General features: G+C 42.0%; 1 protein-coding gene and 1 pseudogene across 1 annotated transcript; one reads left to right on the top strand and one right to left on the bottom strand.

Annotated features, from left to right (window-relative positions):
• Positions 1-32,707: 32,707 nt before the first annotated feature.
• On the bottom strand, positions 32,708-32,804 carry LOC115895325 (annotated as a pseudogene).
• Positions 32,805-46,976: 14,172 nt separating this feature from the next.
• Positions 46,977-58,325, top strand: GINS3 (GINS complex subunit 3). Its single transcript, XM_010378175.2, has 3 exons — positions 46,977-47,617; positions 55,251-55,484; positions 56,665-58,325. The coding sequence occupies exons 1-3, from the start codon at positions 47,432-47,434 to the stop codon at positions 56,893-56,895; spliced, it is 651 nt and encodes a 216-aa protein (XP_010376477.1). The 5' UTR covers positions 46,977-47,431; the 3' UTR covers positions 56,896-58,325.
• Positions 58,326-72,089: the final 13,764 nt, after the last annotated feature.

The raw sequence follows: 72,089 nt of genomic DNA, 5'->3' as shown, positions 1-72,089 counted from the left end.
CTGAAAAGAATTCTGGAGACTGTTTACACAGCAACGTGAAACAATCAGAACTTAGCACTGCTGAATTATACATCTAAAATGATTAAGGTATTAATTTTATGTTACAAATAGATTTTTCCACTTTTTTTTTTTTTTTTTTTTTTGGTGGAAGGAATGGAGTGAATGGACTGGAGGGAGTGAACATTCTCCACACGTTTGAACATCCTCGTTAGCTCCAAATTAACAAACCCAGAGAAGTGCTCCGACTGGCCTGGCCTTGGACTGGTCCATGCCTGGACTAATGAAAGGTGAATAGGATGGGGCTATCATTATTTTCCCAGGATGCAGGAGAGAAGAAAGAGCAGATACCCATTCCTGATCCAATTTAACTCTAGCCAGGAGTCTGGAGTCTGCAATTGCCAGCTCCCATTCAAACCACATTGCTGGTGTGGACAGAGAAGCATATTTCATGCAAAAATCAGTTCTAAATGGACTAGAGTGTTAAATGTAAGACCAGGAACTACTAGAAGAAACTACTAGAAGAACTTCTTCATGATATTGAACTGGGTGAGGCTTTTTTTTTTTTTTAATAAAACCTCAAAAGCACAGGCAACAAAAACAGACAAATGAGATTACCTTAAACTAAAAAGCTTCTGCACAGCAAAGAAAACAATAAAGTGAAGATACAACCTACAGATTGGGAGAAAGTATTTGCAAACTATATATCTAACAAGAGGTTCATATCCAGAATACATAAGGAACTCAAAGCAAAAATCACCAAATAATGTGATTTTTTAAATGGACAAAAGACCTGAATAGACATTTCTCCAAAGAAGACATACAAATGGCCAACAGGTATATGAAAAAATGCTCAGCATCACTAATCATCAGAGAAGTACAAATCAAAACCATGATGAGATATTAGTTCATCCCAGTTAAGTGACTGTTATAAAAAAGACAAGAAATAGCAAATGCTGGCGAGGATGCAGAGAAAAGAGAATGCTTGTACACCGTCGGTCAGAATGTAAATTAGTACAGCCATTATGGAAAACAGTATGGAATTTCCTCAAAAAATTAAAAATAGAGCTACCATATGATCCAGCAATCCTGTTACTGGGAATTTGTCCAAAGGAAAGGAAATCAGTGCAACGAAGAGACATCTGCACCCCCATTTTTTTTTTTTTGTTGTTTTTTGTTTTTTGTTTTTTTTTTTTTTGAGACGGAGTCTCGCTGTGTCGCCCAGGCTGGAGTGCAGTGGCGCAATCTCGGCTCACTGCAAGCTCCGCCTCCCAGGTTCACGCCATTCTCCCGCCTCAGCCTCCGAGTAGGTGGGACTACAGGCGCCCGCCACTACGCCCGGCTAGTTTTTTGTATTTTTAGTAGAGACGGGGTTTCACCATGTTAGCCAGGATGGTCTCGATCTCCTGAGCTCGTGATCCACCCGCCTCGGCCTCCCAAAGTGCTGGGATTACAGGCTTGAGCCACCGCGCCCGGCCACCCCCATGTTTATTGCAGCACTATTCACAATGACCATGATATGGAATCAACCTGGGTGTCCATCAAGAGATGAATGGATAAAATAAATGTATTAGATATACACAATGGAATACTATTCAGCCACAAAACAGAAGGAAATCCTGTCATTTGCAGCAATATAAATTAACCCGGAGGACATTATGTTAACTGAAATAAGCCAGGCACAAAAAGACAGACACTGCATTGATCTCACTCATATGTGGAATCCTAAATATTTGATTTAATAGAAGTAGAGACTAGAATAGTGCTTACCAGAGGCTGGAGAGAGAGAGCGAAGGAAGGGTACCAGAAGAGGTTGGTCAATGGGTACAAAATTACAGTTAGACAAGAAGAATAAGTTCTGGTGTTCTGTTACACAGTAGGGTGACTACAGCAAAAAACAATGTAGTGTATATTTCAAGATAGCTAGAAGAGAATAATTTGAATGTTGTCATCACAAAGAAATAAATGTTGAAAGTGATGGATATGGCAATTAGCCTGATTTGATCATTATGCAAATGTATACATGCACAGAAACATCAAATGATACCCCATAAATATATACAATTATGCATCAATTATAAATACGCCATTAATTTTCAAGAAAGAGGAGGGAGAAAGAGGTTCAGGGCAGACAGAACAATGACTTAATCATGCAATATCAACCACCATAAACATGATCTAGTCGTTTTCTGTCCTTGTTGCCTCCTGTATCACTGTCACTAAGTTGAACTGAGCTGATTACATACACACAGGGGTTAGGATACCATCTGGTACGGTCCTGAAGATTACTGAAGAGTTGCAGTCTTCTGCAAAGGGAAACATGATTTATAAAAACTAAGCCTGTGTTGAATAAGAGCCTGCATTGCATAACCTGGGAAGAGGCTACGGTTGACTCAGCTTTATTCGTTGCCTTATCAATTAAGGCATTAGACATTAGGCTGCCATGAAGAGAGCCACACCACCACAAGCTTTGGAATTGATAAAACTGAGTTCACAGCTCAGCTCCACCCCCTTCAGACCATCTCATTCCTGGGCACCTCTAAGTGCCTGAGAAAATTTTAACCCAGGTGGCAACGTAGAGCCCCTGTATTAGGCAGGATTTGGAGGACCAAAGATGATTTATTGGGGTTTAATGTGAAGGCTTATCATGAAGCCTTATGAAGCTTATCATGAAGGCTTATCAGGTGATTTATTGGGGGTTTATCATGAAGGCATCTGCAGTAGAAAGATCAGATACACCCAGCCGGGTCCTGCCTACCAGACTGCTCAGAAACAGCCACAGCTGGGCCTGATGGAGACCCGTGTAGTAGTAAGATTGCAGCCGGGCTCTGAGAGCAGAGTATTTCGCCTCCCTCTTCCCTCCCCCTGCCCTTGTTTGGGTCAGTCCCCACTCCTTTCCCATCCAACCTCCTTCTCCACTCTGCACCTTTCTCTACCTCATTGCTTCTGTTTATTCATGGCAATCTGTGCCTGATGGGCTCCTGTCATGAATCTTTCTATCTTCTGCTTTTGCCACTAACCCTGTCTTCCCTTGTATTTTCGAGTTAAAATTCCCTGCAGAGAATCTGATATGCCCAGCTAATCACCATCAACCCTGATTGGGTGGAATGTCTGCAGTGGGGCCCTTCGCAGCCTGCTGATCCTCCAGGGGTGGGGTGTTCTGGAATTGGCTCTCATCCCTAGTTGGGGCATCAGTGGTCCAGGAGTGGAGTTTCATGGTGTGGAAAGTGACTGATCCCTCTGCACAGGACTAGGGCAGAGCTGTTTTCGAGGAGAGGAGCACCGAGATTATGACAGGTACCATCTTGACCTAGCTCAATGCCCACCTGTACAGTAGGCATTCAACATGTGTTTCCTCTTATCTTTTTTATTTTATTTTATTTTATTTTATTTTATTTTATTTTATTTTATTTTATTTTATTTTTGAGACGCAGTTTCGCACCTGTTGCCCAGGCTGGAGTATGATGTCATGGTCTCAGCTCACTGCAACCTCCGCCCCCAGGTACAAGCAATTCTCCTGCCTTAACCTTCTGAGTAGCTAGGATTACGAGCGCCCACCACCATGCCTGGCTGATTTTTGCTTTTGAGGTTTCACCATATTGGCAAGGCTGGTCTCAAACTCCTGACCTCAGGTGATCTGCCTGCCTTGGCCTCCCAAAGTGCTGGGATTACAGGCATGAACCATCATGCCTGGCCTCCTCTTATCTTTAGACCATTAATGTACTCTGCTCCAGCCACTGTGTTGGGCACCAAGGAGACACAGACACGCCCAGTCAAACATTTACTATTTATTTGTGTTGGGAACATTTCAACTCTTCTATCCATTTTGAAATATTCAATACGTTATAAACTATAGTCAACATACTGTGCTATTGAACACTAGAACTTTTCCCATCTAACTGTAAATTTGTACCTATTAATCATCCTCTCTTCATCCCCACAACCCTTCCCAGCCACTGGTAACCATCATTCTACTCTCTACTTCCATGAGAGATGAACTTTTTTAGCACCCACATATGAGTGAGAACATGCAATATCCATCTTTCTGTGCCTGGCTTATTTCACTTAGCATAACAACCTCCAGTTTCATCCATGCTGCTGCAAATGGCTGAACAGTATTCCAGTGTGTGTGTGTGTGTGTGTGCGCGTGTGTGTGTGTATCACATTTTCTCTATCCATTCATCCATTGATGAACTCTGAGGTTGATTCCATATCTTGGTTATTGTGAATAGTGCTGCAATAAACATGAGGATGCAGGTATCCCTTTGATATACTGATTTCCTTTCCTTTGGGTAAATGCCCAGTAGTAGGATTGCTGGATTTTATGGCAGTTCGATTTTTTGTTTCTTAAGAAGTTCTCATAGTGTCTTCTGTAACGGCTGTACTAATTTACATTTCCCCGAACAGTGTATAAGAGTTCCCTTTTCTCTGCATTCTCGCCAGCATTTGCTATTTTTCGTCTTCTAGATGACAGCCATTCTAACTGGGGTGAGCTGTTACCTCATCGTGGTTTTGATTTGCATGTTTCTGAGTATTAGTGATGTTGAGCATTTTTGCATGGACCTGTTGGCCATTCATATGTCTTCTTTTGAGAAATGTCTATTCGGAAATGTCTTTGTCCAATTTTTAATGGGATTATTTTGTTTTGTTTTTGTTTTTATTGTTGAGTTGTTTGAGTTCCTTCTATATTCTGGATATTAGTTCCTTGTTGGATGAATACTTTGCAAACATTTTCTCCCATTCTACAGGTTGTCTCTTTACTCTGTGGATTGTTTTTTTTTTTTTTTTTTTTTTTTTTTTTGCTGTACAGAAGCTTTTTAGTTTAATGTAGTCCTATTTGTCTAATTTTGTTTTGTTGCCTGTGCTTTTGAAGTCTTTGCCATAAAACCTTTGTCTAGGCTCTAGGCCAATGTTCTAATGCATTTTCTCTATGTTTTCTTCTTGTAGTTTTATAGTTTTGAGTCTTATGTTTAAGTTTTTAATCCCCTCTCGGTTGATTTTTGTATCTAGTGAGAGACAGGGATCTAGTTTCATTCTTGTGAATATAGATATCCAGTTTTCCCAGCACTTCACATTTATTAAAGAGACTGTGCTTTCCCCAGTGTATGTTCTTGACACCTTTGTTGAAAATCAGTTGTCTGTAAACAGGTGGGTTTATTTCTGGGTATTTTATTCTGTTCTTCTGGTCTATGTGTCTGCTTTTATTCCAATATTAGGCTGTTTTGTTTACTATAGCTTCGTGCCATATTTTGAAGTCAGGTTGTGTGATGCCTCCAGCTTTGTTCTTTTTACTCAGGATTGCTTTGAATATTCAAGGTCGTTTGTGGTTCCGGAAAAATTTACAATTTTCTTTCTATATCCGCAAAGAATGTTATTGGTATTATGTAGGGATTGCATTGAATCTGTAGATTGCTTTGTGTAGTATAGTCATTTTAATAATATAAATTCTTCTTATTCACGGGTGCCTGATGTCTTTCCATTTGTTTGTGTTCTCTTCAATTTCTTTCATCAGTGTTTTGTAGTTGTCATTGTAGGGGCCTTTCACCTCCTTGGTTAAATGTATTCCCAGGTATTTTATTCACTTTTTTGTAGCTATTGTAGATGGGGGATTTCTTCTCAATTTCTTTTTCAGCTAGTTCATTACAGGTGTATAGAAATGCTGCTGATTTTTTTTTTTTTTTTGAGACATAATCTCACCCTGTCGCCCAGTCTGGAGTGCAATGGCACAATCTCTGCTCACTGCAACCTCCACCTCCTGGGTTCAAGCAATTCTTCTACCTCAGCCTCCTGAGTAGCTGGGATTATAGGCACCCACCATCATGCCTGGCTAATTTTTGTATTTTTGTAGAGACAGGGTTTCACCATGTTGGTCAGGCTGGTCTTGAACTCCTGACCTCAGGTGATCCACCCGCCTCAGCCTCCCAAAGTGCTGGGATTACAGGCATGAGCCACCATGCCCAGCCAGAAATGCTACTGATTGTTATAAGTTGATTTTGTATCCTGCAACTTTACTAAATTTGTTTATCAATTCTGAGTTTTTGATGGGTTTTTATATATATAAGAGTACTTTCTGCAAAGAAGGATATTTTGACTTCCTTTTTTCCAAATGGATGCACTTTATTCCTTTCTCTTGCCTGATTGCTCTGGCAAGGACTTCCGGTGCTATGTTGAATAACATGGTGGAAGTGGGCATCCTTGTCTTGTTCCAGTTCATAGAGAAAGGCTGTCAGCTTTTATCCTTTCAGTAGGATGTTAGCTACAGGTTTATCATATGTGGCCTTTATTATGTTGAAGTATGTTTCTTTTATGCCTAATTTTTTATGAGTTTTCATCATGAGGGGATGTTGAATTTTATCAAATGTGTTCTCTTCATCTAGTGAGATGATGGTTTTTGTCCTTTCTGTTGACATGATATATCATATTTATTGATTGGCACACGTTAAACCATTCTTGCATCCCTGGAATAAATATGACTTGATCAGTATGTATTATCTTTTTGATGTGCTGTTGGGCTCAGTTTGCTAGTATTTTGTTGAGGGTTTTTGCATCTATATTCATCAGAGATAGTGGCTTGTAGTTTTCTCATTTTGTGTTCCTATCTGGTTTTGGTATCAGGCTAATGCTGGTCTCATAGAATGAGTAAGGAATATTTTTCTTCCATTCAATTTTTAAAAATTGTTTGAAAAGTATTAGTATTAGTTCTTCATAAGTTTGGTAGCATTCAGTAGCAGAGCAATCTGGTCCTGGGCTTTGCTTTGTTGGGAGACTTTTCATTATTGATTTGATCTCATTTCTCATTATTGATCTGTTCAGGTTTTCTACTTCTTCCTTATTCAATCTTGATAAGTTGTATGTGTCCGGGAATTTATACACTTCCTCAAAAAACAATTTGCTCTTCCAGTTTGTTAGCATATAGTTGTTCATAATAGTCTCTAATGATCTTTCTTATTTCTGTGGTATCTGTTGCAATGTCTCCTTTTTCATTCCTGATTTTGTTTCTTTGGGTCTTCTCTCTTTTTTTTCCTGGTTAGTCTAGCTAGCAGTTTATCAATTTTGTTTATCTTTTCAAAAAACTGGGTTTACATTTCACTGGTTGATTGTATTGCTTGATATTGTATTGCTTGATATTGTCTTGATATTCTTTAGTTCTGCTCTGTTCTTCATTATTTCTTTCCTTCTTTTAATTTTGGATTTGGTTTGTTTTTGTTTTTCCACTTCCTTGAGGTGCATCCTTAGACTGCTTATTTGAAAGATTTCTACTTTTGTTGATGTAGGCCTCTATTACTGTAAACTTCCCCCTTAGCACTGTTTTTCTGTATCCCATAGGTATGTTGTGTTTCCATTTTCATTTATTTCAATTTTTTTCTTCTTAATTTCTTCATTGACCCAGTGGTCATTCAGGAGCACGTTGTTTAATTTCCATATATTTGTGCAGTTTCCAGAGTTCCTCTTGGTATTGATTTCTAGTTTTATTCCGAGTGTGGTCTGAGTAGATACATGACATAATTTTGACTTTTAAAAGTTTGTTGAGGCCATGCGCTGTGGCTCACACCCATAATCCCAGCACTTTGGGAAGCTGAGGCGGGTGGATCACTTGAGGTCAGGAGTTCGAAACCAGCCTGGCCAACATGGTGAAACCCCATCTCTACTAAACAATGCAAAAATTAGCCAGAAATCACTTGAACCCTGGAGGTGGAGGTTGCAGTGAGCCAAGATCATGCCACTGTACTCCAGCCTGGGCGACAGAGCAAGATTCCATCTCAGAAAAACAAAACAAAACAAAAAACACAGTATCTCTTTGTTGATTGTTTTTCTAGATGATATGTCCAACACTAGAGTGGGGTTGAAGTTCCCAGTTACTATTGTATTGGAGTCTGTCTCTCCCTTTATTTTATTTTATTTCATTTTATTTAGTTTACTTTTTAGTAGAGATGGGATTTCACCACATAGGCCAGGGTGATCTCGAACTCCTCAGCCTCCTCAAGTGATTCGCCCACCTCACCTCAGCCTCCCAAAGTGCTGGGATCACAGGCAAGAGCCACCGTGCCCAGCCTATCTCTCCCTTTAGATCGAATAACATTTGCTTTATATATCTGGCTGCTCCAGAGTTAGGTGCATATATATTTAGAATTGTTATATCCTCTTGTTAAATTGATATCTTTGTCATTATATAATAATATTCTATGTCTCTTTTTACAGTTATTTTTTTAATTTTTAAATTTTATTTTTAAAATTTCAATAGTTTTTAGTGGAACAGCTGGTGTTTGGTTGCATGAAAAAATTCTTTAGTGGTGATTTCTGAGATTTTGTTGTACTCATCACCTGAGCAGTGTACACTGTACCCAATGTGTAGTATTTTATCTCTCACCCTCCTCCCACTCTCCCCACTGGGTCCCCAAAGTCCATTGTATCATTCTTAGGCCTTTGCATCCTCATAGCTTAGCTACCACTAATTGTTCCTTTTTATGGCTGAGTAGTATTCCATGGTATATATAAACCACATTTTCTTTATTCACTTGTTGGTTGATGGGCATTTAGGCTGGTTCCATATTTTTGCAGTTGTGCCACCATTAACATGTGTGTATGTGTCTTTTTCATGAAATGACTTCTTTTCCTCTGGGTAGATACCTGGTAGTGGGATTGTTGGATCAAATGGTAGTTCTACTTTTAGTCCTTTAAAGAATCTCCATACTGCTTTCCATAGTGGTTGTACTAGTTTGCATTTCTACCAGCAGTGTAAAAGTGTTCCCTTTTCACCACATCCACAAACATCTGTTTTTTTATATATATTTTAATTATGGTCATTCTTGTAGGAGTCAGGTGGTATCTCATTGTGGTTTTGATTTGCATTTCACTGATAATTAGTGATGTTGAGTATTTTTTCATATGTTTGTTGACTATTTGTATATCTTCTTTCAAGAATTGTCTATTCATGTCCTTTGCTCACTTTTGATGGGATTATTGTTCTTTTCTTGCTGATTTGTTTGAGTTCCTTGTAGATCCTGGATATTGTCCAGGATCTTGATTTGCCCTTGTGAGACTATTTCCTGGATACTGTCAGATGCATAGTTTGTGGATATTTTCTCCCACTCTGTAAGTTGTCTGTTTACTCTGCTGATTATTTCTTTTGCTGTGCAGGAGCTTTTTAGTTTAATTAGGTCCCATCTATTTATCTTTGTTTTTGTTGCATTTGGTTTTCATTTCTTGGTCATGAACTCTTGGCCTAAGCCAATGTCTAGAAGAATTTCTCCAATGCTATCTTCTAGAATTTGTATGGTTTCAGGTCTAAGATTTAGTCCTTGATCCATCTTGAGTGAGTTTTTGTATGAGGTAAGAGGTGAGGATCCAGCTTCATTCTTCTACATGTGGCTTGCCAATTAGTCCAGTACCATTTGTTGAATAGGGTGTCCTTTCCCCACTTTATGTTTTTGTTTGCTTTGTCAAAGATCAGTTGGCTGTAAGTATTTGACTTTATTTCTGGATTCTCTATTATATTCCATTGGTCTATGGGCCTATTTTTATACATGCTCTTTTGGTGACTATAGCTTTGTAGTATAGTTTGAAGCTGGGTAATGTGATGCCTCCAGATTTGTTCTTTTTGCTTAGTCTTGCTTTACCTATGCAGGCTCTTTTTTTGGTTCCATATGAATTTTAGGATTTTTTTTCCAGTTCTGTAAAGAATGATGATGGTATTTTGATGGGAATTCCATTGAATTTATAGATTGCTTTTGGCAGTAAGGTCATTTTCACAATATGGATTCTACTCATCCATGAGCATGGGATGTGTTTCCATTCATTTGTGTTGTCTATGATTTCTTTCATCAGTGTTTTGTTGTTTTCCTTGTATAGATTTTTCACCCCCTTGGTTAGGTATATTCCTAAGTATTTTAATTTTTTGCAGCTATTGTAAAAGGGGTTGAGTTCTTGATTTGAGTCTCAGCTTGGTCATTGTTGGTAGATGCCAGTGCTACTGATTTGTGTACGTTGATTTTGTACCCTGAAACTTTACTGAATTCATTTATCAGATGTAGAAGCTTTTTGGATGAGTCTTTAGGATTTTCTGGGTATATGAACATATTATCAGTAAACAGTGACAGTTTGACTTCCTCTTTACCAATTTGGATGCCCTTTATTTCTTTCTCCTGTCTAATTGGTTTGGCTCTTTTTACAGTTATTGACTTAAAGTCTGTTTTATCTGAGGTAAGCATAGATACTCTTACTTGCTTTTGGTTTCTGTCTTTGAGGAATATCTTTTCCATCCTTTCACTTTCAATCTATATGTGTCTTTATGGGTGAGGTGAGTTTCCTGTAAGCAGCATAGACTTAGGTCATTCTTTTATTATTCCATTCAGCCAGTCTATATCTTTTAAGTGGGATATTTAACCCATTTATATTCAAGGTTATTACTGATAGATGAGAACTTATGCCTGTCATTTTGTTAATTGTTTTCTGGTTGTTTTGTATATCCTTTGTTTCTTTCTTCCTCTGTTATTGTTTATCATTGTGATTTTGTAATTTTCTGTAGTGGTAACATTTGACTGTTTTCTCTTTCTCATTTGTATATCTGCTTTACCTGTGAGTTTTACACTTTCATGTGTTTTTATGGTGGTAGATATTGTCCTTCGCTTCCAGATGTAGGACTCCCTTAAACATTTCTTGTAGGACTGGTCTAGTGATAATAAATTCCCTCAACGTTTCCTTATCTGGGAAAAACAGCTTTGCTTGCCATAGTAATCTTGGTTGACAGGTGTGTTGTTGTTGTTTTCTTTTAGCACTTTGATAGCTTTCTCTAGGTTTGGGAAGTTCCCTGTTATTATTCCTTTGAATAAACTTTCTATGCCATCTCTTTCTCAACCTCCTCTTTAAGGCCAATAACTCTTAGATTTGCCCTTTTGAGGCTATTTTCTAGATTCTGTAGGTGTTCTTCATTGTTTTTTATTCTCTTTTCTTTGTCTCCTCTGACTGTGTATTTTCAAATAGCCTATCTTCAAGCTCAGTAATTCTTCCTTCTGTTTGATCAATTCTGCTATTAAAAGAGTCTGATGAATTCTTCAGTATGCCAATTGCATTTTTCAGCTCAAGAATTTCTGCTTAATTCTTTTTTTTTTTTTTTTTTTTTTTTTTTTTGAGACAGAGTCTCGCTCTGTCGCCCAGGCTGGAGTGTAGTGGCCGGATCTCAGCTCACTGCAAGCTCCGCCTCCCGGGTTCCTGCCATTCTCCTGCCTCAGCCTCCCGAGTAGCTGGGACTACAGGCACCCGCCACCTCGCCCAGCTAGTTTTTTGTATTTTTTAGTAGAGACGGGGTTTCACCATGTTAGCCAGGATGGTCTCGATCTCCTGACCTCATGATCCGCCTGTCCTGGCCTCCCAAAGTGCTGGGATTACAGGCTTGAGCCACCACGCCTGGCCAATTCTTTTTAATTATTTCAATCTCTTTGGTAAATTTATCTGATAGAATTCTGAGTTTCTTCTCTGTGTTATATTTAATTTCTTTGAGTTTCCTCAAAATAGCTATTTTGATTTCTCTATCAGAAAGGTCACATTTCTCTCTTTCTAGAGAATTGGTCTCTGGTGGCTTATTTAGTTCATTTGGTGAGGTCATGTTTTCCTGGATCATCTTGATACTTGTAGATGTGTGTCTGTGTCTGGGCATTGAAGAGTTATGTACTTATTATAGTCTTCACAATCTAGGCTTGTTTGTACCCATCCTTCTTGAGAAGGCTTTCCATATGTTCAGAAGGACTTAGGTGTTGTGATCTAAGCTGGATCTGCTTTAGGGGGTACCCAAAGCCCAGTAACACTGTGGTTCTTGTAGACTTGTAGAGGTACTGCCTTGATGGTCTTGAATAAGATCTAGGAGAATTCTATGGATTACCAAACAGAGATTCTTATTCTCTCTCCTTACTTTTTCCCAAACAGAGTCTCTCTCTCTCTTCTTAGCTACCTGGAGCTGGGGGTGGAGTGACACAAGCACCTTCATGGCCACTACCACTGTGACTGTGCTGGGTCAGCCCTAAAGCCAGCACAGCACTGGGTCTTGCCCAAGGCCTGATGTAAACACTCCCTGGCTACTGCCTATGTTTGCTCAAGGCTCTGGGGCTCTAAAATCAGCAGGTGGCAAAGCCAGTCCTATGATCCTCCCTTCAGGGCAATGAGTTCCCCCAGGCCCCAGATGGATCCAGAGGTGCTGTCCAGGAGCCAGGGACTAGAGTCAAAAACCTTAGAAGTCTACCTGGTGTTCCACTGCACTGCAACTGAGCTGACACTCAAACCACAAGACATAGTCCTTCCCACTCTTCCCTCCCCTTTCCAAAAGCAGAGAAGCCTCATCCCATGGCCACCACTACCATAGGCCCATGGAGAGTACTGCCAGACTGCTGCTGATGTTGCCTTAAGGCCCAAGCACTCTTCAGTCAGCTTGTGGTGAATGCTCTCTGGCCTGGGACTCACCCTTCAGGGCAGTGGGCCTCTCTCTGGCCCAGTAAAGATCCAGAAATGTCTCCAAGAACCAAGTCCTGGAATTAGGGACTCCAAGAAACTGCTTGGTGCTCCACCCCACTGTGGCTGAGCTGGTACCTAAAGTGCAAGACAAAGCCCCCTTTACTTTTTCCTCTGCTTTTCTCAAGCAGAACTATTGTCCCATAGCCACCATGGGAATGTGCTGAGTCTCACTTAAAGCCAGCAAGTTTCAAAGTCTTACCCAAGGCTCTTGATATAGTATGTGGGTATCACTGCTGGTTATTCAAGGCCCAAGGGCTCTTCAGTTAGCAGGTGATTAATGCTGCCATGACTAGGTCCTTCCATTCAAGACAGTGGCTTCCCTTCTAGCCCAGGGTATATCTAGAAATATCATCTGGAAGCTAGGCCCTGGAATGGGGGCCTCATGACTCTGGTGCCCTATCCTCTTGTGGCTGAGCTGGTATCCAAGATAGATGCAAGACAAAATCCTCCCCGCTCTTCCCTCTCCTCTCCTCAGGCAGAAGGGAGGATCTCTTTTGGGGAGCTGTATAGCCTGGTGCTAGGGGAAAGATGGTGCCAGCACCCCCTTAGCCACCCCAGCTGGTGTGTCAATAGGTTGTGTGCCCCCATCCTCCACCCAGTCTACTGGCTCTGGGTCAAGTTTAGCACTAGGACTCACCTAAAAGTTGCAGTCCTTGTGGCCTAGACTGCCTTTCAACTTTATTTAGAGCTCTTGACTACTTTAGCCTACAGTGGTGAGATCTGTAGGAACTCAAGTTCTGACCACTGGGATCAGCTATTCCCCTCTGGCTAGGGCTGGTTTAAATGCTCCCTCCATGGGTGGGCATCAGCTGAGTTTGGTGTGGCTTTCCTTTCTGCCATAGCAGGACAGCACTGAGTTTAATGCCTCACAATTGCTGTGTTGTCCCTCCCCCAGCCCATAGTAACACTGTCCACACCACATCGCTGCTACTACCAGGGGTTAGGCAGGTCGTGTCAGAGATTTAAGACTGCTTTTTTCTACCTCTTCAGTGCCTCATTCAGTGATACAAAATTAAAATCAGGTACCATGAGTGCTCATCTGATTTTGGTTCTTATGAAGGCTTTTTTGTTTTCATTTTTGTTTTTGTTTGTTTATTTGTTTTGTATATAGGTAGTTGTTAAATTGATGTCCTTGTGGGAAGGACAATCAGTGGAGCCTTCTATTTCACCATCTTGCTCCATCTCTGCCTCTCTTAGCACTTTGAATATATCATCCCATTCTCTCCTGGCCTATAAGGTTTCTGCTGAGAAATCGACTGTTAGTGTGATAGGAATTTCCTTTATGTGTGATGTGATGCTTTTCTCTTGCTGTTTTTTGAAATCTCTTTTTGTCTTTGACTTTTGACAGTTTGACAATACTATGTCTTGGAGAAACCCTTTTTGGGTTGAATCTATTTGGTGATCTTCAAGCTTCCTGTATCTAGATGTCCATATGTCTTGCAAGACTTGGAAAGTTTTCAGCTTTTATTTAGTTAAATAGGCTTTCTATGACTTTGCCTATCTTTTCTTCTTGTGGAATTCCTAAAAATTAAATATTTGGTCACATTATGATGTGCCATATATTATGTAGGCTTTTTTCATTGTTTTTTATTCTCTTATTTATTTCTTTCTTTTTATCTGGTTGGGTTATTTCAAAAGACCTTTCTTTGAGATCAGAAATTCTTATGTTTGATCTTGTCTATTGTTAAAGTTTTTCAATTGTATTTTTATATTATTCAATAAATTCTTCAGTCCAGTATTTCTGTTGTCTCTTTTTTTAATTACATATATCTCTTTTTTGAATTTCTAATTCAGATCATAAATTTTTTTCTGATTTCTTTGCATTGTTTTTCTGTGTTCTCTCATATCTCACTGAGTTTCTTTAATATCATTATCTTGAATTCTTTTTCAGGCACTTCATAAACTTCCTTTTTTGAGGGATCCATTACTGTAGACTTACTGCTTTCCTTTGCAGTGGTCATGTTGTCTTGCCTGTTCATGTTTCTTATATCCTTATGTTGACTTCTATGCATCTGGTGTAATAGCTGTTTCATCCGATTTTATGAGCTTGCTGTCATAGGAAGACTTTTTCCTATAGATTTAACTATAGTGTTGATTGGGTAGAGTGCTTTGGCTGTGATTCTGGGTGGACACAGTGGTGTAGTTTCCATGTGATTTTGTAAACTATAATCAGCATCAGTGGTGTCTGTGAGTTCTTCAGTGGCTTAGACCATGGTTGTTAGTAGAGGCTGTGGTGAGGCTTTGCTGGGAATAGAAACAGCCAGCAGGCCATTTCTCAGGTGCCAGTGGTGGTAGTGGTGGGTAAGGGTGGGCCTGTCCTCAGGCCCCTAGATGACATGTACAGACACCAGTGGAGTGGGAAGGGTGGGTCGATCCACAAGCTCCCAGACAACATGTGTGGATGCCAGTGACAGGTGGAACATACCTACCTTCAGGTTCCCTGATGGTGTGTGCATATGCCGGTAGTGGTGGGTGGAGCAGATCTATCCCCAGGCCTCAGACAATGCACACTAGTACCAGCAGCAACAGGTGGGGTGGGCTTCTCCTCAGGACCCTGGATGCTGCACATGGGCACCAGCAGTGGCAGGTGGCATGGGTCAATTCCCAGGCTCCAGACGACATGTATGGGTGCTGGTGGCAGGAGGGGCATGCTGTCTTTAGGTCTCCTCAGTGATGCACTGGGGCACCGGTAGCATCCAATGGACAATGTGCACAGGCACCCAGTGGTGAGCAGGTGGGGTGGATTCCACATACACGTTTTGTTTTTGTTTTTGTTTTTGTTTTTGAAATGGAGTCTTCTTGTGCTGCCCAGGCTGGAGTGCAGCGGCACAATCTCGGCTCACTGCAACCTCTGCCTCCCAGGTTCAAGCGATTCTTCTGCCTCAGCTTCCCGAGTAGCTGGTATACAGGCACACACCACCACACCTGGCTAATTTTTTGTTTTTGATAGAGACAGGGTTTCACCATGTTGAACAGGCTGGTCTAGCAACTTCTGACCTCAAGTGATCTGCCTGCCTCAGACTCCCTAAGTGCTGGGATTACAGGCATGAGCCACCACGCTCGGCCCACATACATTTTTGGAAAACAAAAATGTAATTTTGATATACATCTTTGTCTTCAACTCGTGTTTTTGTTGTTGTTGTTGTTGTTGTTGTTTTTGAGATGGAGTCTTCCTCTGTTGCCCAGGCTGGAGTGTAGTGGTGCAATCTCGGCTCACTGCAACCTCCGCCTCCCAGGTTCAAGTGATTCTTCTGCCTCAGCCTCCTGAGTATCTGGGACTACAGGTGCGCACCACCACAGCTGGCTAGTTTTTTTGTGTTTTTAGTAGAGATGGGGTTTCACCATATTGGCCACGCTGGTCTCAAACTCCTGACCTCATGATCCGCCCACCTCAGCCTCCCAAAGTGCTGGGATTACAGGCATGAGCCACCACACCCGGCCAACTTTTTTTTTACTTAAGAGTATACCAATCACTTTAGCTTTTCAGGCCAGTGTATACAAATTTACCTTATTCTTTAAATTAATGCACAACTGGGGAAAAGGATTTGGGGAGGCAGTGTCTAGGATTAAGAATAGGACCTCTTTTGATTTTTTCCAGACATATAAGTGAAAATTGAAAGTATTTTAAATTACCTTTGGTCACTGGGGTATAGTTCTTTGAATGCCACATCAAGCTCAGATGGGCATTGGGCACTGTAAGATTTATTCAGATTACATTAGAAAGATCCCCAAGGCAGAAGGGTGGAGGATAGATTCATGGAAATGAGACAGATGGTGAATTCAATTAAGAGACTCTTTATGGAGACAGCTCAATATTTCAAGTCAAATATGATCAATACTCAGAAAGGAGATTATAGAGTTCCCAGATGTTTAGGAATTAGAAGCAACAAGACATGGTGACTGGTTGGATGTGGAGGACAAAGTAGAAAACACCTAAAGGGACTTTTAGATTTTGTTGTGGGTAATAGGGAGATGGCACCATTCATGGACACAAGAACAAAGCAAGGTAATAAATTCACTTCTGGGACTTGGTAGAGTTTAAGTGGCCCTGGCCATCCACATAGGGGTGATTGGAATGTTGGTGTGAATTCAGGAGGCATCAACCTGGGAGTCACCACCACATAGGTCATATTGGAAGCCATGACAGCTGATGAGATCATCTAGGGATGTGTGTAGACTAGAAAGAGAAAGGGGAGTAAGGATACTATATCCTCATCAAAAGAGGAGAAAAAATGTGACCAGCAAGAGAGACCAAAAACTAGCAAAAGGTAAGAGAAGTACCAAGGTCGGCCGGGCGCGGTGGCTCACGCCCGTAATCCCAGCACTTTGGGAGGCCGAGGTGGGCGAATCACGAGGTCAGAAGATCGAGACCATCCTGACTAACACGGTGAAACCCCGTCTCTACTAAAAATATAAAAAAAACTAGCCGGGCGTGGTGGCGGGCGCCTGTAGTCCCAGCTACTCCGGAGGCTGAGGCAGGAGAATGGCGTGAACCCGGGAAGCAGAGCTTGCAGTGAGTGGAGATCGTGCCACTGCACTACGGCCTGGGCGACAGAGCGAGACTCTGCCTCAAAAAAAAAAAAAAAAAAAAAAAAAAGAGAGAAGTACCAAGGTCAAATGTCATAGTGGAATGCAAGAGCAGAGAAAATATCAGGAAGAATAGAAAGCCAAATAGCATCAAATTCTGCAGAGAAACCAAGTCAAGTAATATCTGAAAAGGGTGTAGGAGGTTGTGGGTAAGTTCACTGACATAGAGGGAGCAGAAGCCAGAGTACAGGCTCAGAGGATGGAGAAGTAAGTGTGGAGCAAGAGGTGGACACAGCAAGGGCACACTACATGTTTGAGAAATTGAATTCAGGATGAAAAAGGAGAGGAGTTAAGCAATGGTTAAGGTCACACAGGGTCATACCATAGTTTTATATAGATAAATCTGAACTCATACCATAGTTTTATATAGAGATGAAAAAAACCCAGAGCTCATAGAGTCCTCTTCAGCTTTATAAAATCAAACTTGTCAAGTTAATGGAGCTTATTTAAGTGAGTCAGACCCCATTAGAGCATATGTCACTTGACTGTTATAGGTACGCAACCATGACTCAGAAATGCTGACACAAAGCCATGTGGTACAATATATTACTAAGCAGTGCTTATGCGTTGTCACATAGTGATTAGAAAGAATGCATTGTGGTATATGGCTGGCAGAACAGCTCAGAACTATGTAAGTTACGTATCTCTTTGTGGAAATTTTGGGAACTTCTATTTGATTACAAGATGCCTTGAGATTATAAATCCAATCAGTAGATACAGAAAACTTACAGCATAGTTTTCTTCATATCAAGGCCTCTGTAAGAAAAATGTACTAATTTAATTCCATAGAACTTTTTTTACTGGTTCAAGTGATTCATTCTTCTAAGCAGATGCCAGTGTGATGTAGTGATTAAGAGCACAAGCAATGAAATTCAAAAGACTTGTATTTTGAATCCAAGGTCAACCACTTATGAGCTGTGAGATCTTGGGTAATGTCTTAGTCTATTTTGTGCTGCTATAACAGAGTTTTAACAGACTGGGTAATTTATCAAGAACAGAAATTTATTTTCTCACAGTTCTGGAGGTTGGGAAGTCCAAGATCAAGGTGCTGGCATCCAGTGAGGGCCTTCTTGCTGTGTATCCCATGGCAGAAGGTGGAAGGGCAAAAGAGCACCCAGGCACAGAGGAAGAGGGCTGAGCTTGCTTTTATAACAAACCGACTCTCCCGGGTTAATCCATAGATGAGGGCAGAGCCTTCATGACCTAATCTCCTCTTAAAGTTTCTACCTCTTAACACTGTTGCATTGAGGATTGAGCTTCCAAGACATGAACTTTGTAGGACACTTTCAAATCATAGCAGGTAAATTCCTAATTTGTAAAATGAGGAAAATAATAGTACCCACCACAGAGAGTTGTTATGTAGGTGAAAATGAGGTCATGCATATGCAGTGCTTCACACACTAGTATATATATACTAGTATACTAGTATATGACACCTAGTAGAGGTGAAATTCAATTTCATTCTGAGCATGAGATGAAATTCAATTCACTGGGGCCAACAGGCAGACCCTGCTAGGAAGGGAACCCTAGGCACAAAGGGCTAAAGGCAATAATAACTGTGGCTGAGCTTGGAGAGGAGAGGATGTGGGTGAAAACTGACAGAAAATGAGATAGGCAGAGCGGTAACAAGGTATGTGGATCTTCTGTTGGGGAAAAAAAAATCATATAGCAAAGCTCCAAATAGTATTGTTATTTTATATATGCATATATATATACACATATATATATATATTCTATATCTGCAAGTACATATACACTACGTGTTACCATCAGAGTCTTTTCTATGGTTTGCTAAACCTATGACAGGGATATTTCCTGAGCCACTGTATCTTTTTTTTTTTTGAAGACAGGGTCTCACCCTGTCACCCAGGCTGAAGTGCAGTCCCGCAGTCTCAGCTCACTGCAACCTCCTCCTCCTGAGTTCAAGCGATTCTCATGCCTCAGCCTCCTAAGTAGCTGGATTACAGGCACCCACCACCACGCCTGGCTAATTTTTGTATTTTTAGTAGAGATGGGGTTTTGCCATGTTGGCCAGGCTAGTCTAAAACTCCTGACCGCAGATGATCTGCCCCCCTAGGCCTCCCAAAGTGCTGGGATTACAGGTGTGAGCCACCACACCAACCTGTTTCTCCACTCCAGTTCCATGCCAGCTGCAACTGTACTTTGCGTCAACCAGTATTCAAGGGAGGACTCTGATTGGTTCAGTTCATCTTTTCAAGCCAAGCCCATGAGTTGTGCTCTGCTTGGAACAGGGGTTTGCCCATCCAATCAGCTGTATCCAGGGCTAGAGGGAAAGTGGAATCCCATGCTTCAGAACCTGCCCTTTCTGTAATAAGGGCTGAGTGTAATAGGAGCTGAGACCACGAAATCTGCCACAGATGAGACCACACTGAGTAAGCAGCATCCCGAGTTATATCTCTGTTGGAGGGATGGAGGAGAAAAGGCAGGCAGGTATAAGACATGAGTGGCCAACTGTCCCAGTTTGCCTGGGACTAGGTTTAAATTTGTAATAGTAGTGAAATGTACATGTCATAACATTTACTATTCTAATGACTTTCAAGCATGCTGGTCTGTGGTGTCATTGTGCAAACATCATCACCATCAATCTCTAGACCTTTTCATCTTTCCAAACTAAAACTGCATACATTATACACTAATTCCCCATTTTCCTTCTCCCTAGCCCCTGGCAACTATCTCCTGTCTGCCTCTATGAATCTGACTACTCTAAGTACCTCTTATAGATGGAATTATACAGCATTTGTCCTTTTGTGACTGGCTTATTTCATGTAGCATCATGTCCTTGGGGTTCCTCTATGTTGTAGCATGTGTCAGAATTTCTTTCCTTTTGCAAGCTGAATAATACTCCACGTCTTGTTAGCTTATTTATTCACTAGACCCTTGAGTTAGTTCTGCCTTTTAGACTGTTATGGGTGGGACAGGCTCAGTTTTAACACTAAAAGTCTTGTGTCCCAAGAAACTTCTCAGTCCTGGGCAAACTGGGACAATTGGTCATCCCAGACATAGACCCAGCTAGCATACCCAAAACCAGGACACCAGCACAAGCAGCCAAGGGCATCACCACCAGGGAAACTCTGCCTGCACAGGGCATGATTTTGGTGTCCCAGGAAAGGTGACTCTTCCTACACAGCCTTGGAGAACTAAGCAGGCTAAAGAGAGGTGGTTATCAGAGATCCTTAATGGAACAGCCAATTCTCAGTGAAAGAATTCATTGTCCAAATGGGACACTGAACATAATACCATCACTCACACACACATCCTCACAGTCCACAGCATTCGGTTTTGCCTAAGCCTGGCCTTATTCTTAAATATCAAAGTGCATCAATGATTTAACTCCTACAAAGCTGAGAGGGTTTTCCATTCACAAGAAACCTTATAAAAAATCATGCATTTCTCAGTAAATCAGAGATCTGTTTCTTCCCTCGTGCATTTTTTTTTTTTTTTTTTTTTTGAGACAGAGTCTTGCTCTGTTGCCCAGGCTGGAGTGCAGCAGCACGAACTCGGCTTACTGCAAGCTCTGCCTCCCAGATTCACGCCATTCTCCTGCCTCAGCCTCCCGAGTAGCTGGGACTACAGGCGCCTGCCACCATGACCGGCTAATTTTTTTGTCTTTTTAGTAGAGACGAGGTTTCACCATATTAGCCAGGATGGTCTTGATCTGCAGACCTCGTGATCTGCCCGCCTCGGCCTCCCAAAGTGCTAGAATTACAGGCATGAGCCACCGCGCCCGGTCTGTTTTTTGTTTTTTTGAGACAAAGTCTCACTCTGTGGCCCAGGCTGGAGTGCAGTGGCGTGATCACAGCTCACTGCAGCCTCAACTTCCCAGGCTCAAGCAATCCTGCCATCTTAACCTCCTGAGTTCTTTGTACTACAGGTGTGCGCCACACACCCAGCTAATTTTTTTTTTTAATAGAAATGGGGTTTCACCATGTTGCCCAGGCTGATCTTGAATTTCTGGGCTCAAGTTATTCACCCACTTCTCCCTCCCAAAGTGCTGGGATTATAGGCATGAGCCAATGTGCCCAGTCCTCCTATTTTTTGTGCACTATTTCTTAAATGTGCTAGCTGCCAAATGTACCACTTTTCTATATTTTTTTTTCACACTGCATTGCTTGCAAGAAAACAGAATGCTCAGTTTCTGGCATTAAACACTTTTTTTTTTTTTTTTTTTTGTATTAGTATCAGTACAATTGACAAAGCGTCTGTTTTTCATGGTCTGTAATGAGGTTTGTTGTGTGCTAAGAAAGAGAACAGTAGGTTTTGGGGAGGTGTAATGTTCTATTTGCATTGCTTTCCCAACTGCTAGTGCTGACAGATTTGAGCATCTTTCAGGTCTGAAATATTTTAAATCTTTCATGGCATTGGAGATGGGTGGAGGGAGAAAGTGTCTTTTTTCTAAAAAAAATGCTTAATCTGTTTAGCATGGAATCAAACCATACTTTCTGTACTTTAAGTCTCACATTTTAAATTTCAACTGCATTATATTGTCTTGTGTTTATGGATAGTGTGGGACGCAGGACTTTTTTATTTTTATAGACTCTTCAGTTAATTTTTCTATTTTCATTGAGTAAAAACCCTTATCTCCTAAAAAGAGGTTTCACCAACAAATATTAGGTGAACAGGATACACTGTAAAGAAGTTGAAAAAACTCAGTGATAGTGATGTGATATTGATCATCATAAATAAACAGGCAACCGGGCCTGTTTCTTAGGATCAGACAGCTATAAGTAGCTTCACTTCAAGGGATTAGAATTATCAGGGAGCATTACTGGTTCCTGCTGAAGAGTGAGTCTACTTTACCTACGGCTCACCCTCCAGCTCAACACATTAATGCATAAGAACACCTACGTGGCTGGGACTGATTAATGATTTTAAAATTTAAATTATGTGTAATTATATTTCAGGAGATAAAAGCTCCCCTGGGGCTCAACCATGGTGATTTATAGTGGAGTCACAGAGCCATCCATACATCCAGCAGCAGAATGTTGGGGAACAGTGCTTTATCACTTCATGGGGTGCAGTGACACCCCTTCCCACCCCAAACTTATTAATCAGGAGATTTAGGTGGCCTTCTGAGGTGGGTGCATATTGCTGGCACTAGCCTGGGTTCTGTTCCCTCTCCTACCAGTAAAAGCCCGGATGTGCCCCACCGAAAGGGGCATAGGATCATTGTGGTACATAAACTGATGGTTTGTAAGCTCTCATCTTTGCATTCACTACAAAAAAATTATTTAAATTTCATATTTGCTTTAAAGTTTCTTCGAGTTTTAAATGTAAAAACAATACACACACAGGTTTTAAATGTTAAACCCTGCAAAAAAATATACAGTGGAAAGTAAGTCTCCCTCCTCCCTTGACCCTCAGGTTCTTAGTTCTCCTCCCTAGAGGAAACCACTGTTACCATTTGTATTAATATATTTCTATAAATATTCTATGCTAATATAAGCATAGTTATACATATATGGCCCCCATTTTTGTAGAAGTGGTAGTATGTTACACACATTGTTCTGTACCTTGATTTTTTAAATTAAACTTTTAAAGGTATTTGTTGGTTCATATGCAAATATAAGAAATACAGATATTCCTAGACTTAGGACAGGGTTACATCACAGTAGATCCATCATAAGCTGAAAATATAGTAAGTCAGAAATGCATTTAATACACCTAACCTACTAAACATCATAGCTTAGCCTAGCCTACCTTAAACATGCTCAGAACACTTACATTAGCCTACATTTGGGCAAAATCATCTGGCAACACAAGACCCTGTAGAGTATTGGTTGGTTACCCTCTGGCACAGCTGACTGGGAGCTGCGGCTCACTCCTCTTGCCCAGCATCAAAAGAGAGTATCATACTGCGTATCACTAGCCCAAGAAAGGATCAAGATTCAAAATTTGAAGTATGATTTCTACTAAATAGGTATCACTTTCACAGCATGGTAAAGTTGGAAAAATAGTTAAGTCAAACCATCGTAACTCAGGGAATCAATGTAATATAGGGAGACCAGGGCACTCTTCATCCAGTTTCCCCCAATGGTAACATCTTGCAAAACTGTTGTACAGTATCACAACCAGGATATTGACATTGATATAATCCATTGACCTTATTCAAATTTTGCCACTTTTACTAGTACTCTTTTATATATGTACCTATCTTTATACAATTTTATCACATGTATGGGTTCAGGATCCACCACCACAGTCAAAGTTCAGAACAGTTCCATCCCAGTAGGGATCTCTTATGTTTCCCTTTTATAACCATACCCAGCTTTTCCCTGTCTCTTCCACCATCCTGAACACCCTGGAAACCACTAATCTACTCTCCATTTCCAAAATGTTGTCTTTTCAGAAATGTTATATAAATGAAAATATGCAGTGTATTATCTTTTGGTATTGACTTTTTTTCCTCCCAACACAATTTCCTGGAGATTCATCCAAGTTGTTGCATAATAAATGTACAGCTATTAGTCATGCAATAGCTTATTTCTTTTTATTGATGAATAGTATTCCATGATATGAATGTACTACAGTTTGTTTAGCCATCAACCTGTTGAAGGACATCTAGGTTGTTTCCAGATTTGGATTATTATGAATAAAGTTGCTAGGAGCATTCATGTACAAGTTTTTGCATGAACATAAGTTCTCATTTCTCTGGGATTAATGCCCAAGAGTACAATTGCTAGGTCATACGGTAATTGCACATTTAATTTTGTAAGAAATTACCAATCTGTTTTTCAGAGTGATTGTACCATTTTATGTTCCCATCAGCAATCCAGTTTCTTTGCATCCTCACCAGCATTTGGTGTTGTCACTATTTCTCCTACAAATAGGAACAGTTTCATTTCTTCTCAAACTGTATGCCTTCTGTTTCTTTTTCTTACTTGTCACAGTGCTTTTTATCAATTAATATATTACTTGGGGATCGGATCAGACCAGGAACTTAGATCAACCTCATGTTTTTAATGGATTTGTAGTATTCCATAGTAAAATCACCAAAATTTATTTTGCTGGTGTCCTATTGATAGGCCTTTAGTTGATTTCAATCTTTTGCTATTAGGAACAATGCTCCAATGAATATCCTTATACATATCTTTTCACACATGTGCAGGGTGTTACAGAAAAAAAAAATAGAAATAGAATTGCTTCATCAAAGAGTATATTCACTTAACATTTTGACAGTGCTGAACTGCCCTCCAAAGAGTTTGACCCAATTTGTAGTCCTATCCAATATATTGTCTTCTCAAACTAAATTTAAAGATCATTGCCAGCCCAAAAAGTGAAAAAAGGATATATTCTGGTTATAGTTGCTAAATTTTGAGGTAAGCTTAAACTTTGCTTGAAATAAAACCAATTTTATAAAACTAAAAAGTGGCTTTGTAAAAATAGAGAAGTACTATATTATCTTTTTATGTATCAAAGTTAGATAATATTACTATTTTTTATTTAACCAAATTCTTCAGGCTGTGTTTTTAAAACAAAATTGGGCTCATTTCACATTTCTTTTAAGTATCTAGGGGATGCTTTAGTTGAGGCCTTTTAGCAAACAGTCCCCAAACGCTAGTACTGCTCTTGTCTTCAAGGAGCTTGCAGTGTAGCAAGAGTCGAAATAACTTCACTGTATTGCAGTAAGTACTAGGATAACTGTCTAGAGCAGATACTGTATCTACAGTATGAGAGAAGAGGAATTTAGCTGAAGCTGGAGGTTAGAGAATGCTTTGAGGAGGAGAGAACATCTGAGCTGAAGAGTGAAGGCACTCCAGGCAGAGGGAACAGCATGATGAACTTCAGGAGTGAGAATGACAGAAATTCAGCATTTCCAGAGGGGCAGGGAGAGGATTAGGCCAAAACTGCAGGCAGGAGCCCAGTTAGAAGCAAAGATCTAGCTCTCTCCTGCAGGCTGCAGGGACCATTGATGGTTTTAAGGAGAAAATAGTCAGGTTTGCATTTTAATTGCTTACTCTTTGTGTGTTGTGCAGACCTGGATATATAGGCATTCAGATAACTATACCTTTTTGGTGTGCCTGAAATAGTTCATAATAATAAAAACTGAATGTTCTTATACATAAAAACTTTTCCTAATCATGTCATTGCCATTTGTATTCATTTCCTGTTATTGCAATAACAAATTATCACACACTTAGTGGTTTACAACTATATAAATTTATTATCTTACAGTTCTAGGGGGCAGAAGTCTGAGATGGGTCTCACTGGGCTAAAATCACAATGTCAGCAGAGCTGCGCTATTCTGGATAATCCATTTCCTTGCTGTTTCCACCTTGTAGAGGCCACCTGCATTCCTTGGGTCATGGCCCTTCCTCTATCTTCAAAGCCAGCAGTGTAGCATCTCCAGACCACTGACTTCTGCTCTTGCCTCCCTCTTTCACTTAGAAGAATCAATGTGAGTCCATTGGGCTGACCCCAATGACCCAGCATAATCTCTTCATCTCAGACTTGACTGATTAGCAACCTTAATTCCATCTGTAACCTTAATTTTGCTTTGACAGGTAACATAATAGATTCCCAGGTTCCAGGAACTATGACTTGGACATCTTTGGGGAGAGCTGTTATTCTGCCTGTCACACCATTTATTCAACATTTTTAAAAAATTGAATGGTGGTGAAAAGATGCATAACATAAAATTTACCATTTTAACCATTTTAAGAGTAGAGTTCAGTGGCTTTACGTACATTCACATTGTTGTATAACCATCACCAGCATCCATCTCCAGGACAGGACTTTCTAATCTTCCCAGGCTGAAACTTTGTACTCCTTAGAAAATAATTCCCCATTCTCCCCTCCACCTCCCATCCCCTAGCCACCATCATTCTACATTCTATCTCTGAATTTGACTACTCTAGATGACTCATTCAACACCTATTGAATAACTACTATGGGCTAAGCACCCTGCCACAAACTGGAGAATCAAAGATGAAAAAAGACATGGTCAGCCGGGCACAGTGGCTCACGCCTGTAATCCCAGCACTTTGGGAGGCCGAGACGGGCGGATCACGAGGTCAGGAGATCAAGACCATCCTGGCTAACACGGTGAAACCCCGTCTCTACTAAAAATACAAAAAATTAGCCGGGCACAGTGGCAGGCACCTGTAGGCCCAGCTACTCAGGAGGCTGAGGCAGGAGAATGGCGTGAACCCGGGAGGCGGAGCTTGCAGTGAGCTGAGATCCGGCCACTGCACTCCAGCCTGGGCGACAGAGCGAGACTCCGTCTCAAAAAAAAAAAAAAAAAATACAAAAAATTAGCCGGGCGTGGTGGTGCATGTCTGTAGTCCCAGCTACTCGGAGGCTGAGGCAGGAGAATAGTGTGAACCCAGGAGGTGGAGCTTGCAGTGAGCCGAGATCAAGCCACTGCACTCCAGTCTGGGCGACAAAGTGAGACTCCGTCTCAAAAAAAAAAAAAAGAAAAAGAAAAAGAAAAAAGACATGGTCCCCAGTCTCAAAAGATTTCATCAAGACTCGGGGGGAATGGCTGGGTGCGGTCACTCACACCTGTAATCCCAGCACTTTGGAAGGCAAAGGCAGGCAGATTACTTGAGGCGAGGAATTCAAGACCAGCCTGGCCAATATGATGAAACCCCGTCTCTACTAAAAATACAAAAATTAGCCAGGCATGGTGATACACACTTGTAATCCCACCTATTCAGGAGGCTGAGGCAGGATAATTGCTTGAACCTGGGAGGCAGAGGTTGCAGTGAGCCTAGATTTCACCACTGAACTCTACCATGGGTGACAAAATGGGACTCTGCCTCAAAAACAAAACAAAACAAAACAAAACAAAATTTAAGAAAAAGAGAAAGCGACATCAAGGATATACATGCACAGAGGAAAGGCTATGTGTGAGGACACAGCGAGAGGGCAGCCATATTGCCATCCCCATCAAGTTACCAATGACTTTCTTCACAGAATTGGAAAAAACTACTTTCAAGTTCATATGGAACCAAAAAAGAGCCTGCATTACCAAGACAATCCTAAGTCAAAAGAACTAAGTTGGAGACATCACGCTACCTGACTTCAAACTATACTACAAGGCTACAGCAACCAAAACAGCATGGTACTGGTACCAAAACAGAGATATAGATCAATGGAACAGAACAGAGCCCTCAGAAATAATACCACACATTTACAGCCATCTGATCTTTGACAAATCTGACAAAAACAAGAAATGGGGAAAAGATTCCCTGTTTAATAAATGGTGCTGGGAAAACTGGCTAGCCATATGTAGAAAGCTGAAACTGGATCCCTTCCTTACACCTTATACAAAAATTAATTCAAGATGGATTAGAGACTTAAATGTTAGACCTAAAACCTTAAAAACTCTGGAATAAAACCTAGGCAATACTATTCAGGACATAGGCATGGGTAAGGACTTCATGTCTAAAACACCAAAAGCAATGGCAATAAAAGCCAAAATTAACAAATGGGATCTAATTAAACTAAAGAGCTTCTGCACAGCGAAAGAAACTACCATCAGAGTGAACAGGCAACCTACAGAATAGGAGAAAATTTTTGCAATCTACTCATCTGACAAAGGGCTAATACCCAGAATCTACAAAGAACACAAACTTATAAGAAAAAACACAACCCCATCAAAAAGTGGGCAAAGGCTATGAATGGACACTTCTCAAAAGAAGACATTCATAAAGCCAACAGACACATGAAAAAATGCTCATCATCACTGGCCATCAGAGAAATGCAAATCGAAACCACGATGAGATACCATCTCACACCAGTTCAAATGGTGATCATTTAAAAGTCAGGAAACAACAGGTGCTGGAGAGGATGTGGAGAAATAGGAACACTTTTACACTGCTGATGGGACATTCAGCCCCACCATTCAGCCATTGTGGAAGACAGTGTGGCAATTCCTAGATTCCTAGGATCTAGAACTAGAAATACCATTTGACCCAGCCATCCCATTACCGGGTATATACCCAAAGGATTCTAAATCATTCTGCTATAAAGACACATGCACACGTATGTTTAATGTGGAACTATTCACAATAGCAAAGACTTGGAACCAACCCAAATGTCCATCAATGATAGACTGGATTAAGAAAATATGGCACATATGCACCGTGGAATACTATGCAGCCATAAAAAAGGATGAGTTCATGTCCTTTGTAGAGACATGGGCGAAGCTGGAAGCCATCATTCTCAGCAAACTATCACAAGAACAAAAACCAAACACTGCACGTTCTCACTCATAGGTGGGAATTGAACAATGAGAACACTAGGATGCAGGAAGAGGAACATCACACACTGGGGCCTGTCATGAGGTGGGGGGAGGGGGGAGGGATAGCATTAGGAGATATACCTAATGTAAATGATGAGTTAATGGGTGTAACACACCAACATGGCACATGTATACATGTGTAACAAACCTGCACATTGTGCACATGTACCCCAGAACTTAAAGTATAAAAAAAAAAAGACTTGGGGGGAAATGCATAGACTAAAATGCAATTCCATCCTTTACCTACAGATCTCAGTCCCAGCTTCTTGCAAGTATGCACAGTCCTGCACAGCCAGGTCTTGAGTCCATCTTTCCAGCTGTGTGGACCTTGTATTGTGTCTAGTACAGTTTCAGGTCCTGAGAATAGAAACATAAATGAACTGTGGTTTTGGTTTCATTATTTACAGCCTGCATCATCCTTTCTTGGATTCACTTTAATTATGCTTTTTGATAAAGTATTCTCTTGAGTAATTATTCCTAGAAAATCTATGGATCACAGAATTTATGAGTGCTAGCCTATTTAAACATTTCCATATTTTGACCTCACACTTGATTGCTATTTTTACCGGTTATAGAATTCTAAGTTCAAAATAATTTTCCCCCAGAACTTTGAATATGTTGCACTGTCTTCTAATACTCTGAGTTTCTGATAAGAAATCTGATATCAGTGGCAGGTGTGGTAGCTCACTCCTGTAATCCCAGCACCTTGGGAGGCCCAGGCAGGTGGATCTTGAGCTCAGGAATTCGAGACCAGCCTAGACAACATAGTAAGACCTTGTCTCTATGAAAAATACAAAAAATTAGCTGGGTGTGGTGGCACACACCTTTGATCCCAGCTAATTAGGAGGCTGAGGTGGAAGGACTGCTTAAGAGCCCAGGAAGTAGAGGTTGCAGTGAGCCAAGGTCACGCCACTGCACTTCAGTCTGAGTGACACAGAGTGAGACCTTGTCTCAAAAACAAACAAACAAACAAACAAAACTGCTATCAATTCAATTCTTAAGAGTTCTTTTGTCAGTAACCTGTTCATCCTCTCTGGAAATGTTTAGGGTTTTCTTTTTATCCTTGGATTTATAAATTGCAAGCATAATGTGTCTGGGTGTACATATTCTTTTCATTTATTCTGCATAGATCTGAGTAAGCCCTTTTAATCTAAGAATTCATTTCTTTAGTCCAGAGAAATTTTTTTGTATTATTTCTTTTATTACTTTTTTTCTCTCTATTCTCTCTGGTCTCTCCTAGCCTATTAACTGAACATTGATATTTCTGGATCCATTTAACAAGTCTCAACTTCTCTGTCATAGGTTCTATCATTCTTTACTTTTGTAAGACACTCTGGGAAAATCCCTCAACTTGATCTTTTAGCTCATTTTCAACTGAATCTATTCTGCTATGTACCCTACCTATTAAGTTGTGGAGGGTTTATTTTATGGTAATGATAATATTTTTTAATTTCCAAAAACAGAGTGGTTTATTTATTAGCAGTTTCTTCTCTCTGATAATATTAATTATAATTATCTTAAAGTCTTTTGATGGCTGTATGAATTCTGTGTTTTGGGTACTCATTTTTCTGTTTGTTGAGTTTGATGTTTTGTGTGTGTGTTGTGTTTCCCAAACTGCTGATGATTCTTAAGTGTCTATTAATACTTATAATTGGAAGTTGTAATTGAATATCTGTCTATATCAGTCCATCTATCATTTATCTATTTTTTAGTTCAAAAGTAAATCTTGGGTCTCCTAATGACAGACTACTAAATTAGGAAAGGATAATATGTTTGCCTTCTGAGTGAGAGGAACTCTCAGGGTCATTGTAACTTACCTGAAATACCTCCCTCCTTTTTGGTCCCAGTTTCAGAAGTCCTGTTTCACAGAGCTCTGCTCAAGGCTTTATCCTGGTGGTGGGGGTGGGGAAGGTAATGCCAGCTTCTGAGTCAGCATATGTGGGAGAAGATCTTTTTCTTTTATTTTTCTTAACTTCGTATTAAAATGTAGCATATATTGGAAAGTTGCTCAAAGTTAACACATCCTGATAACGAGCACCAAGATCAAGAAACAGAACAACTAGGGGCCTTGCATCCCCTTCCAGTCACTGTATCTCCAAGGGTAATCATTGCCCTAACATCTATTATGGTAGGTTTATTAAATATTATTTGATTAAAATATTATCTCTATTAAAGATTATCAATGGAATCATACTTTTTCATAACTGGCTTCTTTCATGTAGTATGTTTGTGAGATTAATCCGCCTTGTTCTGTGTGGTTGTGGTTTCTTCATGCTTGTTGATGTATAGCATTCCATTTTATGAACAAACATTTATCTATTCCTTTTCCTGTTGATGTACATTTGGGTAGTTTGCAGCTTGAGGCTATTGTTAGTAGTACTTACTCATATGTTTTGATGAACATATGTATGGACTTCTTTTGGAACAGGAATTGTTGGGTCATAGGGTAGCTACATGTTGGCTTTAGAAGAGAGGGCCAACAGTTTTCTACAGTGATTGGACCATTTTACACTTCTGCGAGGGGGTTCCACTTGATTCACAGCCTTGCCAACGCTTTTCTGTCCTTTTCATTTTAGCCATTCTGGTGGGTGGTGTTGCATTTGGGTTTTAATTTAAATTTTCTTCATGACTAATGAAGTTGGAGGCATTTTTATGAGTTAAATTTTGTATGCTCTTTTTTTCTCAGCTTTTTATTATGAAAATCTTAAAATACAGAAAAGTTGAAAGGCTGGCATAACGAACATGCATATACTTAGTACCTAGATGTAAACAATTGTTAGCCTTTTGCTATATTTGCTTCGTGTGTGTATATATGTATATATATATACACGTACACATAATTGTTTTGCTGATCCATTGTAAAGGAAGTTGCAATCATAATGACACGACTCATAATTATACCAGTATCTCCTAGAAATAGATATTTTTCTGCATAACCATAAAACCATGATCATATATAACACAATTAACAATAATTTCCTAAAAATACTGTCTAATGGTCTGTGTGAAAGTCTCCCCAGTTGTCCTCAAAGTACCCGTAATCTACTTTTTTGAACCAGAAGCCAATCAAGGCCAAATCCTTGCATTTGATTGTTATAGCGCTTTAAACAGATCCCTCATCTTCCCCACCTCCTACCCACGACATTGATTTTTTGGAGAGCCAAATTCTGTTCCAGTTATCTATATAAAAATTTTTTAAACCCCAAAACCTTAGCGGCTTAAAACAATTATTTTGTTATATTTTATAATTTTGTCAATCATAATCAGGCAGGGCTCAGTCAAGTGATTCTTCTTTTTCACATGACATTGACAAGGTCACTTGGTGGTATCCACTTGTTATATGGACTGATCTGGAGGCTCCAAGATGGCTTCTGCATACTCATGTACAAGACCTTGGTTGGGATGGCAGGAAGGCTGTGATCAGCTGGGACTGCCAACCAGAGCATGTCCATGTAGCCTCTCTGGCTAGCATGGACTCAAAATGGTCAGTTTCCTTACATCTTGACTCCTGGCTCTGAGGACGAGTGTTTTGGAGACCAGAACAGGAGCCACACTGCCTTTTATGACCCAGTGTCAGGAGTCACACAGCGTCACTTCCATCAGGCTCTGTTGTTTGAAGCAGTCACAAAGCCCATCCAGATGCAAAGAATTTGCAGCTATGTTTTTAAAGCTGCGATGATCTGTTCTTCAGTCACAAATAATGTGCCCTTTTCTCACATGCAAAACACACACCCTTTTCCAAGATTCCTCCAGACTCTCTTTCCATTAGGACACCTGGCTCGGACTGTTTGAGATCTGCTCTTCTTTATCATGGGCTCCCCGTGAGGCTACTGTAGAAGTCTTAGAAGTATTATTGTCTAGCTGACATGGGCTAAGAGGCATGCCCTTTGGCTTCGTCCGGAATTTTGGGTATAGCTAAGAGGAGACACAAAAAGCTCAATTTTAAGTCTTTCTGAGGTCATTAATGGGGTTCTTACAGTTACGCACTGGATTTCCTGAGACTGTTTTCCTAGTATTACTCTTGTAGAATGTTCCCCATTCTGATTTTGTCTGCTTGTTTTCTCTTGGTGTCATTTAACCTTTTTCAAATCCCCTTCCCTCACCTCCATATTTCCTGCAAAATTGGGTCTGGAGGCTTGATTTGATTAAGGTTGAATATTTTGGCAAGAATACTTTGTAGGTGATTTTGAATACATTATACTGCATGATATCTATAGGTATATCATGTCAGGTTGTCCTACTGTTAATATGTTAGGTTCCATCACTTGCATATGGTGGTGACCCCCAGGCCTCTCCATTGTAAAAATGTACATTTTCTTCCTTGTGATTTTCATGAATTTGTGGGGTGATACTAGGAAAAATATGAAATGCTGCAAAAATTCATGTCATCCTTGTGCGGGGACCATGTTGATCACCTTGGCATCCTTCTAATTTTAGTTTGTGCTATGGAAGCATGTTCTGCCCTGGCTCTCATGAATTTGTAACGGTAATTGGTTCTTTGCCTGATGCATGTGGCAAGTCAATATGCTAAGGCAGAAGAGAAAGAGGTTTGATCATAAGGCCGCCAAATAATAAGACAGGAGAAAATCCCAAATCTGTCTCCCTGAGGAGTTTGGGGCTAGGGATGTTAAGGGTTTTGGAATGGGCCAAAGTGTGAAGATGGTTGATTGGTCAGCAAGTCCAGGGTGACGTCATGGGACAGGGAGATAAAGAAACTATATCTGTGCATTGATTTGGTTCCTCTGTGGGATCTTTAAAATGGTTGACATCAGCTACTCCGCTGGAATTAAGGATTGGCTTAAGCCATTCTTACACAAAACCGTTATGATTCTAGCATCAGAAATCCCATCTATAGAAACAATGGGGATACAAATGGTCAATATCTAGTGCTACATGAATTTTGGTTACAAGAAAGTGGGTCAAACTGCAGCCTGACTAATGCTTAATTATAACTATATTTCTGCCCAGAATTCTTGTTAACCATGTGAGGACAGCTTCAAATACAGCTCTTCCATCTCTTGTGCCAGCCCCTGCTCCTGCTCCAGATGTCTGTTGACTTAGGCTTAGAATATCCCTAAACTGCTCTCACTTCCCTGGTGGTCATTTTTCCTACTTTTGGTTAAGCCGTGTTCGTCTTTGCTCCAGATTTGTTGTCAATCAGATTTCACCTGCTCTCTATCCTCCAGAAATTCCTGTATCCTTCTGGTCTTCTGGTGGCCCTCTTTATTGTGTTCATGTGTTTTTGTGGGCTTCATGTGTATGAAGGAAATACTCACAGAGAGACAGAATGTGTTGTGTAAGGAGATTTGAGGCAGGAAGTAGGGAGTTAGTGTATGTGCTGTGTTCAGTCAGACATCTCTGGCCAACCTTTGCTCTTGGGAAACTATATCCCAGGGCAGAAATGAGGAAGTGTCATGTGTATCAAATCATTACATCGTATCCCATAAATATATACCATTATTATTTGTCAATTAAAAATTTTTAAAAGGGCCAGGTGCAGTGGCTCATGCCTATAATCCCAGCACTTTGGGAAGCCAAGGTGGGTGGATCATTTGAGGTCAGGAGTTCAAGACCAGCCTGGCCAACATGGTGAAACCCTGTCTCTACTAAAAATACAAAAAAAATCAGCTGGGCGTGGTAACATACACCTGTAGTCCCAGCTACTTGGGAGGCTGAGGCAGAAGAATTGCTTGAACCTGGGAGGCAGAGGTTGCAGTGAGCAGAGATTGTACCTCTGCACTCCAACCTTGGTGATGGAGTGAGACTCTGTTTCAAAAAAATAAAATAAATAAAATAAATTTAATTTAATTTAATTTAAATTTAAAAAATCAGAGGATAAAGATAGAAAGCAGGTTGTTATGGATTGTATTATGTTTTCCCCAGATTCATAATTTGAAGCCCTAATTCCCAATGACTATATTTGGAGACAGCATCCTTAAAAAGGTAATTAAGGTTAAATGACATCATAAGGGCGGAGCCCTAATCCAACGTGACTGGTGTCTTACAAGAAGAGAAAGAGACACCATGGATGAGCATGCACAGAGGAAAGGCCACGTGAGAACAGAGCTAGAAGGTGGCCATCTGCAAGACAAGGTGAGAGGCCTCACCAGAAATCAACCCTGTGGACACCTTGATATTGAGCTTCCAGCCTCCAGAACTGTGAGAAAACTAACTTCTGTTATTAAGCCACTCAGTCTGTGATACATTGTTATGACTCTAGCAGACTAATACACATAACATGAAAGACGTGACCTCAGGGAAGTGACTTATCCAGGTTTTCGAATTTATTCTGTAACCAGTGGGAAGACATTTGGGTCATAAGCAGCGGGGTAACGGGATCAGAACTTGGGAGCAGGAAGATCACTATCGAAGTAGTCCAAAGGAACTCCGGAGTGAGGAGACAGTAGAGGCAGGGACACCAACTAGGAGGCATTTTAAGCGTATGGGTGAGAAATGATGACGGCTTGAACAAAGACAGTTGGGCCAGTAATATAATAACAAGAAGGTAAAGTCAGCAGAATTTGTCGACTGGTTGGATGTGGGGAGATAAGAAAGTAAGAAATACCGAATTCTTCCCAGGCTCCTGAATTGCATCTAGTAATTGAAATGAACATTTATTTGTTCACTGCAGGTAGTAACTGCAATGAACATTTATTTGTTCTCTACCCAACTTCCTTCTTCCTAAGAGCTTCCAGATTGTCACTCAACACGACCTCCCAATCTCTCTTGTACAGCCCATGTGCTTTGGAGAAACTGAACTCTATCTTGGCTTTAGAGGTGGGCCTGGACTGACCTACATTAATTAGCACATTCCATGTGCTAATTAGTTTTTGGTTCAAGAGTGACAATGTGATCTAAACCTGCCAATCAGTGAATGGCAGAACTCTTGATTGGAATATCGGGACTGAAGTGCCCTTTCCCACTTGACAAGAACAGGGAGGTGGATAGACCTGACTTACTTGAAAACCATCTTGTGACTCCAGGCCCCAGGAAAATGGGCCATAGACTGGAGCTGACCATAGCAGACCAAAGCAAGGATAGATCCCCAGTGGTATCCTCAGGCTATTGGATCAACCAACCATGAAGTCCTTGACTCTCTTGTTATAAAGCCTAGAAACCCCCTTATTCTTTAAGCCCGTTCAAATTGGATTTTTATGTTACTTGCCATATAAAGACACAGGTTAATTGCCACTTTAGTACAGTAGGCAGCGCATCAGTCTCATTAAGATACAGGTCGTTGGGTAGATGGTGGTGCCATTAACCAGGAAATGCAAAGCAAAAAGAGGGACTGGTTTGAAAGGAGAGATGCTTTGTCCTGAACTTGCACAATCCCACATCTTTGCTTGATGTTGATCCTTGGGCCTGGAAAGTCCTACTCATAATCTAAGGTCCTATTCTGATGGCCCTTCCTCTAAAACAGTGTAAACCCCTCTTATATCCAGTTGAGAATTCACCATGCCTTCTGAACCTGCGTACATTTTGGACATGGCTCTATCATTGCTTTTTTTTTTTTTTAAGTCTTGCTCTGTTGCCCAGGCTGAAGTGCAGTGGTGTGTCATGTTCATAGCTCATTGCAGCCTCAACCTCCTGGGTTCAAGTAGTCCTCCCACCTCAACCTCCTGAGTAGCTGCTACTATAGGCATGCATCACCACACTCAGATAATTTTTTTAAAAATTATTTTTATAGATGGGATCTTGCTGTGTTGCCCAGGTTGGTTTCAAATGCCTGGGCTCAAGTGATCATTCTGCCTCAGCCTCCCAAAGTTCTGGGATTACAGGCATGAGCCACTACACCCACCTATTATTGCTTTTATCACCTCATGTTACCATGTTCTCCTCTGGGTGCTGACTGATCTCCCTGACAGTCAAGAACACATAGTACTCATCTTTATGTACAGGTTTGCAGCCCCAATGCATCTAATAGGCACCTAAACATCTTGATGAGTAAATGAAAGCTGTTTCACCCATTTTCTTTTCAAGCTAATGAACCTGCTCACCACCCCACTCATTTGGACTGAGAGAAACTGGCTATCAGACCAGGGAATAAATTACTTATCAAGTTACCAGAAAAATCTGAAAATATAGGAATGGTAGGAAAGGGTAATTTTATGGGATTGAAAACACAGAAAAAGAAAACTTGAATTAACAAGTTACCTCTATAATAATGATGTGATGTGTTTACATCTGTTGGCTTTAGTAGCCACAGCCAACAGTTTTCCACAGTGGTTGGACCATTTTACACTTCTGTGAGGAGGTTCCACTTGATTCACAGCCTTGCCAACGCTTTTCTGTCCTTTTCATTTTAGCCATTCTGGTGGGTGGTATTGCATTTGGGTTTTAATTTACATTGTCTTCATGACTACTGAAATTGGAAACATTTTTATGAGTTAATTTTCTCTGATCTTTTTTTCTCAGCTTTTTATTATGAAAATCTTCACCCACAGAAAAGTTGAAAGGCTGGCATAATGAACATGCATATACTTAGTACCTAGATTCAAACAGTTGTTAGCTTTTTGCTATATTTGCTTTGTGTATGTGTATGTGTGTATAATTGTTTTGCTGATCCATTGTAAAGTAAGTTGCAATCATAATGACACGATCTATATACCAGTATCTCCTACAAATAGACATTTTTCTATATAATGATAAAACTATGATCATATCTAACACGATTGATATGGTTTGGCTCTATGTACCCACCCAAATCTCATCGTGAATTGTAATCCCCACATGTTGAAGGAGGGAGGTGATTGGATCATGGGGTGGTTTCCTCCATGCTGTTCTCATGATAGTGAGCGAGTTCTCACAAGATGTGATGGTTTGAAAAGTGGCAGTTTTTTCTTCTCTCTTCTCCCCCCTGCCGCCTAGTTAAGAAGGTGACTGCTTCCCCTTATGCCATGATTGTAAATTTCCTGAGGCCTCCTCAGCCATGCAGAACTATGAGTCAATTAAATCTCTTTCCTTTATAAATTATCCAGTCTCAGGGAAGTTCTTTACGGCAGTGCAAAAACAGACTAATACACAATTAACAACAATTTCCTAAAAATATTGTGTAGTGGTCTGTGTGCAAGTCTCCTCAGTTGTCCGCAAAGTACCCGTAATCTACTTTTTTGAACTAGAAGCCAATCAAGGCCAAATCCTTGCATTTGATTGTTATAGCACTTTAAACAGACACCCCCACCCCATTTTCCCCATCCCTCATCCATGACATTGAGTTTTTGGAGAGTCAAATTCTGTTCTAGTAGTCTATATAAAGATTTTTTTTTTTTTTTTTTTTTGAGATGGAGTCTCTCTGTCACCCAGGTTGGAGTGCAGTGGCGCAATCTCAGCTCACTGCAAGCTCTGCCTCCCAGGTTCACGCCATTCTCCTGCCTCAGCCTCCCAAGTAGCTGGGACTATAGGCGCCCATCACCACGCCCAGCTAATGTTTTGTATGTTTAGTAGAGACGGCGTTTCACCATGTTAGCCAGGATGGTCTCAATCTCCTGACTTCATGATCCGCCCACCTCGGCCTCCCAAAGTGCTGGGATTACAAGCATGAGCCACCATGCCCGGCCAAGTCCATATAAAGATTTAAGAAAAAAAACACTCCAAAACTTCATTGCCCTCAAACGATTATTTTATCATATTTTACGATTTTGTCAATTGTGAATTCAGGCAGAGCCCAGTCAAGCAATTCCTCTTTTTCGCATGACATTGACAAGGTCTCTTGGTGGTATCCACTTGTCATATGGATATGGTCTGAAGGCTCCAAGATAGCTTCTGCACACTCATGTCTGAGACCTTGGTTGGGATGGCAGGAAGGCTGTGATTAGCTGGGACTGCCCACCAGAGCATGTCCATGTTGCCTCCCTGGCTAGCATGGTCTCAGAGGGGTCAGTTTCCTTACATCCTGACTCCTGGCTCTGAGGGGGGTGTTTTGGGGAACAGGACAGGAGCTGCATTACCTTTTATGATCCAGTATCGAGAGTCACACAGCGTCACTTCCATCAGGCTCTGTTGTTGCTCCCATTATGCTCTGTGACAAAGCCCACCCAGATTCAGAGAATTTACAGCTGTGTTTTTGATTTTTGGGTTTTGTGTTGTTGTTTTTCTGTCACCCAGGCTGGAACACAATGGCACAATCACAGTTCACTGCAACCTCAACCTTCTGGGATCAGGCGATCCTCCCACCTCAGCTTCCCAAGTAGCTGGGACTACAGGCACACACACCACCATGCCTGGCTAATTTTTGGACTTTTTGTAGAGGCAGGATCTCACCATGTTGCCCAGGCTGGTCTCGAACTCCAGGGCTCAAGCGATCCTCCCACCTCTGCCTCACAAAGTGCTAGGTTTATTAGGCATGAGCCACCATATCCGGCCTGTTTTCAAAACTGCCATGGTCTGCCCTCTGGCCACAAATAATTTGCCTTTCTCTCACATGCAAAACATGTACCCCTTTCCAAGACTCCGCCAAAGTCTCATCCCATTGTGACATCGGGCCGGACTCTTTGAGGTCTGCCCTTCTTGGGCTCCCTGTGAAGCTGCTGTGCAACTACACCCTCAGGAGTCCTCAAAGCATTGCTGTCTAGCTGAGAGGTGCTAGGAGGCATGCCCTTTAGATTCTTAGCTCTTTGTGTAACTAAGAGAGCACAAAGCACCATCCTACATCTTTCTGAGGTCATTAACAAGGGTCTTAGAGTTATGGATTCCCTGAGACAATATTTTACAAGCATTGCCCTTGTAAAAATACTCCACAGTCTGATTTTATCTGCTTGTTTCCTCTTGGTGACATTGAACTTCTCAAATCCCCCTCCCTTACCTTCATTTTCCATGTAAAATTAGGTTTTGATGCTTAATTGAATTCAGGTTAAATATTTAGGCACAAATACTTCATAGGTGATTCAGTATACATACTGCATGATATCTATAGGTACATCATGTCAGGTCATCCTGTATTAACAGGTTAGGTCTCATCATTTTCATAGAGTGGCGACCCCAGATCTCTCCATTGTAAAAATGTACATTTTCATCTTTGTGATCTTTGTGATTTGCATGGGATGTATGGGGTGGTATTATCAAAAATGCAAAATGCCTCACAATTCATGTCATTCTAGTACAGGGGCTGTTCTTATCATCATGGTGTCCTTCCCATTTTAGTTTGTACCATGGAATCAAGTTCTGACCTGGCTCTTGTGAATACAGCTCTTTCATCTCGTGTGCCAGCACCTGCTCCTGCTCCAGGTATCTGTTGACCAAGCTGGGAATATCCCTAAACTAGCTTTCACTTCCTTGGTAGTCATTTGCCTACCTTCGGTTAAGCTGTGTTCGTCTTTGCTCCAGGTTTGCTGTCAGTCGGATCCTGTCTGCTTTCTATCTTCCAGGAATTCCCGTATCCTTCCGGTCTTCTGGTGGCCCTCTTTATTGTGTTCCTGTTTTTGTGGGTTTCATATGTACATATCAAATGCCCACTGACAGACAGAATGTATTGTGTAAGGAGATTTGAGGCAGGAAGTAGGGAGATAGTGTGTGTGCTTGTGTTCAGTCAGATGTCTCTAGCCAACCTTTGCTCTTGGGAAACTATATCTCAGGGCAATGATGAAGGAATATCACATGTATTAAGTCATCACATCATACTATACATATATATGTATGTGTATATATAAATATCATTATTATTTACCAATTAAAAATTCAAAAATAAACTTTAAAAAAGTTTCAGAACATGAAGATAGAGACCAGATTGTTATGGACTGTGTTTTGTGTCACCTCAACACTTGCAGTTTGAAGCCCTAACCTTTAATGTGACTAAATTTGGAGACAGAGTGCTTCAAAATGGTAATTAAGGTTAAATGAGATCCTAAGGGTGGAGCTCCAATCCAATATGACTGGTGTCTTATAAGAAGAGAAAGACTCCAAGGATGCATGCACACAGAGGAATAGCCATGTGAGCACATAGCGAGATGACAGCCATCTGCATGCAAGGAGAGAGGCCTTGGAGAAACCAGCCCTGCCTGATGAAGTTGAATTAACAGGTACCTCTCTTATAATGATGCAATAGCTTCTTCTTTGCAAGTTAAGAGGGACACACACACACACGCACATACACGCACATACAATATCTCTCAATATATAAGACGGGTTAACAATTTCTGTTAGTGCTGCTGAAGACTGTGGGAAGAATCTAAAATTGGTGCTACCCACACACAAGGTTGCATCATGCCCATCAATTTATTTTGATCTCATGGAAGGCGTTTTGGAGCAGTGCTCAAGAAATAGCTCAACCAAAAGAACATCTAAATTATGTAAAAATGAACTCCAATGGTTCAGATCTATTAATCTTTCGTAGTAAGATTTCAAACATGGTACTGTAATTCCAAAACACAAATAACTGTAATAATTTGATCTCATAGGAGATAAATTCTACCTAATTTTTTGCAGGAAAAAGTTGGAGAACAATACTTTATCACCTTCAAATATATTTGGTAACTGGAACTGAAGGGGAGACAAGTGTAGCCAAGCCTAGACCAAGGATGATCATCAATAATGACAGCTATTTAACAGATGATCATCAATAATGACAGCCATTTGACAAATGTTCATGGAGTGCTTGCTATGTCCCAGGTATTCTCTGAGGTGCTGAGGACGCAGCACTAAACAAACATGAATAATGATGATAAGAAAGACATTTATTGAGCTCTTATTGTGGGCTAGGCCCTGAGCTCAGTGCTTTGTATACAGCTGACCCTTGAATAACATGGGTTGGTTTGAACTGCGTGAGTCCCCACTTATACGTGAAGCTTTTTTCAATAAAAGTTATACCATGGGCTGGGCATGGTGGCTCACGCCTGTAATCCCAACACTTTGGGAAGCCAAGGTGGGCGGATCACAAGGTTAGGAGTTCGAGACCAGCCTTACCAACATGGCGAAACCTCATCTCTACTAAAAATACAAAAACTAGCCGGGTGTGGCAGCCTGTGCCTGTAATCCCAGCTACCCAGGAGGCTGAGGCCAGAGAATCACTTGAACCTGGAAGGCGGAGGTTACAGTGAGCCGAAGTCGTGTCACTGCACTCCAGCCTGGGCAACAGAGCGAGACTCCATCTCAAAAAAAAAAAAAAAAAAAAAACTGTATACCATGTGTGTCTGACTCTCCTACCTCCCCTTGCAAGTCCTCCACTTCTTTCACCTTGGCTACCCCTGAGATAGCAAGACCAGCCCTTCCTCTTCCTCCTCCTCCTCAGTCTATACAACATGAAGATGACAATGATGAAGGCCTTTATCATGACTCACTTCCACTCAATGAATAGTAAATGTATTTTCTCTTCCTTATGGTTTTCTTAACATTTTCTTTTATTTGGCTTACTTTATTATAAGAATACAGTATATAATACATATAATACGCAAAATATCTGTTAACTGTTCAGTAACGCTTCTGTATATAATACATATAACATGTAAAATATCTGTTATCAACTGTTATCAATAAGGCTTCTGGTCAACAGCAGACTAGTAGTAGCTAAGTTTTTGGGAAGTCAGAAGTTATATGTAAGCCAGTGGCTCACACCTATAATCCCAGCACTTTGGGAGGCTGAGGTAGGAGGATTGCTTGAGGCCAGGAGTTCGAGACCAGCCTGGGCAACATAGCAAGATCTCACCTCAATAAAAATTTTAAAAATAATTTTTTAAATTTAAAATGTTATATGTAGATTTTTGACTGTGTAGGGGTCAGTGCCCTGACCTTCTCATTGTTCGAGGGCCAACTGGGTATTAGCTTATTTGTCCTACCCGCACCACAACTCTGTGAGCTGCTATCATTATCTCCATTTTACAGATACAGAAGCTTCTGAGAGGTAACTCACCCAAGGTTACAAATCCAATTAAAGTGGTAAAAATTGGACCCTACTCAGGCCTGTTGGCTTCCTGAAGTAACACAGCAATTGACTAGAAACAGCTGCTGGAAATGCTTCATAGGTAGGGAACTAGGCCATTTAAAATTGTATTTGCTTAAGCATTCCTTTTTTACAGTTGATATAAAGGTAAAATTCAGTACAGTTCTACGAAAACTCAACAAAATCTACATTACTGGAGCCCAATCAATGAACTTTCATCATGATATTAATGACTTAAGCTCATGGATCTACAGAATTATATTGTGACTAGCATGTATCTTGGCAAACAATTTTTTTTTTTTTTTTTTTTTTTGGAGACAGAGTCTCCCTCTGTCCCCCTGGCTGGAGTACAGTGGCATAATCTCGGCTCACTGCAACCTCCACCTGCCAGGTTCTAGCAATTCTCCTGCCTCAGCCTCCCAAGTAGCTGGGACTACAGGTGTACACCACCATGCCTGGCTAAGTGTTTGTATTTTTAGTAGAGATGGGATTTCACCGGGCTGGCCAGGCTGATCTCGAACTCCTGACCTCGTGATCTGCCCGCCTCGGCCTCCCAAAGTGCTGGAATTACAGGCATGAGCCACCGCGACCGGCCCAGCAAATTATTTTTTAACCACTTTAACTTAGTATTTTCAGTGTTTTACTGCTACATTTCGTAACCACTATAATACCTACATATCATCTGTACTATTATTTACTTAAAACTTTTACTTGATGTTTTAAAGGAAATTTAATATTACTACTCTAAATAAAGAGACACTAAATCACTCAATAAATACTTACAAAGTGCCCAATACACACTAGGCAGCAGTGACATAGCATTGAAAAAGAAACTAAAACATATCCCCACCCTCATGGAGCTAATGTTCTATTAGGGGTAACAGACAATAAACTAGATAAATGGCCGGGCATGGTGACTCATGCCTGTAATGCCAACACTTTGAGAGGCCTAGGCAGGCAGATCACTTGAGTTCAGGAGTTCAAGACCAGCCTGGCCAACATGTGAAACCCCGTCTCTACTAAAAATACCAAAGTTAGCTGGGTGTGGTGGCAGATGCCTGTAATCCCAGCTACTCAGGAGGCTGAGGCAAGAGAATCACTTGAAACCGGGAGGTGGAGGTTGCAGTGAGTAGAGATTGTGCCATTGCACTCCAGCCTGGGCAACAAGAGCAAAACTCCTTCTCAAAAGAAAAATAACAAAGTAAAATAAACAAGATAAGTAAAATATATAGTTAGAGACTGATCAGTGCTGAAGGGAAAGGTGGGTGTCGGTCCATTCTGTGCTGCTGTAACAGAATAGCTGAGACTTGGTAATTTCTAAATAACAGAAATTTATTCTCTCATAATTCTGGAGGCTGGGAAGTCCAAGATCAAGGCACCGGCATCTGATGAGGGCCTTCTTGCTGTCCTCACATGGTGGAAGTCAGAAGGGCCAACAGGGGGACAAATTCTGTGTTCTCACATGGCATGTGTAGAGAGGGAACCCACTCCCCCAACCCCTTTTTATAATGGCATTAATCCCTTCTTGAGGGTAGAACCCTCATGATCTAAACACTTCCCATTAGACCTCACATCCCAACATCGTTGTATTGGGGATTATGTTTCCAACGCATGAATTTTGCGGGGTATTGTCAAACCACAGCAGGGGGTATCAAGTGTGTAAGTTAAAACTGTTGTTAAATAGTTAAAATTTTAGATAGGGTGGCCAGGGAAAACCTCATCACGAGAGTGACTTTTGAGTAAAGACCTGAAAGGGACAAGCCATGTGAAAATCCAAGAGAAACACAATTCAGGTAGCAGAACAGACAATGCAAAGCACTGAGGATCAAGTGTGTCTGGGATGCTTAAGGAACAACAGGGAGGTCATGGGCAGAAGCAAGGAGACTAGAGAGCTAATGCAAAAATTCAAGAAAGAGGTGATGGTGACTTAAACCAGAATGATGAGAAATGGTCAGATTCTAGAAATATGAATGTTAAGTCAACATTTGCTGATGGGCCAGTTAGCTGATGAGCCACTACAAAGTGTAAGGGTTAGGAGAGGAGATCAAGGAAAACCCCAAAATTTTGGCCTGAGCAGACAACTGGAAGGATGGTGCCCAAAACATTTCTTTTTTCTTTCTTTTTCTTTCAATGAACCATGTGCACAGTTTTTCATATTTCTCCTTTTTCTCCCCACCCCCAGATTTGCATTTCTGTCACTTGCACCACAATCTCCTCACTCAATGAAAGAAATTTAGAAAGCACTGGGATTCAAAAGAACAGATGTAAAAGTTGCTTGAGGTTTTGCTCATCTAAAGCCTGTGTGTTCTTTGGAGGCTGTGACTTTTGAGGGCAAGTCATTAAAGCTAAAGCAGCCCCTGCCCTGTTCACCAAAAACACTTGTTCTAAGTTATAAAACACTGCAGTTCTATGATTCTGAAATCTTGAAAGGATTATAATGAAAAAAATACTCTATTTTCAAGGATCCAGCAGACATTTTTCAGAATACTGAAATTTTGTATATTGTAAATATACCAAATATACTCTGAATATTATCAGTATCAGCTTTCTCAGAGAACAGAAATACTACTGGCTCTTAGGATTTAAGCTATTAACACATATCTGTGCTTGAAAACCACATGCCACTTTTGTCAAATGAATTGATGCAGTTCAGCATCATAAGCTGAAATATTCGTTAATTTCACCTTTTTCTGATTTATTCACTTGTTCATTACTTCAACAAAAGGATAGTTTAAAAAGAGTAACAATATATACACAATGATAGTTTCATGATGAGCCAAGACATTAAATAAGACAAATAAGGCAATCTGATTTTATGTTAAACATTGGCCTGTTACTTTATTATTAAAATAATAGTGGTATTTGAGTTTGGAGCCAGTATTCTAGTCTTTGTATGAAGATAATGCCTTTCTTTGGCATCAATAAATCGGTATGCATCTATCTTAATTATATCAGCATAAAAAATAGCTTACTGTCCTTGGCAGTAAATAACATTGCCTTCAATTAGCCAAATTATATTTCTATCTCAAACTACATCCAGTACCATATATCCATGTCATCAGAGAAATTTTAATTATCACTGCAGATTGTGTTTATTTTTACATTGGACTGTATCACAAACCGAACATTTAAAATATGAAAAAGGAAAAAACCTTCATATAACTGCCTCTCAAAGTGCCTCCTTTCTAAAGCTTCTAGGCTGCTTTCTCCATTGGGCTGCAGACCTTCCTGTCTAGTATCTCCTGGACACCATGTGTCCCAAACTGAACTCATCCTTTCCCTCCAACTGCCCCTATTCCTGTGTTCTGTGTATCTATTCATGACATGTCCATCCACCCGGTCAACCAGGTTCAAAACTTGAATCTCTGACTACTCTCTATACTTCACTTCCTATATCCAATTGGTTGCCAAATACTGCCCATTGAACAGCTTCCAAGTATCTAATCTCTCTCTTCTTTATCTACTGCTGGAATTCTCTTCCTGAAGCTCAGATTTATGTTATTATTTGCCCCCAAACCTTGCATTTTCCTCCCATTTTCTATGGAATGGCCTAACTCCTTAGAAAGGTACCAAGACTTTCCAGAGTTTGGCCATGCCTTTCCACCCCACTGTACCTTGTTTTCATTGTCCTCTGAATTTCATTTATAAAGGTGACTGGGTGATGACAATCAATGAATTAGTGGCCAATGCCTTTGAAAGTTTTATAGTTCTTAAGAGAAGGGACTGTGCCTATGACCACACGAGAGAGTATTAGGGTCAGTGAGGAAGTAGGGGGAGCAAGGAGAAAGCCCAGAGCCTTTATTGCCGTGGGAAGCAATGGGCGAGGCAGGGAAGGGAAGTCTGAGCAAGCTTAGGATTGAATAGTTTGAATAATGTTGGCGAGCTCTGGGATATAGGGGTGAATTTTAGTTGTCTGGTACTTGGCCATGGGGTGATTTATTACAGTGACTTGGGGCAGGGAAAATATTGGTGTGTGAGATGGATAAAGGTGGTGTGGGGATATAGGCTTGGGTTGGTTGGTTTGTATATGAAAGGGGTGTTCACAAGCAAGTTGTTTGCTATCTCTAGGAATTAGCTAACTCTGGAGGGGCAATTCTTCCCCAGGTCCCCAAGGCCCCAAGATGTCAATGCATCATAAAATACAGAAAACAGAAACTAAAATCCACGATTAATACACACCTCACTTCCCACACACCCTTTACTCCCAACTCCAGTAGCCACAGAAATGCTCTTCTAGACAAAGTAAGTTCTGTAGTGCATCTCTCAACAATCTGCTACCACCCCATAGCCCTGGCTGAGGACAGTCATCGAACCTGATACTATGCGACCAGGGTCCTTCCCCTGGTCACTGGATAGTGATCGCACCCAACACAGGCACCCCCATCTATAGGGTGGCTGGCGATCTGTGACCATTGTGGCCTGCCTGGACCAATCGATAAACTGGACCAATTGGATTTCCATTTTTAGGGATTTAAATTCAGAGCCACAAAAGGAGATTGTCAGTTGATGATGAGGTAGGATACCCTGAAGTACACTCACAACCTTTGAAAACCATGTGCAGTCTAGTGCTCCACCCCTCTACCCACCCCATCCAACCCCCACCAAAATACTAACCAAATACAACACACTGGTTCATCATCTAGACTATGATAACTCGCTGGGGATAGTGCTGGAAGTTTTTGTTTAACATTTCTTTCAAATACCAAGATTAACGGAGTTGCACAGTGAAAAAAACTGTAGGAAAGAGTTGGACTTAGGCCTGGAGTGAAGGGCACAAGATGCCTTTATTTTAAACCCCTAAAAGTGTTGCAAAGTGTTTTTAATTTCATATAAATATTTAAGGATCACATGAACACAATCCAGTACAAATGCGTCCAGGAGCTTCAGCGAGCGTTCCAGCTTCTTCGTAACGTTCCCCTACTGGGCAACAAGCGGAGGGAAGAGAACTTCCGGCGCCCCCACCTACCGCTCCCCTGCCCTGTCCAGCTGCTCTAAATCTGCAGACTTGGTCGATTGCTTCTGCCTGGGCGGTACCGTCCGAATCGACTGCTCCTGTCTGACGCGTCCCTGGGCGCGGGAAACGAGTTTCAATCCACTTTCCTGACCCCAACCATACTTCCCAGTGTCCGCCTCCCCGTCTTGTACACCCCTAACTCCCTGAGGCTCCTCCGAATCACGCGAGTGGAAGCGGAGAAGCTCAAGTGGCCGCCATGTCGGAGGCTTATTTCCGAGTGGAGTCGGGTGCGCTGGGGCCTGAGGAGAACTTTCTTTCTTTGGACGACATTCTGATGTCCCACGAGAAGCTGCCGGTACGCACGGAGACCGCCCTGCCTCGCCTTGCCCCTTTCTTCCTGGAGCGGAGCGCAGGCGCCGAGACTGACAACGCCGTCCCACAGGTGAGCCTTTGGGTGCGGGGTCCCGCCCGGAAAGACTTCAGCTCCCGGCGGGCCTCGCGGCCCTGGGACGCCGCGTCGGGGCGCGTTGCCCCCTGGGATTTGTAGTTTTCGTGGAGCCACGGCCGAAGGCGCTAACGACTTCTTCCTGGAAACTCTGCGGGGATCCCGTCGCGCTCAGGGTGGTCTCCAGACTTGTTGTTCGCCATCTGTGGTGAAACTACATTTATCCTGGGTCGCCAAGCAGCCTCCAACATTGATTTCATTTTTGAAACTGTCCAAATTCGTTAGTGTCTTCCCCCACCACCCCCTGCAACGTGTGTTGAATGCTTGAAGATTGGCTCCAGCTGAATACTTCAGAATTAGAGTTCTGATTATGTTTGCCTTAAAACAGCTTTGGGCTCTGTAAGAGCATGTGATAAGTGGGAACCCCAAGTTGCTAGATTCATGCCTGCATAATGATGACAGGATCAGCACCCACTTACTGAGGGCTTACTTAGTGCCAGCATGGATGGGTGTGGGGAGTAAGCTTTTCCCTTTAATCCTTCAACAGCCAGAAACGTTGGGTCACTTGGCCAGGAGCTTCAGTTAGTGGTGAGCTGGGATTCGGAACCAAAGGTCGTATAGCTTCAAATATAAAACTGTCCCAAGAACAGGGCTTGTAATGGTTATGTTGGATTTCCTGTTTCACCTGTTTTGTTTAGAACGATGTTTTTTGTTTGGTCTGTTTGTTTCAAGTTAACTTTTATCAAAGTAATACATAACCAACGTTTTAAAAGTCAAGTAGACCGGGCGCGGTGGCTCACTCCTGTAATTCCAGCACTTTGGGAGGCCGAGGCTGGCGGATCACGAGGTCAAGAGATCAAGACCATCCTGCCCAACATGGTGAAACCCCATCTCTACTAAAAATACAAAAATTAGCTGACTGTGGTGGCGGGCGCCTGTAGTCCCAGCTACTCAGAGGCTGAGGCAGGAGAATTGCTTGAACCCAGGAGGCGGAGTTTGCAGTGAGCTGAAATTGTGCCACTGCACTCCAGCCTGGCTACAGAGCAAGACTCCATCTCGAGTCAAATAGTACCGAAAGATTTATAAGAAAAAATAGGCCGGGCGCGGTGGCTCAAGCCTGTAATCCCAGCACTTTGGGAGGCCGAGACGGGCGGATCACGAGGTCAGGAGATCGAGACCATCCTGGCTAACACGGTGAAACCCCGTCTCTACTAAAAAATACAAAAAACTAGCCGGGCGAGGTGGCGGGCGCCTGTAGTCCCAGCTACTCGGAGGCTGAAGCAGGAGAATGGCGTGAACCCGGGAGGCGGAGCTTGCAGTGAGCTGAGATCCGGCCACTGCACTCCAGCCCCTGCGACAGAGCGAGACTCCGTCTCAAAAAAAAAAAAAAAAAAGAAAAGAAAAAATAACAGGCCCTGCCTTGCTTTTCCCACTTCCCCCTCCAAGTCCACAGGGCTCATGTACCTTTTTTAGTGGTGTCTTAAGATTCATCTATGTATTTCTAAATAATATTCTTAAACTTACCTTGTTGGGTTCTTTTTTGTTGTTGTTGTTGTTGTTGTTTGGATGTAGACATTATCTGTTGACTTTGTATCCTAGCAAATGAGGATTTCGTTCCCATAAACACTGGTAAACATGGCGCTATGCTGCCCAGACTTTATTCATATTTCCTTAGTTTTTAGTTAATGTCCTTTTTCTGTTTCAGGATTCCACCTAGGATACCACATTGCATTTAGTAGACATGTTTCCTTAGCCTCCTGACAGTTAATCAGACCTCCTTGTTCTAATGACCTTGACGGTTTTGTGGAGTGGTGGTCAGGTATTTTGTAAAATGTTTCTCAATTGGAAATCTTTGGTTTTGGGGTAGTTTTGTTTTTGGTTTTGGTTTTTTGGTTTTTTGACAGAGTTGCCCTGTCATCCAGGCTGGAGTGCAGTGACATAATCTCAGCTCACTACAGCCTCTTCCACCTCCTGGGTTCAAGCGATTCTCCTGCCTCAGCCTCCCAAGTAGCTGGGATTACAGGTGCCCACTATCACACCCAGCTAATTTTTGTATTTTTAGTAGAGCCAGGGTTTCACCAGGTTGCCCAGGCTGGTCTGGAACTCCTGACTTCAAGTGATCCACCCACCTCAGCCTCCCAAAGTGCTGGGATTACAGGTGTGAGTCACCTCGCACAGCCACCTTTGTTTTTGTTTTTATACTTTTTTCTCAGGATTAGACTTGGTTATCAGCTTTAGGGAGGAAGACCACAGAGGCAAAGTGCCATTTTCATCACATATTAAGGGTACCTGCTATCAACAGGACTTTTTACTCTTCATTTGAACCTTGGCAGAGGTAACGTTCATGAGGTTGCTCCACGTTTTCATACTGTACTCTTTGGATGGAAGTCATTATCACTCACTGAAGGAGGAGGGAGTCATGTTCCACTTCTTTGAGTGCAGAGTGTCTCCATTAATACTTTAGAATCCTTCTGCATGGGAGATTTGGGTAGGAAGGTTTGTATGACATTTAATTTCATTTATAGAATTATTCAGACTTTATTTCTTCTTGTGTTCGTTTTGGTATATTGGTTTTTAACTAAAAATTTGACCATTTTATCTTTTTTTTTTTTTTTTTTTTTTTGAGACAGGGTCTTGCTCTGTTGCCCAGGCTGGAGTGCAGTGGTGTGATACGGCTCACTGCAGCCTTGACCTCCCAGGCTCAAGTGATCGTCACACCTCAGCCACCTATGTGGCTGGGATTGCAGGCGCATGCCACCATGCCCAGCTAATTTTTTTTTTTTTTTGAGACGGAGTCTCCACTGTGTCGCCCAGGCTGGAGTGCAGTGACTGGATCTCAGCTCATTGCAAGCTCTGCCTCCCGGGTTTACGCCATTCTCCTGCCTCAGCCTCCTGAGTAGCTGGGTAGTTTTTTGTGTTTTTTAGTAGAGACGGGGTTTCACCATGTTAGCCAGGATGGTCTCGATCTCCTGACCTCGTGATCCGCCCATCTCGGCCTCCCAAAGTGCTGGGATTACAGGCTTGAGCCACCGCACCCGGCCGCCCAGCTAATTTTTGTATCTTTTTTTTTTTTTTTTTGGTCTAAATTTTCAATGGTATCAGTACAATGTTCAGAATTTCCTTTACTATCTTTTTAATGTCAGTAGGATTACAGTGGTGCCCTTATTTTTATTTTTAATATTAATAAGTTGTGTTCTCCCTTTCTTGATTACCCTTGCCAGGAGTCTATCAATTTTTTTATTCTTTTAAAAGAACTAACTTAGGACTCTGTTAGTTTTCTCTTTTGTACCTTATTTTAGGTCATTAAGTTCTTAATTCTTCTACTTTATTTGGGTTTAATTTTCTATTATTCCCCACCACACACACACCCACATTTTGAAATGGAAACTTAGATCATTAATTTTTCAGTCTTCTTTTATACATTCATAGCGATACATTTCTGTTAAGTACAACTTTAATTGCATTTCATAAGTTTTGATGTGTTATATTTTCATTATCAATGAACTAAAATACTTTTTAGGCCAGGCACAGTGGCTCACACCTATAAACCCAACACTGGGAGGTGGAGGCGGGAGGATCACTTGAGCCCAGGAATTCGAGACCAGCCTGGGCAACATAGTGAGTCCCCATCTCTACAAAAAATAAAAATAAAAAAATGCCAGGCACGGTAGCACACACCTGTGGTCCCAGCTACTCAGGAGGCTGAGGCAAGAGGGCCATTTAAGCCTTGGAGGGTCAGTACTGCAGTGAGCCATGATCACACCACTGCACTCCAGCCTAGGTGACACAGCAATATAATGTCTCAAAAAAATAAATAAAAATTTTAAAAAACTGTTTAATTTCTATTGTGATTTCTTTTTTGACCCATAGGTATTTACAAGACTAGTGCTTAATTTCAAACATTTTGGGTTGGTCATTTACCATTTTTGCTTTTTATTTCTAGCTTGATTCCACTGTGGCCAGAAAACATAGTCTGCATGATTTCAGTCTTTTGAAAGTTGCTGAGACTTGCTCTATGGCAAAGCATAAGACTAATTTAACCATTCTGTGTGGACTTGAAAAGATGTCTGTGTGAAGTCATGGTGTCCAATAAATAATCTGTATGTGTGAATTAGCTCATTTGTTAATTGTTTTGTTGAGATAGTCTCTATCCTTGCAATTTTTTTTTTTTTTTTTTTAAATCCTGAAAAACATGTGGACCAGGCATAGTGGCTCCTGCCTATAACCCTAGCACTTTGGGAGGTAGAGGTGGGAGGATCACTTGAGGCCAGGAGTTTGAGATCAGCCTAGGCAACATAGCAGGACCCTCTCTCTAGGAAAAATTGAAAAATTAGCTGAGTGTGGTGGCACATGCCTATGGTCCCATCTACTCAGGAGACTGAGGCAGGAGGATTACTTGAGCCTAGAAGACTATTGCACTCCAGCCTGGGTGACAGAACAAGAACCCATCTCTTAAAAAAAAAAAAATGTTAAAGTTTCTCACTATGATTATGGATTTGTCTGTTTATCCTTCTGTTCATTTAGACAAATATTAATTTTCTGGTAGATATAATGACCCTTTTATTGTTGTCACATGTCCCTCTTTATCTCTAGTAATGTTCCTGTCTTTTGATTAGTGTTTACATGACATTTTTTCATCCTATTTTTAATTTTTCTGTGTCTTCATATTTAAGGTATGTCTCTTTTTAAGCAGCATGTAGTTGGGTTTTGTTTTTTATTCAGTGTGCTGATTTTTAATTGGTATATTTAATCCATTTACATTTAATTTAATATTGACATATTTGTGTTCATTTTTACCTTCCTACTTTTTTCTTATGTCCCATCTGTGTTTTAGCTTTCTTTTTCTATCCTTTCTTGACTTCTTTTGCATTAATCAAATTTATTTTGCTATTCATTTACCTTTTTATTAGTTTATTTAGTTATATATTCTTCTTTTATTTTAGTGGCTACCTTAAATATATTACACAATCATTTTTGACTAAAAAGAATGTTATATAAGTTACTACTTTCACTACTTCACAGAAATGACTAGAATCTTAGAACACTTAAACCCATTTTGTCACTTGTGTTAATCATGATGTATTCTAATTTGACTCATTGAAAACCCTATAAAACACTATTATTATATATCCACTTACATATTCTTTTCATTACTCTTTTTTGCTTTTTGCATTTCCATAGTTCTTTCTGGAATCATTTTCATTCTCTCTTCAGAATTCCCTTACTCTGGATCTTCTGGTGATAATTCTCAGTTTCTGTCTGTGTCACAGATCCCCAGAACCAACCCAGATTTCATGGTTCACTAAGAAGACTCAAAGGACTCAGCTCATGGTTAAGATTTATTACATCAAAAGGATATAAAGCAAAATCAGCAGAGGGAAAGGTTGCATGGAGTAAAGTCTGGAGGAGACCAGGCACAAGCTTCCAAGAGTCCTCTCCTAGTGGAGTCACACAGGACACACTTAAATTCTCCAGTAATTTGAATTCTGATAAAATGTGTGAAATACTGTTTACCAGGGAAGCTTGTTACAGACTCAGTCCCCAGGGTTTTATTGGAGGCTGTTCATGTGGCACTTTCTGTCCAGCACAGACCAAAATTCAGACTTCCAGAGGCAAAGCAGTTGGTCAACATGAATCGCATTGTTTGCACAAACAGTTCAGGCACACTCTCATTGGTTCTGGGACGGGTGAGAATCCCTCTTCTGAAATCCAAGTTCCCAGATGCCAACCAAGGGCCAACCTTACAAGCAGGCCTTGCTAAGATAGCAGTCTCAGGCCTACCATGTTAACTGTTTTCTGCATCCTTTCTCTATGGAAATGCCTTTATTTCACCTTTACTTTTAAAGAATATTTTCACTGGGTATAAGATTTTACACTCGCAGTTATTTTCTTTTAGCACATTAAAAAAATCAATTTTCATTGTTTTGCGTCTTCCATAGTTTCTGTTAAGAAGTTGGCTTTTTTTTTTTTTTTTTTTTGAGATGGAGTCTCACTCTGTCGCCCAGGCTGGAGTGCAATGGTGTGATCTCGGCTCACTGCAAACTCCACCTCCCGGGTTCAAGTGAGCCTCCTGCCTCAGCCTCCCAAGTAGCTAGGATTACAGGCGCCCACCACTATGCCTGACTAATTTTTGTATTTTTAGTAGAAACAGGGTTTCACCATGTTGGTCAGGCCCGTCTCTAACTCCTGAGCTCAGGTGATTTGCCTGCCTTGGCCTCCCAAAGTGTTGGGATTACAGGCATGAGCCACTGCGCCTGGCTAAGAAGTTGGCTTTAACTCTTAATGTTCCTTCTTTAAAGGCAGTGTGTTCCTCACTCCCATCTACAGCTGTTTTTAAGATTTTCTCTGTCTTTGGTCTCACAATTCAGGTAATATATGCCTAGTTGTGATTTTATTAGTATTTATTCTATTAATACTTGTTATTCATAATGTTCCTTGAATCTGTGGTTTGATATCTTTTTTTAATTTTGAATACTGTATAGCTATTATCTCTTCAGACATTTATTTTGCCTCAGTCTGTCCCTCCTCCCCATTAAAATACATGCATGTTGAAGTTTTTCTTTCTTTTACACCTTATTTCATACATCTCTTAGGCTCTTCTCTGTTTTTTCTCTAGATGCTTTAGTCTGAATATTTTCTATTGACCTTTTCTCCCATTCACAGTCCTCTCTTCATCCATATCCAGTCCAGTAAACATGTTAAATTTGATTTAATCTATTGACTTGTTAGGTTCAATTGTTATATTTTTCAGTTCTGGAATTTCCATTTGATTTTTAAATTCATCTTAAAGTTGGCACCTAATTTCTCTGCTATTCGATGTCAGATAGAGGGCTTACATCCGTCCCTTCTGTCTCAGATCTTAGGCCCTCATGTCCTGGTGGTGTTGGCAGCCTTGAACTCAATGTTGGTCTGTCGAGTCCTGTGCAGTTTGCCAGAAGCTCTGCTTCCACTCCCACAAAGCTGTTCCCATCTTTTTGCAACAGTTCTCCCTTGTGAGAGTTTTTGGCTTTTACTGCTTCACTCAATCCAGTTGTTTGCCTTTGATTTTTTGGAGATCTATGACTCTTAATTTCTGGTCTGTCATGACCACCTTATCTTGTTTTCTAATTCTGTTGAGGCTTTAAAAACTAGAGACATGTGTTCTGTCATCTCTGAAGCTGTGAAGTGGGATGGGAAGGGGCTGCCACCCCAGCTCAGGTTGATCCTATTTTTCTTTCTGACCCCTAGCACCCAGTAGGGTGCTTAGCACATAGCAGGCACTCGGCAATTGGATATTTAGAATAAATATTGAATATTCGAAGAAAAAGGAAATGTTTACTATAGTTCTGAAGTGTCTACAATTGGACAGTTTTTATTTGTGTTAGTTAGAAGACTCTCTCTTATCCTACATTTTTGTTCTCCACCATGTTTTTGTTGTATAAGTCCATTTTCTCTCTCCATTCTATCATCACATAAAACTTCAGCCCACGCACTTCATTGCTTCAAGTCACGACCAGGTCTTCTGTGCTTGACGGCCACTCCCTCAGAGAGAAAAGGTAGTATTGCTCAGGCGATGTGTATTTCCTTTTCATCACACACATTTCCTATGTTATTTATCTGTTTTTAAAATCTACATTCATGCATGCTGCAGGGTTCCAAGCTTGAACTCCCCTTGTGGCTGGCAAAAGGACTTTTTGACAACAAGCGACGGATCCTTTCTGTGGAACTCCCCAAGATCTACCAGGAGGGCTGGAGGACCGTGTTCAGTGCGGATGCCAATGTGGTGGACCTCCACAAAATGGGGCCCCATTTCTACGGGTTTGGCTCCCAACTCCTGCATTTTGACAGTCCCGAGAATGCAGACATTTCCCAGTCTCTGCTGCAGGCAAGTAATGGGTGTGAAAACCTGTGGTGCTGCACCTGTCTCAGGAGCCAGCCCAGATACTACTTTTACCCAGGACAGTGTATGACTTGTAAATTTAGTTTGTTATTATTCCAGGTCAGCCTACAGTTACACTGTCTTCCCATTATATATTATATATATACACATACACACACACTTTTTTTAATATGACTTGTCTGCTACTACTCATATTTGCTTGCTACAAGTTAAGGCCAGCAGGAACTCTAGGAAATGAGAACAGGGTGATGATGGCCAGGTGTGGTGGCTCACACCTGTAATCCCAGCACTTTGGGAGGCCAAGGCGGGAGGATTACTGAGCCCAGGAGTTCAAGACCAACCTGGGCAATATAGTGAGATCCCATCTCTATTAAAAAGAAAAAAGACAAAAAAGGGTGATGGTACATTACAGATGACAGGCACTTAGATACACAGTTCCAGCCCTGGCCTGAGAGTTCCTGTTGGAAATACAAGAGTTATTGGGTTATTTGTTTCCTTCCTTTGTTCTGGGGTTAGGGCTTGGCCCTGCCATGAACTAGCAATATGACTTCGTCAAGCTACTTGACCTCTGTAGACATCAATTCACCTGTAAGAATTGATGGAGATGATAATAGTGCCAAAATTGTAGAGTTGTGGTAAAACTATGTAACACCGTGTAATAAACAATAACTCATATTGTTATTACTTTTCCAGGACAAAACAATGTTATACATCTGTTCCCATCCTTTATGGTATAACCTTATTTTAATTTTTCATAATTATTTTTTATTCTGTTACTGTTAGAAGAAACCATCATTTCTGTCTCTTGGGACAGAAGCATTTGCTACTAATGACTAATGACAATGCTAATAAGACAATGCTAATAATGACAAAAGTTTCTCAGGGAGCTTGCTGTGTGCTAGCCATTTTTTAGGTGCATTACATGTATTCATTGGTTTTCTTAACAACTTACTGGATTTTCATAACAATCCACTTCACAGATGAGGAAATCGAGGCTTGGCAATGTGCAATAACTTTCTTGGGTGCTAGAGGGAATTCAGACCTCCTTCTGAGTCCTACACATCATTCTTTCTTTTCATGCCATTTAAATGTTCTGAGATAAAATGGATATGACTTTGTGGGGTGTGAGGTCAACCTTGACTTCTCTTACTCCCTTGTTTTCCAGACTTTTATTGGACGTTTTCGCCGCATTATGGACTCCTCACAGAATGCTTACAACGAAGACACTTCAGTCCTGGTAGGCAGGCTAGACGAGATGGAGAGGGGCTTATTTCAAACAGGGCAGAAAGGACTGAATGACTTTCAGTGTTGGGAGAAGGGGCAGGCTTCTCAGATCACAGCTTCCAACCTCGTTCAGAATTACAAGAAGAGAAAATTCACTGATATGGAAGACTGAAGGCCGGAAGAACACAGAATGGCTCCTTGTAGACGTATCCCTCTGTGTGTCCTTGATAGGAGCTGGCTGGCCTTGTACAGAACCAGAATCTTGTCCCATTTCGTGGCTTATTTCCTGTGGCCATAGGGAATTATAGGGAACTGGACATGCTGGAGGATGTGGGTGTCCCTGGCTCTGTGAGTCTTCCAGGACCGTCCCACCCTGCTGACCCACAGCCCAGGCCCTTTAACCCAAAAACCCACGGCCAAGGAGAAATCAAAGTCCTTCCTAAATAAGAATCACTGCCATATAATATATCACAGTAGAGTTAGAGTTGAGACTGGGATTCCTTGTGTCTGGGAGTTTGGACAGCTTCAGATGTACAGTTTCACTAGCCACAAAGCACAGGTACAAACTGGGTCATCTTCGCCTGGTCACAAAATGTTCTCTCGATCTTATTTGCCTCATCTTCCTCATGGTTGTACAGAGGATAGCACCCCACCATGCTGGCCTGACTAAATATCTCCTGCTGCCTGCCTGCAGGGAGTTACCCCAGTTTCCAAAAACAGTCGCCCAGATAAAGGAGGAAAAGAGAAAGGCAGACGAACGGCATGGCTTTTACTAAAGAAAAGATATTGGCCTCATACTCTATACTCAGGGCTTAATGAACTGGAATCTGCGTAACTCAGCAGTCAGCCCGGAAGGGAAATGGTTAAACTGAGCTTATTTTTGCCTCAGAGAGCCTAAGAGCACCCGCACACTGATTCCACTCCCTGTCTAGAAAAGCTGTCAGGGAGTCGTTGGGAATTGCAAAGTAGTTATTAAGGGGTGTTAACCAGCCTGCATTACATCCAGAAGTCAGGACTTGGTTGCTGACTGCGAAGGGCCCTGTTTTCGAAACCTAACATTGCAAGTGTAAGAGAGCAAGAAGACTCCATTGTGCTTTTTTTTCCTCTTCAGTAAATTTTGCAACCTTATTGCATAGAAGATCCCTGACCATTTACTGGAACCTGGTTAAGCAAGCACAAATCTCTTTTCCTGAAGATCAAGGATGCAACCTCAGGTTGAGAAAGAAACAGCATTACCTGGGCCCATTAGACCGTTCGCAGGGCTTCACTGCTTCCCCTCTGACACTCCACAACTAGCAAAAATTGTCTTTGTCATTGGAGATTATAGAGGGATTTGGGTATCCAGATTGTGCAGATGCAAACTTAGATTGTCTTGATGCAAACTTAGAACCACAGAAATGCTTTTAAAATGCCTATTTTAAGATGGAATTGATGTTTTTATAATTTGATTTTAGTGCTAAATAAATGATGGACTTTGTACATGAATATGTTCTGTACAAGTACTCTTTCTGTCACTAGTACTACAGATAATCATCAAAGCTATCAGAATTTTGTCTTTGATCATATCTGACAGTAATGCACAAATAAATCCATGTTTTAGCAGATGCTCTTTTGCTTGTGTGGTACACATAAATAGGAGGTACATTCTCTGTAGGAGGGTGCTGTGTCCTAGGAAGATGAGATTTCCATTACTACCGCAGCATTTATATATAGCCAGGGCCCCAGAAACCATTCACAGAGCGAGAAAAGCATATTATTTAACTTTTGGCATCATTCTTTTCACACATAGCTTTATATTTAAAGTCAACCCTAAGTCTGCTGCCGTTTTTTCCTACTTCCTAAAAAAAAGAAATTCCTCGGGGGCCATGTGTCAGGAATATGTAGGTATTCATTTCCAAAATTCAGCCCCTATTTTACATTTCGAACAGATTATATTACAGGTAGCTTTGAACCCATTTTCAATTACAGATCTGCCTTCAGGCCTGTCGGACTACCCCTCTCCCCAGCAGCCCTCCAGTCAGTCGTTTGGATTTTTATTTGTTCTCTTCAAGAGGTTAATTTAAAAAAAAAAAAAAAAAAAAAAACACACAACAAATGGACTCAAATACCAAATTGCTCTCAAGCTCCAGGGAGTAAATGTGTGCCCTTTGCCCTGAAGCACTCTGTTCCCACATAAGTGTGGCCTTATAGATAGAAGACCTCAGTATATGCAGGTTTTTCCCAGGGACAATGTGGGCTGCCAGGAGGAGTGGGGCAAGGCTCTGTCTCCTGCTGTTAGTGACTTTTGGATTTGGGTGGCTCTGGGCTGTCCATGGCTCTCCATCTCCACACTGATGGCTCCCAAATTCCTATCTCCAGCTCAGATCACTCCCTCCAGCTCCAGACTTGATCCAACCCCCTGCTTGATGTTTCTACTTCCCCGCGGCCTGCTCCTCCTCTGATCTTTCCCATCTCCATCTTTTACAACTCCATCCTTCCCTATTGCTCAGAACAAAAACTCTATGTCCTCCCTGACCTTCCTTCTCTCACTCTCCATATCTTTTGGGTCTACCATCAAATCATTTGCAGCATCCGGCCACCTCCCCATCACCTCTGGTGCTGTCACTTGGGCCAGGCCCTTACCATTTCTTTCCTGGAGTTTTGGGGTCACCCCCTAACTGCATCCCTGCATTCACCATCCACTCCACCTTCAGACTCTTCTTACCATAGCAGTCAGAGTGCTCTTGTTAAAAAGTAAATCCAATCTTGTCGATTCTCTGCTCAAGACTAAATATCTCCTGCTGCCTGCCTGCAGGGAGTTACCCCAGTTTCCAAAAACAGTCGCCCAGATAAAGGAGGAAAAGAGAAAGGCAGACGAACGGCATGGCTTTTACTAAAGAAAAGATATTAGAGATGAAGGCTACCTAGTTATCCCAGCACACTTCGTTAAAAACTCATCTTTGAGCCGGGTGCGGTGGCTCACGCCTGTAATCCCAGCACTTTGGGAGGCCGAGGTGGGTGGATAACTTGAGGTCAGGAGTTTGAGACCAGCCTGGCCAACACAGTGAAACCTGTCTCTACTGAAAATACGAAAATTAACCAGGCATGGTGGTGGGCACCTGTAACCCCAGCTACTCGGGAGGCTGAGGCAGGAGAATCACTTGAACCCAGGGGGCAGAGGTTGCAGTGAGCTGAGATCATACCACTGCACTCCAGCCTTGGTGACAGAGCAAGACTCCATCTCAAAAAAAAAAAAAAAAAAGTCATCTTTACCCTGCTAATCTGATGTTGAATTTCTTTATTGCTTGCATGGCAGAAATAATTTGTTTCTTATTTTAAATAAAAAGTCCACCTTCTCGCTAAGAATTCTGAGCATCTTACAGAGCTTCTCACTAATCTCTCAGCACCTCTGAATCCGAGGTTTCTGGAATACTGTGTCTGAACTAGTGAAACTGGCATGCAGAAGCACTGAGTGACTCAAGTTCAAACAGCAGTCAGTTCCACGCTGCCTCTGTCTGTTCTGTCCTCCAATCCTTCAAGAAACCCCAAGGGAGCTTTTGATCTTTGTGCTGGAAACAACTGTGTCTATGTGAAAATGTAACATTTTAAACTGACCTTGGCAAAAGAAAATGACCGCAGAGGCCGTATATATATTTCTCAAAGCAGATATTTTTGTGTTCAGGAGAAAAATCTATAAAATGTAAGGTAGATGCTTAACTATAAGAATTTTTTTTTTTTTTTTTTTGAGACAGAGTCTTGCTCTGTCACCAAGGCTGGAGTGCAGTGGCGCGATCACAGCTCACTGCAACCTCTGCCTCCCTGGTTCAAGCTATTCTCCCGCCTCAGCCTCCTGAAAAGCTGTGCCACCACGCTCAGCTAATTTTTGTATTTTTAGTAGAGACGAGGTTTCACCATGTTAGCCAGGATGGTCTCGATCTCCTGACCTAGTGATCCATCCACCTCAGCCTCCCAAAGTGCTGGGATTACAGGCATGAGCCACTGCACCAGGCCAACTATAAGAACTAGTCTAAGAAATATAATTTCAACATTCCTTATCTAGTGAAAGCAACTTTTTAGGTCATTTTATTTTATTTTTGAGACAAGGTCTCACTTTGCTACCCAAGCTGGAGTGCAGTGGCCCAATCACAGCTCACTGCAGCTGTGATTTAAGCCTTGACCTCCCAGGCTTAAACAACCCTCCCACCTCAGCCCCCCAAGTAGCTGAGATTACAGGCATCCACCACCACGCCTGGCTAATTTTTGTATTTTTTGTAGAGACGAGGTCTCAGTATATGGTACAGGCTGGTCTCAAACTCCTGAGCTCAAATCAGTCCACCTGCCTTGTCATCCCAGAATGCTTGGATTACAGACGTGAGCCACCATGCCAGGCCGATAAATTTCTAATATTGAATACACATAGAAACATTTGTTTAAAAGATAATTAAGTAAATGTTCTAAACCTAAGGAAAGGTATCTGAAAGCTGGAATTCCGTTACTATATCTCTTTCTGTGTGTGTGTGTGTGCATGTGTGTGTGTGTGTTTCTGTTTTGCTAGCTCTTGATATTATCCTTTTGAATGATATCCTTTTGAATTATCTGAAAGCTGGCATTCTGTTGCTAATTTGTGTGTGTGTGTGTGTGTGTGTGTGTGTTTTGCTAGCTCTTGATATTATCCTTTTGAATGAGCAGGAGTAAATCTCTCATCCTTAATAGTAACAAATAAAATGTACGGTGAATCAAGGACAAGTCTAGAAAAATGTAGAGTCACTTTTTTCCTGAGAGCAAATGACTAATATAGGTGACAGGCCCAGCCTGCTTTTGTTTGAGCTCATTTTGTTTTTTTAGGCTTCTGCTTTTCTGCCTAGTTAATCAAAGGAGACATAGTGCAGCCAGAAACAACTCGCTTGCCAAGCAACCTTACTTAAGCATAGCAGCATTCTCCTCCCGGGCTACGCTGTCCCATTGCCAGCCTTATGGTCTAGGAAAAGCTGCAAATGAGGACACACCCAGAAGCGGAGATCTCCTTTCTGTATCTGCTTTTTCAAGATCAAGTCAAATCAACAAAGTAGGCATCATTTCATTCAACTTTTTTTTTTTTCTCAAGGCAGGGTCTCACTCTGTCACCCAGGCTGGAGTGCAGTGGTGCGATCTCAGCTCACTTTGACCTCTAACTCCCAGACTCAAGCGATTCTCCCACCTCGGCCTCTGGAGTAGCTGGAATTACAGGCATGCACCACCATAACGGCTAATTTTTTTTTTTTTTTAGTAGAGACAGGGTCTCGCTATGTTGCCCAGGCTGGTCCCAGACTCCTGAGCTCAAGTGATCCATCCACCTCGGTCTCCCAAAGTGCTAGAATTACAGGTATGAGCCACTGCCCCCAGCCAACCTTTTTATTTTAAAAATAATTTTAGATCTATAGAGCAGTTGTAAAGGTAAGACAGAGAGTTCCCATATATCCTTCACCCAACTTTCCCTAATGTGTTACATAATCATGGTACACTTGGTACCTAGTGTACCAAGTACCTGGTACCTAACTTCTTAGGTACACTAAGAAGTTAACACTGCTACACTTTTAACTAAACCACGGGCTTTAAGCAGATTTCACCAAATTTTCCATAAATGTCCTTTTCCGGTTTCAGAATCCAATCCAAAGTCCCACAATGCACTTAGAGGGCAATCATTTTTCAAAGCAAAACTGCATTAGACTCTTTGCTACATTAATTCAGTAGTTCAGCTCATTGGCAAGGTTTCACTGAATTGAGGCAGGTGCACTGGGGCCAGTTGGAGCTTGCATAGGATTAAACTACCGGTAAGCACATCAAGAAGAGAGAGAATATTTGCTTTTCTTTCTTTTTAATTTAATTGAATTTATTTTTATTTATTTTTTTGAGATGGAGTCTTGCTCTGTTGCCCAGGCTGGAGTTGCAATGGCACAATCTCAGCTCACTGCAACCTCCGCCTCCCAGGTTCAAGCGATTCTCCTGCCTCAGACTCCTGAGTAGCTGTGATTACAGGCACCCGCCACCACACCTGGCTAATTTTAGCATTTTTAGTAGAGATGGGGTTTCGCCATCTTGGCCAGGCTGGTCTTGAACTCCTGGCCTCAGGTGATCCACCTGCCTCGGCCTCCCAAAATGCTGGGATTACAGGCATGAGCCACTGTGCCCGGTCGAATATTTGCCTTTCATTGAAATTTTTACTTTTCGTCTAGTACTTGCAACTGACAGAAAAAAGGCCTCTGATTTTACTTAGAACTTTTAGCATTCTTTCTCTTTGATAGCAATAACTTGATTTCCTCCCCCTTTCTCTCTGGCAGTCTCTAGCTAATTTTCTCTGTGTCTAAATGAGTTTAAAACAAGCATGGCTTTCTATACCAACATGATTAAGTGTCAGCACAGCTCTGAAGATAGTGCCTGGGAACTGCCAGTGTTTCAGAATTCATAATGGAGCACATGGAATCAGTTCATCCTGCAAACATCTCCCACCCGTGGCTCAGGACAAAGAAAAAATCAGGCCGAGCGACGTGGCTCTCGCCTATAATCCCAGCACTTTGGGAAGCTGCAGCAGGAGGATAGCTTGAACCTGGGTGTTTGAGACCAGCCTGGCCAACATGGTAAGACCTTGCCTCTATAAAAAATAAAAAATTAGCTGAGCATGGTGGCTCATGCCTGTGGTTCCAGCTACTCAGAAGGCTAAGATGGGAGGACTGCTTGAGCCCGGGGAAGTTGAGACTACAGTGAGCAGTGTTAGCGCCACTAAACTCCAGCCTGAGTGAAAGGAGTAAGAGCCTGTCTCAAAAAAAAAGGAAGAAAGAAAAAGAAAGAAGAAAGAAGAAAAGAAAGAAAAGAGAAAGAAAGCGAGAAAGAGAAGAAGAGAAGAAAAGAAGAAAGAAGAAAGAATAGAAGAGAGAGAGAGAAAGAAAGAAAAGGAAAAAGGAAGGAAGGAAGTACGGAAAGGAAGGAACGCATGGACTTAATCACTGTCAAAAGATACATTCGAAAGAAATAAAGAAGAAAGAAAGCAAGAAGAAAGAAAACATAATGAGAACACCAAAGTCCTTTCAGTCTTTCTTTCTTTACACGCAATAAAAAAGGAAGGAAGGAAGGAAGGAAGGAAGCGGAAGGGAGGAAGGAAGGAAGAGAGAAAGAAAGAAAGAAGAAAGACTCCAGAGTTTCAAGCCTTTACGATGCTTCCTGCTCCTGTATCACCCTTGAGAGGGAAGTTTATTTCCAGGTTTAAAAAAAAAAAGTGTATTTGATTCTCACATGACTTGTATGTCTCCTTTTGTACAACAAAAATTCTTCCTTGAGAACGTTTTGTTTTCTTTGGACACAGGAAAGCAAACAGGTAGCTAAGGAGTATAGATTCAAGTGCAGCAAATGAGGCACATACAAGAAAGTGTCATTCATTGAAGGGAAAGTAGCCGGGTGCGGTGACTCACACCTGTAATCCCAGCACTCTGGGAGGCTGAAGTGGGCGGATCACTTGATGTCAGGAGTTTGAGACCAACCTGGCCAACATGGTGAAACCCTGTGTCCACTAAAAATACAAAAATTAGCCAGGCGTGGTGGCGTGCGCCTGTAGTTCCAGCTACTTGGGAGTCTGGGTCACGAGAATTGCTTGAACCCGAAAGGCAGAGGTTGCAGTGAACAGAGATCACACCACTGCACTCCAGCCTGGGCCGCAGAGTGAGGAAGAGTTCGTCTCAAAATAAAAAAATTTAAAAAAAAAAAGAAGAAGAAGAAGAAAGTCTGCTTGAGGTTTGTTTTGAGGCTTGTTAGACTGGAGGCAGACACTGGTATTAAAAGCCAGCATTGCCAGTCATGGAGGAGAGAGATGACAGTGGTTTTCCCAGAGAGCAGCCTTATCATAATAGGACAGAGAGGACTTGGCACTCAGCTATCTCTTTGGTTTAGGAGCAGAACATTTTAAAAACTGTGTCAAAGGACACTTGTTTTCTAATTTAGCATTTCATGTTCACTCTGATTTCTTTATCTGAGATGCTAGGTAAACATGAAGTAATGTGCTTCTTTTTATGTATTTATTTTGATTTATTTACTTTTTTTTTTTTTTTTTTTTTTTTGAGATGGAGTCTCACTCTGTTTCCCAGGCTGGAGTGTAGTGGCACAATCTCGGTGTACTGTAACCTCCGCCTCCCAGGTTCAAGCGATTCTCCTGCCTCAGCCTCCTGAGTAGCTGGGACCACAGGCATGAACCACCGTGCCATCATGCTTGTTTTTCAATAGTTCAGCAATCCAAGAAGTATTTTCCCAGGTTTTGAGCCAGCTCAGACCTTGATCAACATTTCAGAGGATCCTACAGCCTGAATTCCTAGATAATTTCAAAGATTTTTAGGGAGGGGGGAGCCATATAACACATCATGTTTGTGTATGGCCAGGATTGAAAATCCAGAAGGCATTTTTTCAAAAGAAATTGATAAAAACTAAAAGCTCATTCCATTTTCAAAGACTCTAATTTTCATAGACAAAGCAATCCTCCCACCTCAGCCTCCCAACTAGCTGGGACTACAGGTGCATGCCACCACGCCTGGCTTATTTTACTTATTTAGAGACAGGGTCTTGCTATATTACCCAGGCTGGTCTTGAACTCCTGACCTCAAGGGATCCTCCTGCCTCAACCTCCAGGAGTCACTGAGATTACAGGCATGTGTCACTGTGCCTGGCTAATTGAAAAAAAAAAAAAATTAAAGAGCCTTTGTGATTTTGAAGAGCTCCTCTGCCACTTCAAATTAAAAAAAAAAAAGAACAATGTGTCACAGGTTATTGTATACATATCTGTAGAAAGAACAAAGTGTTCAGCTGAGTTAAATGGAGATGAAACTATTGCTTTGCTTAATTACAGCTCATGCACACCCACCTCCTCATGTCATCCATATGATGTGGCATAGTCCCTCAGGGACTCACATCTCAGAGCAAACCTCACAGGAAAGAGGTTACGTCTTCAAGCCCCTGACAGTCATTCGCTGCAAAATCAAATAAACTAAGACAAGGGTAACCACATGGTGGAGGCTGTGGAGATGTTATCAAATTTCCCTAAACTGGGAGCTGCTATGCAGCGGCTCAGAAATCATAGCCTAGAGTCGAAGGGGCCCAGAAGGATGAACTATTCCAGGGCTGTTAAAAATATGTATACTTTTTGGCCAGGCACGGTGGCTCATGCCTGTAATCCCAGCACTTTGGGAGGCCAAGGCAGATGGATCACCTGAAGTCAGGAGTTCGAGACTAGCCTGGCCAACATGGTGAAATCTTGGCTCACTGCAACCTCTGCCTCCTGAGTTCAAGCGATTCTCCTGTCTCAGCCTCCCAAGTAGCTGGGATTATAGGCGTGTGTCACCACGCTCGGCTCATTTTTGTATTTTTTTAGTAGAGACGGGGTTTCACTGGTTAGCCAGGATGGTCTCAATCTCCTGACCTCGTGATCCACCCGCCTTGACCTCCCAGAGTGCTGGATTACAGGCATGAGCCACCGCGCCAGGCCTGGTTTGTTTTCGAACTTTGTAAAACTAAATTCCTGTTGCAAGCAGTCAGCTGCATCTTGCTTCTTTCACTCAATTTTAATTTTCAATCACGTCATCGCAGCTCATTTTTACTGCTGTATATTATTCTATTGTGGGAACATGTCACAACTTCTGTAAGTGTTCTCTTATCAGCAGACATTTGGTCCATTTCCAAGCTCTTTTTCTATTACAAACATTGTCACTGTGCAGATTCTTACATAGCACACATTTCTCTGGGATGAACACCCAAGTGAAAGTGCTGGCTTATAGGGTCTGCCAGTGCTCTACTTCACACGCTACTGCCAAATCACACGACTTTATTCACCCATCAACAGTATACAAGAGTGGCCGGGCGCGGTGGCTCAAGCCTGTAATCCCAGCACTTTGGGAGGCCGAGACGGGCGGATCACGAGGTCAGGAGATCGAGACCATCCTGGCTAACACGGTGAAACCCCGTCTCTACTAATAAAAAAAAAAATTAGCCGGGCGATGTGGCGGGCACCTGTAGTCCCAGCTACTCAGGAGGCTGAGGCAGGAGAATGGCGTAAACCCGGGAGGCGGAGCTTGCAGTAAGCTGAGATCCGGCCACTGCACTCCAGCCTGGGCGACAGAGCGAGACTCCGTCTCAAAAAAAAAAAAAAAAATAAAACAGTATACAAGAGTTTCCGGCCGGGCACGGTGGCTCAAGCCTGTAATCCCAGCACTTTGGGAGGCCGAGACGGGCGGATCACGAGGTCAGGAGATTGAGACCATCCTGGCTAACACGGTGAAACCCTATCTCTACTAAAAAAATACAAAAAACTAGCCGGGCGTGGTGGCAGGCACCTGTAGTCCCAGCTACTAGGAGGCTGAGGCAGGACAATGGTGTGAACCGGAAAGGCGGAGCTTGCAGTGAGGTGAGATCAGGCCACTGCACTCCAGCCTGGGCGATAGAGTGAGACTCTGTCTCAAAAAAAAAAAAAAAAAAAAAAAAAAAAAAAAAAATCCATTAGAATTTTTTTTTTTTTTTTTTTTTGCCAATTTAATGGGTATAAAAAATATCTCATTGTGGCCAAGCACAGTGGCTCACACCTATAAATTCTCACTACTTTGAGAAGCCAAATTGGGAGGATTTCTTGAGACCAGGCTAGGAAATATAGCGAGACCCCCATCTTCACTTAAAAAACAAAATTAGCCTGGCACAGTGGGATGCGCCTGTAGTCCCAGCTACATGGGAAGCTGAGGCAGGCAGACTGCTTGAGCATAGGTCAAGGCTAAAGTGAGTCTTAATCATACTACTGCACTGCAGCCTGGGTGACAGAATGAGACTCTATCTCAAAAAAAATTATATATATATAAATGTGATTCTGATTTTCATTTTTCTGAGTACTAATGAGTTGCACATTTTAAAATATATTCATTGGCCATTTATGCTTCCTCTTTTGTGAAATGCCTGTTTACATGTTTTGCCCATTGTTCTACTGGTTTACAGGTGTTCTTTTTTTTTTTTTTTTTTTTTGGAGACAGAGTCTCACTCTGTCACCCAGGCTGGAGTGCAGTGGCGCCATCTCAACTCATTGCAACCTACACCTTCCAGGTTCTAGTGATTTTCCTGCCTCAGCCTCCTAAGTAGCTGGGATTACAGGTGCCTGCCACAACACTGGCTAATTTTATATGTATTATCTCATTTAATTTCCACAAAAACCCTAAGAGATAAATTATTTTATCCCTATTTTACAGAGAAAGAAATAGACACAGTGAGGTTAAGTGTGTGCCCAAGGTCACACAGTAACCAGTGCTGGGCCCAGGGCTGGAACCCAGGTCGGGCTGATCCTGAGATCCAGCTCTTCCCTGTTCTGCTCCACTGTGCACTGAGCAACAGAGCAGGCCAGGGAAGCCCTCTTCCCACTGCACTATCAGGCGTCTCTCTCTTCAGTCCTGGTCCTCCCAACACCGTTTCTATAGGACTCGCCATCCTCTCTTCCCACCACACTATCAGGCGTCTCTCTCTTCAGTCCTGGTCCTCCCAACACTGTTTCTATAGGACTCGCCATCCCCTCTTCCCACCGGACTATCAGGCGTCTCTCTCTTCAGTCCTGGTCCTCCCAACACTGTTTCTATAGGACTCGCCATCCCCTCTTCCCACCGCACTATCAGGCGTCTCTCTCTTCAGTCCTGGTCCTCCCAACACCATTTCTATAGGTCTCGCCATCCCTTCTAAGTGTCTCCTTTGGAAAAATTGGCCCAACTATGCCTATGTCATATAACCATTATCTGCAGTAAAAACAGGACTCCTCTTTCTGTTTCAAAACACCGTTCATGTCATTGACAACCCGTGCTCATTCCCGAGATTGCAAGCTGCTATTTTTGAAAAGTTATTTTGCATGGCATTCTGCCTCAGGGGCCCTTGGTCTGTTTAATCTAGGTATCTCAGTTGGCAGAACACCGTGTGGCTCTGCGGTTTGATTACATGTGTCTAATCACACAGCAGCTCTGGCTGTTGCAAAAACTCCCTTGCCTCCTTCTCTCTGCCTCACCCCCAACTGCCTTGCTCAAAACAGGTGATGGGTGGCTCATGGTTGGTCCGGAGGAAGGGAGATTAAGAAAAAGCAGAGGCTACACAGTTCAACCAGTCCCCTGTAGGGCAGGCCTGGATGTTTTCTGGCTTCTTCTGCTGTGAATTTCACTGACAGCAGAAATTAATCCCACTCGTTCACTCATTCATTCGCCCCTCCAGTGAGGGTCTGAAGTCAGGAGCGGAATGGTCAACCCTCCCTGCCCTGTGGAGTTTACACTGTAAAGGGCAAGGCAGACTATAAACAGGAATGCAATAAGATCTGTGAGGTGAATTAAAGGGCGTGTGTAAATAAAGACAGAGTCTCGCTCTGTCACTCAGGCTTGAGTGCAGTGGCACAACCCTAGCTCACTGCAGCATTGAACTCCTGGGCTCAAGTGATCTCCACCCCCCAGCCTCCCAAACAGCTAGTACTACAGGTGTGTGCCACCATATCTGGCTAATTTTTCTTATTCTTAATTTTTATAGAGACGGAGTCTCACTACATTGCCCAGGCTGGTCTAGAACTCCTGGCTTCAAGCAATCATCCCACATCAGCCTCTCAAAGTGTTGGGATTACAGGTGTGAGCCACTTTGCCCAGTTTTCGGGGACCTTATTTAAATAGTAAGTCCAAAGAGGGGCTCTCTGAGGAAAGATGCAGAGCTGGCTGGGTGAAGATCCCAGAGGAGGTCATCATGCCAGGCAGTGAGAGGAAGTCCTAGGTCAGGAAAAGGTGAGAGGTGTGTGACTTGGGTGGCCTGTCTTAAGGAACAAAAGCAGGCCTGGGTGGCAGAGGTGTGGATGAGAGTGACAGGAGATGAGGGAGTGGGGAGGAGGCAGAGAGCAGATCCTTTGACGGGTGAATACGATAGAGCTGGCCCTAGGGGTAGAACTGACGGTCAGGGAGTGGGAGGACATTATTAGATCATCACAAGTGTGAGCCCAGGACGGGCCATACAGATTGCCTTAAGAGCTGTTGGCAGGGCCACCTTCCAAGTCAGGTTGTGTGTGACTGGAGGGCCTCCAGGGAAAGTAATATTTAAGCAAAAGTCCCTAATAGGAACTGGCCACAGTGACTCATGCCTGTAATCCCAGCACTTTGGGAGGCCAAGATGGGTGTATCACTTGAGGTCAGGAGTTCGAGACCAGCCTGGCCAACATGGTGAAAACCCGTCTACACTGAAAATACAAAAAATAGGCATGGTCTGTAGTCCCAGCTACTGGGGAGGCTGAAGCAGGAGACTCACTTGAACCCAGGCAGTGGAGGTTGCAGTAAGCCCAGATCATGCCACCGCACTCCAGCCTGGACGACAGAGCAAGACTCCATCTCAAAAATAAATAAACAAATAAACCCCATAACAGTGGTTCCCAAAGTGTGGTCCCCAGACCAGCTGCATCAGCACCACCTGTGAATTTGCTAGAACTACAGATTCCAGCGCCCACCCCAGACCTACTGAGTCCTCCAGAGCACAGAGCATGGAGCCTAGCACGCACTCCATTCGTGGCCTCTGAAGTGCAAGCTGTCAAGTTCCAGAGTGTGCTGGCGTGTTAAGATGCACAGAGTCGTGTCGTGGGGACACACCCTAGCCAGCGGGTTGTACCCACTCCGGCGTGGAACGAGGACAGGGCCCCGCTCCAGTGGGTTTAACTGATTTCAAGGTGCCAGGGTAGAAACAGAAATGTGTCTGCACAGCTGTGCTGGGTGAAATTTCACACTTGGCAAGGTGTGAACAGAATTAACATTTGCTGGAGCAGGTGAGAAGCCTTTAGACTGACTGTGAGTTACAAAATCAGGCAAAGAAAGAAAAAAAAAGGAAGGGGGAAAATTAGGTGACCTTCAACCTCATTAACTCAAGCCCAGCTGCAGAGGATGTTACCAAATTATCCGCTAAGAAAACCTACTGGGGACTGAGAATAAGCCTGAGACTTCAGCCCCCAGGGGTCCTTTTGAAAAGAAAGTTCTCCGCCTGAGAACAGTTGCTCACAAGAAAGCGCCTCCTCCACAGTGCCTGCAGAGCATCAGGCCTCGACACCTTAATTGCTCCGATAGAAACAAGCTAATGGGGTTTTAATAAAAATAGAACCCAAATAGGCGTTGATCCCCTATTTTTTGCAACCAGAGGCACTGCCACTGTTTCAGTGCCTTCGGTGCTAGCTGGAGGGGGGTCTCCTTCATGCCGCCGAACCCTGGTGAGAATTAAATAAAGAAAACAAGCTTATGGATTCGATATTTTGAGAGCTTCAACAAAAAGCAGAACTCTGTCAACAACAGCCTGGTTTATCCTAGGTCCAGGGAAAAACAGGTCAAGACACGTGCTCCAATTCACTAAAGGCAATAAAAGCTTGGCACGGGTGGGGGTGCCGGGGGTCCTGCTCCCCAGCACGGGATTGAACAGGACATTGGCTGCTCCTCAAGACAATTTGAATCTTCAAAAAGTAAGATGCCTGTTTTTTTGTCCAGGCATGGTGGTTCACACCTGTAATCCCAGCACTTTGGGAGGAGGGTGGATCACCTGATGTCAGGAGTTCAAGACCAGCCTGGCCGACATGGCATAATCCTATCTCTACTAAAACTACAAAAATCTGGCGGGCATGGTGGCTCACACCTGTAATCCCAACTACTCAGGAGGCTGAGGCACGAGAATGGCTTAAACCCAGGAGGCGGAGTGAGCCGAGATTACGCCACTGCACCCCTATCTGGGTGACAGAGCAAGACGCTGTCTCAAAAAAATGTCAGTTTTCAGCAAATCAGTAGTTTCAGGTAGGATCATTTAGTAATTAGGGGTCCAGGCTCTGGGCTGGGAGCCCCTGGGTTCAAACCCCGGCTTTGCCATTTTGGAGCCATGTGACATGGGAGTACGGTGCTTAACTCGGTGCCCCACTTTCCTCATCTGTAAACCGGGAACCGTGATTATACTCAGCTGGTAGGATTTTGAGGCACACTAAATGGGTTCTATGTAAAGTGCTTAAAGCAGTGTCCTGCACGTGGTAATCCCTTGAGTAATGCTGGCTAGTGGGGGAGATCGGGAATCAACAAGTAACAGTGAGGATTTCAGACAGGGATAGAACCATGAGGAAGACAAGCAGGCTGAGGTGGTAAATAATGGGGGCAAGAAGGTGGCCGCATTGTAAGAAGGGCCCTCTGGGTAGTCTGTGGAGCCACCGGACATACAGAGGCCTGGAGCGTCCAGGCAGGGGAGCCGGGAAGTCAAATCTTTAAGTGAGGAACAGTGTAGGCGTTCCAGGATGGAGAAGAATGGTAATATGGTTTGACTGTGTCTCCACCCAAATCTCATCTTAAACTGTAGTTCCCATAATTCCCACGTGTCATGGGA

The sequence above is a fragment of the Rhinopithecus roxellana genome, chromosome 20 (assembly GCF_007565055.1).
Source record: "Rhinopithecus roxellana isolate Shanxi Qingling chromosome 20, ASM756505v1, whole genome shotgun sequence".
Taxonomy (NCBI): domain Eukaryota; kingdom Metazoa; phylum Chordata; class Mammalia; order Primates; family Cercopithecidae; genus Rhinopithecus; species Rhinopithecus roxellana.
The sequence above is the reverse complement of the archived record's forward strand: the minus strand, read 5'-3'. Positions and strand labels throughout refer to the sequence as shown.

Bases quoted from the DNA above. Each gene is read 5' to 3' on its own strand.
- GINS3 (XM_010378175.2), top strand. From the start codon at position 47,432: ATGTCGGAGGCTTATTTCCGAGTGGAGTCGGGTGCGCTGGGGCCTGAG. The intron at 47,618-55,250 runs GTGAGCCTTTGG...TGCATGCTGCAG, and splicing joins CTGACAACGCCGTCCCACAG to GGTTCCAAGCTTGAACTCCC. The intron at 55,485-56,664 runs GCAAGTAATGGG...CTTGTTTTCCAG, and splicing joins TTTCCCAGTCTCTGCTGCAG to ACTTTTATTGGACGTTTTCG.